A 71239-nucleotide genomic window follows, 5' to 3' on the forward strand; every position below is an offset into this window, starting at 1 on the left:
GAAGAAAGATATATAGCAAGTAGTGAAACAATAAAACGTTAACAGTCATAAGTTAATCCCGAGTATAACAGAAACACATAAAGCTAAATCCCAAAGAAACGACGGGATAAGGTGCCACAAAAGTACCACAGTTCATAATTACCAAGTTCAAAGTACTTAGAAAAATAAGTTACAAATCATGCTCATAATATTTAAACAACCTTTTTATTCAGCACCTTCTGAAAGACATCAACTTCGGAGACATCCAAATTGGGAGCCTTCAATTTGATTTGGTCAAGGATGTTCTTCTCGGCATAAAAAATGCCATCAACAGCCGCCTGTTCAGCTTTTCTAACAGAGAGATTGAGCTCTTTAATTTTCTTCATTAGCTCGGAAACTTATTTCTTCAGAGCTCTTTCCCTTGAGTAAGAAGCAGCTTTGGCTTCCTTCAAACTCTTTACCTCATTCTCCAAGGAAGTTTGCTTACCTTGAAGGTCAGTAACTGAGTTGTTCAGCTTCTGAATTTTGATATTTGCCTCAGCAATGATTTTGTCCTTCGAGAGGAACTTTGAGCGAAGACTTGAGATCTCCACATCTGCGTCTCGGACATAAGTCGCAGAGCGCAGGAACATCCTCTAAACTCGCGAAAGGGTATCCTTTAGAGGCATCTTGGCAAGAATTTCCTTGGTGTCCTCGTCCATAAAATGATGATCCACAAATTCGAGAGTTCGGAATCCCTTATCCAATACATGCCTTAAGGAGGTAGGGGCTGAAGCAGCATCATCATCTTATCCAACATTCTTTAGCTTTTTTCTGGCTGGGGAGTTAATGCAAGAGTCCCCTTCCAAGATGTGGACCTCGAGACCTTGCCCTTCCCCACTCTCTTCAACCCTCCGAGGTTGTGGTTGACGACTAACAATGGTGGAAGAGGAAACTCTGTCGCCACCAGCCGTAATTGGAGGATGGGTTGTCAAACTCTTCTTCATTTCGACAATGACAGCAAGTCCTCCAGCCTTATCAACTGGAAAATAAAGCAGAAGGGAACCCATAAGATAGAGAAACCAAAAATGCACCAAAGTAAGAAATAAGGATATGAAAGACAGGAAGTTTACTAATAGCATTGCGAGCATCTTTCTTGTTTATGAAGATGTCCCTCAAAACTAGAGGATGCTCATTCCATAGCATCATTAATAAATTGATACTAAGGAGCTCATTGGCATTTACACCGGAAACTCGGATTTTCGGCGAGGAGACATTATAGTTTCAATAAAGATTGAATCTTTTGGTACCCTTCAAAGTTAGGAAAAAGGTCATTGTGAGTTGAGGGCGTGGCGGTGCTGCCAATCCGCCAAGACCCTGTCCTGCCCCTTTAATGAACAGTGAGCTGGAAAATGAGAAAAGAGCAAATGGAAGGTAGAGTCGAAATGAAAAGTTATTTAAATTCAAGTTAATATTGTATTTATTGTTGGAGAGAGAAATCAAAAAGTGGATTGATGGTTCGTAGAATGAGAGAATTACAACTGCTCCAGAAGAAATTAAAAAACTGTTTAGTTTTTTTTAATAAACTTCCAGAGTCCCAATTCTAAAACGGGTCTAACTTCATAAATTTAGATACCCTTGATAAAAGGGCCAAGGTCCAAAAACCTGAAGTGGGGGTACTGTTTTAGGCAAATAAGATCATAACGGACTAACAATTAAGTAAGAATCTGACGTTATGAGATAAGTCGAGAATGTCATAACGGTTATACCATTAAAGTCGAAACCGTCAAATCTTGACAATAGTAACGCGACATAAAAGCATTAGAGGCCAGGAAAACGGCAACTCCAAAGAACAGGTATAAAGGAAAGGATACACAATAGAACAGATATAAAGGGACATGCAGTAGGTAAAGACACTTGTTCTATATCACCAAAAAAGTACTACTGACTCTAACATCAAAATGTTTTACAAATTGTCCACCCAACTTAATTTTAGACTAAATCTCCATAGTGGTCCCCAGATTCACCCCGTGTACTGATTTAGCCCCTGAGATTTTAATTGCACTATTTATGTCCTCCAGATTGCGATCCGGGCACCATAATTGTCCTTCGATGAATTTCCGGCATGACTAAGCGACGCCCTTGCTTATGTGGCACAGCCACTGCCATGTTGGACATTCGAAACGACGTCGTTTCATGGGGCAAACGTTTGAAAGCCCAAACATCGCCGTTTTGATCACAGTGAGTGTAATAATTACTTGGGTAAAGGGTTTAACATTCGTTACGTCTTCTCCATATTTTCTCACCTCTCTCAACGCTTGGTCTTCTCCTCCATAATCTGAACAGTGGCGTAAGGCAAGGGCACTACTGCCTGCTCCCTGGTTTCTTAACATTGCTGTACTGAATTTGGGGGAAGGTTCGTGGTTCACCATTGAATTGTAGACTGAGGAACCGTTTAATCTAGCTTCAAGGTACAAATTTTATTTTATTTTTTTTTTAATTTCTGGATCATTTTTTATCCCTAATATGGCCGATTGTTAAAGTTACTTGAACATGATGCATCTAGTTTGTGTTAGAATCCATATGTTGTTAGGGTTTTAGTCTTTTCCTTCTTCAAACTAGTAATGGATGCTCTGTTTCTTTTCAATAGAACAGGGGGTAATCTCTGACTGTGTATAATGTGCGTGTTATTTGTTGTTTTTGTGTTGCATGCGTCTTAAATTTATTTTTTTCTCTGTTATGTTGCAGATGGACGCCTGAGTGTTAGACATAATGTTTCATTATGGGGGAAATTTTGAGAGTTGTAAGGATGGAAGATGGACATACACACCTGACAATAAGCACTGTTTGGTGATCTGGATGTGGACAGGTTGGATGTATTCTACCTGAAAAATTACTTCAAAGAGCTAGGCTATGAGACGATGAAGGATGCGTCTCCGTCCCTGACCACCTTAGCATCGGGCGACAGCCACAGCCACACCAGTCCGGAACCCGCCCCTGCCTGCTTTGCGTTATGCTTCTCCTCCAATTCTCCGTCGACGATGACCGGTTGGAACTTCCTACAACATGGCTCCCAGTTCCTTTCATGGGGGACAGCTATTGGTGTACACAACAGATGCAGAAGGAGACGTTGATGGAGAGAACCACATTGAGGGGAGGCCAACGAAATTTTAGGGTTTAAACATGAAGACGGGAAAATTTTACAACACAATCCATGTCATCTGTACACTCTGACGTCCAATGTGGCAGTGGCTGTGTGCCTGTGTCACATAAGCAAGACCGACGCTGAGTCATGCCGAAAATTCACCGAAAGACCATTATGTTGCTTGGATCACAATCTGGAGGACATAAATAGTGCAATTGAAATCTCAGAGACTAAATCGATGTACGAGGTGAATCTGGAGGACCATTATAGAGATTTAGTCCTTAATTTTATGCATGTTGAAAAATCAGGATTTTCGAACTTTTTACTTCACCCGTTCGTAAATTCATTTCTTGGTTATTTATGAGATCCAATTGCTCTCTTGCATGTTAACCGATTTTGGCATGATTTAGGATAAATTTGAATCAAATTAAATATTAAGTAAAATTTTAAAATTTTTAAAAAATATTCAGAAGAAAAAATATATTTTATCGTCAAATTTATTTTATTTTAAAAAGCCCCCACATTTTTTATCATTTGTAAAAGTCATGTATTTTTGGGCAGGTTTCGAACTATGGTATGGACCATAGTTGTGCAAGTAGTTGTAGAGCTTTCTCCTTTCTGACCACAAAGCATTTCCGGTCCTGGAGCGAAATTAGAAAAGCAGCAGCGATGGCAGACTGGTCAGAACTCCCAAAGGAACTCCTCCGCCTAATCTCGGAACTCATAGACAGCCCCTTTTACCTTCTCCGATTCCGATCTGTCTGCTCCTCATGGCGCTCTTCCTCTTCCCCACTCCCCACCCACCTACCCCTCAAGTTCCCCACCTTCCCCTCCGCTACCGCCGCCACCCCTTCCATCTTTTCTCTCTCCAAACGCACCCTCTTCCTCATCAACCCACCTCACCAAACCCCACACCGTTCCTGGCTCATCAAAATCGGCCAAGACACCCATGGTCACACCCTCCTCTTCCACCCTCTCTCCCGTTTCCCAATCAAATCCAATTCCAATTCTAACTTAATATTAAACCTAATCGACCTCCCTGTCTTTGACATCGAACACGAGTTCATCCTCGCTGACACGTGTCCCACCTCCCTCAACGCTCTCTACATGGAGAAAGTCGTTTTCTCCTGGCTGGGTTCCCGAAAAGACGGTTTTGCCCTCCTCACGATCCACATATCCGGAAGGCTCGCCCTCTTCCGGTCCGGGCACCCTGACTGGACTATAATCCCCGACATGCTGACGCCGTACGACGACGTCTGCGTCCACAAGGGCAGCCTATTCGCCGTTGACAGCACCGGCCGGACCGTGATCGTTGGCCTTGACTTGAGTCTCACGCCGGTCGCTGACCCGGTCTTTGGCGGTGACAAGAAGTTCCTGGTTGCGTGCGAGGGTGGATTGTTCTTGGTGGACAAGTACTTGTCCTCTGATTACCTTTGTGAATTGGGGGGTTTTGATGATGATGATGAGGATGAGATCTATGAGCTTGGTTGTGAGAGGGCTGTGAGGTTTGAAGTTTATAGGTTGGAGGAAATGGAGAGGAGGTGGGTCGAGGTGGGGAGTTTGGGAGATAGAGTTCTGTTCTTAGGGGATGATTGCGCATTCTCGGCTTCCGCGTCGGATTTGGGTATTGATGGAGGGGATTGTGTGGTGTTTAGGGATGATACTTTCAACGTGAATGCTCTGGAGAGCGGGTTGGGTGTGTTTCACTTGGATAAAGGGAGGATTTCGCCTTTGTCTGATTACCCTAGCATTTCCAAGTTGTTCTGGCCTCCTCCGGATTGGGTTGGGTTGCATGGATTGCACTGATGAAGTGAGCTTTTATCTTGCCTTGATGTGTTTTATGTTTTATATTATTATGACATGAATAGCCATATATATGCATTGGTTGAGTGTTAGTGATTTGAAATGCTTCATTTCCTGTTATTAGTGCTGTTTTACTTGTTAGAGGATGATCTTGGCTCTATGGCTTTTCCATATCAACTTATATTTCTGAAGGACATTGTGTGGTTTTAGAATATAGGTAGTTAGTTGACATTCTAGAATTAGAACTCGAAGGGATTGTGCTTACATTGTTATTGATAAATACTCATCCTTTACGGTTTAGGAATTATGGATCTTCAGCACCTGCTTTTCTGTGATTTTATTGATGGTGCTACATTTCCTGTTATTAGTGCAGTTGTGGGGATTGGGCTGCACCGATTCCACAAGGTTGAAGGTTTGTGGACTGGATTGCTCTTTTACTGCTGTTGTAGTTCTTTAACGAATAGGCTGACTTGTTCTTCTAAAACTGTAGTCCATACTCCATAATAAAGGAGCTACTGATTTATACATGTGTCTTGTTTTAGGGATTTGACATTTGAGCAATTGCATGACTCTTGCTAGGTTTAACTTCCATGTGGTGTTTATAAGACTGTGCTACTTGTAACTTGTAAGTTGAGGATTTTAATCAGTGCAAAGTGTTAGATATAGTATGGTGACATAGGTCTACGATGTAAATTGTCATTGTCTGAAACTACAGTTTAGAGATAGTTAGGATATACTGTGCTTATTGCTCGAAAGAACACCTAATAAAAATAGAACGACACAAAAAACGGTTGTACAATTAGCTGTACATTGTAAGAACCGTTGAACTAAATGATTTAAATAATTTCTGGTATATAACCATAATTATGAGTTAATAGGGCATTTGTCAACAGGACCCATAGGATGGGCATGCTGCCAATCTGCCATACTTGAATGGAATTTCCCTTTTATCTTAGATACTTCTGAAGGACATTGAGGAGTAGTGTTAGAATACTGGTAATTAGTAAACATTCCAGAATTAGAACACAAAGGGATTGTGCTTAGCATGGTAGTCAAAATGAAGATTCTGAATCATGAATCGTGCTAGTAGATTCGAGTCTCAAGCTATGCAATTCAAATCGATGGCTTGAATAAGACATGTTTGGCAATCATTCGATTAAATGTCCTGAATCGTACAATACGATCTGGAATTGCAAGTCACAGCTCTGGCAATGATTCCATTTGTGCTGCAACTTTTGGTATTTGGGTCGCAAAAAACGGGTGAAGAAGATTAGATGCAATATTCGCGTTCTTGTTTTAAGCCTTCAAAATGGTGCACTTGCTTTTTTTTTTCTTTTGAAAAAGTCATGCCCCAAATGGTGCATTTTCTCATTAAAAAGAATAAAACACAAAAATATGGACCTATTCACAAAATGGTGCATTTCTTTGCCAAAAGTTTGAAATAAATATCTACGAACAATGTTTGTGGGGATCGATGACATTTCTTCTTTGCCTATAAGTCTTTTCTTGGAGAAAAATGTGTTAGTGTAGTGTTTTCTTTTCCCCCAGATTTTATTTCTCTATCTCTTTTTCTTATAGTCTTATCACGTCCTTGATGAGATGATAGCAAAAAAAAAATATATATATATATATATAGGTGGTGATGACTTTGGCCAAGAAGATTAGATGGAGATCATAGACTTGTCTAATGTCTGTTTTGGCTAATATAAGAGATATTACTTGCTATTTGCTAGTATTTTAAGACTTTGTGCCTTTTGTTAGACCTTTGTTGATGATTATTTTGGTCTTTTGGAGCTTATATATGACTTCCATAACAATCTATGTATTAGTTTTGTGAAGTCTTAGTCTAGAATACTATTTTGTCAATAGTGTGGTATATATTTTGCAATTTTACGTTGTGCCAATAACCTTGGCGCTTAGATTGTTATTTGATAAATATTCATCCTTTAGGCTTTGGGAAGTAAGAAAGGGAGCCTTGGAGCAATGATTGAGTTGTCTTCGTGTGACTTCAAGGTCATGGGTTCAAGCCGTGGAAACAGTCACTGATGTAATTATCAGGTTAGACTGCATACATTATACCCTTTAGGTTCGGCCCTTTTCCGGACCTTGCGTTAACGCGGGATGCTTGTGCACCGAGCTGCCTATTTTTTAGGCTTTAGGAACTATGGATCTTTGGCAACCTCTTTCGTTTCTCAATTTTGTTATTATAGTGATGCTTCAGCATTTTCTCAAAATTTGAAAAGATAACTTCTCCATGTTTTGGTGCGTATTGTCGGCGTTATAAACATTGCAATTTCAAATAGAATGTAATGTAGTATTGCATTTTCTAGTTTCTTGGTATGTTATTGGTCCTTTGAAGTGACAACAGTCTTATGAGTACATTTATATGGGTTGCATTTTGCCCCAACGCAAGATACTACTTGTCGAAATGTTCTGTTTTGTCGCATGTTGTGTAGGTTATCTTGGCTGGATAACTTCTATATATATTCGAAAGAACATGGGGAAGGTTGCCTTGGGTTGGAGTGACTTCCCTATGTTATTTAACATTGTTTGGAATGGAGTGTTGGGCAGTAAAGGGTGAGTATAAGTTTAGTGTGGCTGAATGAGAATACTTAGCAGAATGAGTGACCATAGACATATGGACAGAAAAAGGAATGATGATATAAGAGAGAAAGTTATTGTGGCGTCTATTGTTGAAAAGATGGTGGAATCTTGTCTTAGGTGGTTGGGACATGTTAGGAGAAAATCGGTAGAGCATCCAATTAGGATGGTGGATCAGATGAAAGATAGACAAGTGGTAGGGGTAGAAGAAGATCCAAAAGAACCATACTTGAGGTAGTCAAGACTCAAGAGATCTATGTATGAATGGTCTCAGTACAGACAATACATAATTGCGTCGTTTGATATATGTAGCCGACCCTACTTAGTAGAAAACTTTGTTGTTGTTGTTGTTGTTATTGTTGTTGTATATAAAGAAAAGTATATATCTTGTCTACTCAAACTGTTCAGTTGGTGTATGAAATCTTGTCAGTTGTAAATAAACAAATATAAAAACCTTTTTAACAGACCTACAAGTTATAGCATTTAGCAACTGTTTCATCTTTCATATTGCAGTTCTTGCATATTTAGGCGATATTTTAGGAGTACAAGGCTCTTGCTAATATTGTTTACGCAACTAATACAGGATCACTTAAAATTACTGACGTCCCTAGTGACCTTACACCAACAAAGCTGCTTGCGACAAGGCTGCAGTGGAAGTTGAATAAAGGCTAGCATACTTGTTAGTGATCAGGAAGGCCAATTTATCTCACAACAGTCACATGTCTGGCTACATGCATTTTGTTGAGATTGATAAGGCTGCTATTTCATGTTTTTTGCTGGTAAGCTCATGAATTCGGTGTGGATTGTACATAAGCTAGATTTATAAGCCCAAACTTCTATCACTGCAAATCATGGAGGCAAGGCATAGTAGCCATTTTCTATCTCTGCAAATAATTTTCTTGATATGTCGGAGCTTGTCATTTTGATCACTACTAGGTGATCAAAATATTTGAACGTAGAACTATTGCTCTTAGTTCCCGTGCCTCTTCTGGCCTGAATTAATTCCTTTCTTTTAGATGTCGAAGGAGTTGCAGAATGCTGAATCTTGAATATTTCTGTAATCTAGAACTATATGACTAAATCTGTTATTCCTTTGGGTGTTTTATGTAACACAATTGTGAATATCAATGATGGAGTTATCCTATTCTTTTTGTTTTTTGTTTAATATATATTTAAATATGTCTCTAAGAAATTTTGTGTCTGCATTTTCATTCCTAAAAAAATTATATTACATTTAAGTTCCTGAATTTTATAAAAATAAGACATATAAGTTTTTATAATAGTCGGATTCGTTTTCACTTGGATAAATAGATCATCAAAAGAGCGTTGATAAAGTTCAGAAATTTCAATGTAATAAATTTTTTTTTGGAAATGAAAATATTCAATGCAAAATTCTTTAAAGACCAATTTAATATATATCTTATTTTCTTTAATCTTTATTTCGCTACAATAACTACTTTTTATTGAATTTTCACTATAGAATATCTTTATAGAAATCTGTTCATGCTCTAAAACTAAATTGTTAAAAAATTTCTCTAATAAGCAAAATAGCAAACTTTGATTTCTACATTTGTAAAAAATATTGAGGCACTCATTCCAAAAAACTCTTTTATCGTTGATTAGTAAAAATACATAATATATATAATTTCTAACTTTTGTTGGTGTCTAACGTCTATATAGAATCTCTAATTTGATATAATAAGTTTTTGTTTTTTGCAAATATTAATGTATTTCGAAAAAAAAAGGAAGTGCAATATTTTTTAGAAAATGTTTTGTTCTTAAAAGTAATAATTTGAATTGGTTGAGTGATAAAACAAGTATAAAAAATTTGAATTTCATTTTATACATATAATAACCCATTGACTTTCGATAAGTTTTTAAATAGAACTTCATCTTTGATTAGTTAGGTGGATAAATACAAGATGAGTTTTTATTTTTTATATATATTAGTGTAACAAATCGTGGTAACATTTTTTTTATAAATTATATATAATAAAGGATATTTAAAAAAAAATAGAACATTAATCCTTCCTATATTTCCATTATATATAGTATAGAATAGTATAGATAAATACAAAAAATTTAATAATAATGATTAATATTTTTCGAAGTAAAACTTTATCCTTTTTCTGCAAAGAAGCCTTGTTGAAGAGGTTCATCATAACGGATTACCCGTTTTCATCTCCCGCTAATTTTGCAAGAAAATGAGTTAACGTAGTAATTGGTATGTACTTGGGTGGTGTGGGTTGGATACTGGATAGTATGGCAACTATTTTGTGGCAACAACTCCAACACCGAACCACATGCACCAAGTTCAGTATCCACTTTCGCATCTTCAACGTGGCAATTTCTGTGCCAGCAACTCCAACACTGAACCACATGCCACAAATCATTGATAAATCTACGAGTTACGAATCACATGCACAACCACGTAAACCTAAAAGCTCGAAGGCTTTTGTTTGAGAGACTCGCTACTGGGCATTTCCAGTCAAAGCAGAGGCAATGGGCGATGAGGGTGAGAAATTGATTAATGGAAAAGAAGTAGAGGGGATAGTGAAGGTGGAACCCAAACCAAGCAAAGGGTTGGCATCTAAAGTGGTAGACTTGTTGGAGAAGATTGTGGTCAAGTTGTTCCATGACTCTTCACTTCCACAACAATATCTTAACGGCAATTTTGGTCCTGTGCTTCTTGAGACCCCTCCCACTAACAACCTCCCTGTTACAGGATACCTCCCGGTCAGTAATACACTTGCCCATTTCCTCCTCCTTCTTCTTCTTCTCTCTCTAAAGGAAAGGTCTTGCTTTTGTTGACTTGTCAAAGCGTTTGGCGATTCGGAAATGCATTTTGAAAAAATGAAAAGCCTTGAAGCTATAATTAGTGCCATAAAACCACTTCTTGTCAGATACCATTAACTTTATGTGGTAAATTATCTAATGTGCTTGGAATGTTTTTGGACTAATAACAATAATTGGCCATATAAAGTTGTAGACATTAATATATTACTTAATAGATATGAAGAATCTATACTTGATATATGGGCATTGGAGCTTCTCTTTGTTTATACATTGAAGTTAGTGATGCCTCCTTTTGCCTCATTTGAATCTGCTGACCCTGATCATGAGAAGTATTTCTGTATCCTTTGGTACTTATGGTTTTGGACAATTTCATCATCACTAGTCAGTGAGTAAGATAAAGTTTCTCTGATTTTTGACCTGCTGTTTGAAATGTATTCCAGGATTGCTTGAATGGAGAATTTGTCAGAGTTGGACCTAATCCAAAGTTTGCTCCTGTGGCTGGATATCACTGGTAAAATTTCTGTGACTTAAATTTCATGTGAATGAATGCACCAAGCAGACACCATGAAGAATATATGATGAGATCCTCCTATAAATAAGCAAAAGAAAGTTTTGTTGATCAATATATTCTGTCAATTTGTCATTTTCTTTTTCTCCTTTTTTACTTTCCAAGGGAAGGTACAATATATTTCTGCTTGAGATTGAGTTGTTCTTATGCTTCATTTCTTCTTTTGTTTGCAGGTTTGACGGAGACGGGTCTGTAACTAATTTTCCATTGCATAATGATAATATATAGGTTCAAAGTTTTGTGCTGATCCTCCAATATAATTTTATGTAGCATGATTCATGGTTTGCGCATCAAAGATGGAAAAGCTACATATGTTTCCCGTTTCGTCAGAACTTCTCGTCTGAAACAAGAAGAATACTTTGGTGGTGCCAAATTTATGAAGGTATAACAATAATCAGTATTGGAATGTAGTTTAAGGTATATATTTGGACAATTGAGGTTCTGCTTTAATGTTCATAGGCTTACACACTCTTAGGAATAACAATAAGTCAATAATCAAGTATATATTTTGAAATTACATGAAAAGAAAATGCATTACATGGAGAAGCACAATGAGCATTTTAGAGCTTTATGTTTCTTCTTATATGTCAAATCTCAGATTGGAGATCTCAAGGGCCTGCTTGGACTGTTAATGGTCAACATACAAATGTTGAGATATAAATTGAAAGTATTGGATGATTCTTATGGGCATGGAACTGGTAATTTATGCTATCTACTAATTCATTTTTCAATTCAAGATCATCGGAAAAATTTGATATCTTTCAAATTTATTCAGTACAATTCTAAGAACATCTTAGTTTATGTCATGTTTGAAGGTTTAATTCGTTACGCCTAAAATAACTACTATAAACTCGAGATTTCATGTTTTATATTGGACTTGACCTTACTAATTTCTGTAAACATGTTTCAGCAAAGTTTTCTAGTGAATGAACATTATGTGTTTAATCCTGGATCAAGTAACTCTCTCTCATATTCTAATTTTGTTATTACCAGCTAACACAGCTCTCATATATCACCATGGGAATCTTCTAGCACTCCATGAAGGAGACAAACCCTGTAAGAACATCTACTATTTCTCTCTTTCGAGATTCCGTTAATCGCAATGTTCCCACCACTTCCCTAGAGAAACTTCAATCAAACTAATAATTCCTTGATTTATAAATCTACTTAATCTTGTGATTGTATTATTAAGATATATTTCTTTTTATAGGCAAATGCTAATGTGCTATGGAGAAAGTAAGGATTGCAGCGCTGTTTAAACTCTACACCCTAAATTCTAAATCCTAAATCTAAATTTGAAACTTTAAATCTTGAATTCCAAACTCTAAATATGAGCTGTTGATATAAAACATAATAAATGAAGAGTTAAGATTTGTTTAATTAACAAGGAGTGCAACACTCCTTACTTAGTAAGGAGCCTTTACGGATGAACCCGTTTTATGTAGGCCTGAAGTAGTCTCATCTTGAATTTTGTAGATGCTATTAAAGTTTTTGAGGATGGAGATCTGCAGACTCTCGGCTTGATGGACTACGACAAGAGATTGGACCATTCCTTCACTGCACATCCCAAAGTTGACCCATTTACTGGTGAAGAATTCTTCAAGTAAGAACTCAAGTTTATTGAGTTGATTGAAGCTATCATTCTAACCTGTTATGCTTTTGTATGCAGGAGAGATGTTTACATTTGGCTATTCGCAAACTCCACCATATGTCACTTACAGAGTGATTTCAAAGGATGGTTTTATGCATGATGCTGTACCTATAACGATATCAGAACCCGTCATGATGCATGATTTTGCCATCACAGAAAATTATGCAATATTTATGGATCTTCCTCTATATTTTAGGCCAAAGGTACTGTTCTTACAATCTGATAAACTAAGTCAATCTACTTATCTTTGTAGGATATTTGGTTCTTGAAGTTTTTCTTCTTTTCCCACTAAGGCCTGCTTCCCCCTTTCCATGAACACACTAAACACTGCCCTTATTTATTCATTACTAGTCAGTTTGGCTGCAATACCCTGCACTCTTCTTTACTTATTCAAATACAGTTGTCTTCATCTGAAGTTGATACAAAATAAAGGAAAATTATCTGTATGGATCGTTGACACATATTAATTAATATAGGAGACCAGGTATATTAGAACAAGTAAAAATGTCCTATTTAAATTATATTTAAGGACCAAAAATTTGTTATGTAGACAATAATACCCTTAAATTATTATTTATTTTCTCAATATAATGTGTAACTATCAATCAATTTGAAACTCAAGCTGAAATAGTAGGAATGATATAAGATATTGGACAATTCTACACCCATATATCAATCATCTTTGAGGCCCTCCATAAAATTCATAGTGGCAAAACTGTAATGGCAGATCCTACCCCCCTGGTGGTCCACATCTTGAGATTCTATGTGAAAAAAAAAGACCTGCTCTATTTTTCAGGACATGGTGAAGGAAAAAAAATTGATATTCCAATATGATTCAACGAAGAAAGCACGGTTTGGTGTCTTGCCTCGTTATGCAAAGGATGAGCAGCAAATTAGATGGTTTGAGCTTCCAAATTGCTTCATATTCCACAATGGTGTGTTCAAATGTCCATATTTCTCCTTAAAAAATGTGCTTTTATTGAGTGACTTTTTGTTTCAGCAAATGCTTGGGAAGAGGAAGATGAAGTTGTTTTGATCACATGCCGCCTTGAAGATGTAGATTTGGAGGGCGGTGGTGCTGTCAAGGAAACAATTGGAAGTTTAACCAATCAGCTGTATAAGAACTCATCCTATGTTCAGTGAAAGGAGGGATATACTGGTTGATTTCTAGTTTCTCTTACGTTGACTACTCTTTTTCAGGTATGAAATGAGATTCAACATGAAAAGTGGTCAAGCTTCCCAGAAGAAACTATCAGAACCTACTGTAGATTTTCCCAGGGTCAATGAAAGCTACACTGGCAGGTAAGTCTTAGTTAGGAAAATTAGTGAACTTGTAATATCTGAATCATCTTCCAAATCAAAATTGATTATCATTTTGCTTTTACATTTTTATGTGGTTGGGGGCCAAGTTCTAAGTTATACATTAGAAAAAATGATTAAGGACTGCATTGGGTGTTTACTCTATTATTTACGTTCTAACTTGTATGGACGATCTACATTTTCAAACACAGGAAGCAGCGTTATGTATATGGGACCATATTAAGCAGCATGGCAAAAATTACAGGGATTGTTAAATTTGATTTACATTCTGAACCTGAGTCAGGAAAAACAAAGCTTGAAGTTGGAGGAAATGTTGAGGGTATCTATGCCTTAGGGCCAGGGAGATTCGGTTCGGAGGCTATCTATGTTCCTCGCGTGCTTGGTACTCCTTGTGAAGAAGATGATGGATACTTGATCTTCTATGTGCATGATGAGAATACTAAGTATAACTTTACACTCTCTTCTTCAATTTCACTTTGTTGCTATTATAACTTTACTCTTCTTCTTCTTCTTCTTCTTATTCTTATTCTTATTGTTGTTGTTGTTGTTCACCTCATCTTTGTGAAAAGAATAAAGTCTTAAGAAAAATTCTAACATCAAATAATGCAGAAACTCATATGCACATGTCATCGATGCGAAAACAATGTCATCAGATCCCGTTGCGATTGTTGAGTTGCCAGCGAGAGTTCCATATGGTTTTCATGCTTTCTTTGTTACTGAGGTTTGTGCTCCTTCTGTCTCTTGTGTCATCACTTATAACCTTGTTCCTATCCTTTTTTGTTTTCCTTCTTGAGTGGTTCTGCTGATTTCTTTTTCCTCTTGTGGATTTATGACCTTTCACAGGAGCAACTTCAAGAACAGGGGAAACTCTGATTGTTCTGCCATCCTCGGTTTCTATACCCATCCTTCTTAATATGCTCATCCAATTTTACTATGCTTGCATATATTATATCCTCTATCAATAATATCACGCAGACTTGTGTGTTTTAAATCAGCTTTCGTCGCTTTCTTTGTATAGTGATAATTCTTTTTTTTTTTTTTGGGATACTAGCTCCTTCTCCCATGATCATTAACAAAAATTAAATCATGCATAATGATCCTATAAACGATACAAGTACAATAAAAATGCTGATGTAAAAATAGGACGCTTAAGAGTTTATAATATTTACTTGGTCAACCAATTCATTCTGTTAATTTAGATGATTCTTAATTTTATTTGCTATGATAATATATTGGAGGAATATTAGTGCACCAATATTTTTAGGGAAAGAAAAGGGGAGTTAGATAGTATTAGTTCAAGTATGAGTCAAATATGAAAAAAAATGTTTGTCATTTAATATTTGTGAATATATTAGTAGATATTTATGTAAAAGTTTTTATATTTGACAAACGTATAAAAATTAAAATCATATTGAAAGTTAGAAGCTACGTTATGCATATACTATAATATGCTATATTTACTTAAGGATGATAATAAACTAGATAGAATAAGTTTAAACTTCATTCTTAGTTTAGTAAAGCTTTTATTTTTAAAAAATAACTTATAAAAGTTAGCTTTTAAAAGATAATTTTTTAAAAAGTGTAGCATTTATATTTGGTATATCAAATTAAAAATGACTTTTAATAAATATAAACAATAACAATTACGGTTGGTAAAATAATTTTTAAAATTTTAAAATACTATAAAATACATAAATTTAAGCGTTAAATTTGAAAAATAATTAATATATGAAGTTATATTAGACTTTTAAATTTTGAAAAGTATAATCTAATTTTAAAAAATTCTACCTTAGGCGCCTTTAAATTTTAAAAGCTACAAGTACAAGCACATTGTTTTTTTATTTACTAACCACAAAATGAAGAGTTTGTGTTTTTAAAAAACACAAATATCTTTTCAAAAAATTTTACTAAACCAAGCCTAAGTCTATTTGTAAAAATAATTTTACATTTGATCTATCCAATTCGTAAAAAAATAACAATAAATTAATTTTAAAACAAACACATCATCTAATCCTTTTACATTTTACAAACATAGCAATAATTAAATATTACTTTTGTGGCAACGAATTTCTTACTCCCACTTTTCATTAACCATAGTAAAAATATTTATAAATAGAATCCTATTTTTTTGTTTTTGAAAGAACTAAAAATAAGACATTATCTCTTCATATTTTTAATTTTTCAAAATTCTTCCTTCTTTTTTAACCATTCTTTCGAAGAAGAGAGTTTCTATTAGAGTTCCCTCCTACACTCATCATCATTACAATTGGCCCTGCAAAATTAATTTTTTCTTTGATGTCTTCATGTCAACTACTACCCTCGCGCCGTACTACACTTTCAGCTCTTAAATTCTTTTTCTTGCTTTAAAATATAAAAATTACATGAATTTAAACTCTTTTGAGAATTTTAATTCTCATCTTCAAGTCCAAAATAAATCACAAATCCATCCTAATGAAATTTGAATTTAAAATTAAAATATCTAAACTAGCCCTAACATAATTTAATTTTTCAAATCTTTCTATTTCTCTTTTCTTTTCTCCCTTCCCTCAATACGAGGATAACATAATATTACATATATTTTAACCATTTTTTTATTTAATTCTTTTTATTCCAAATTTAAGAAGTGGGAGTGAGAATTGAATTGCAAATCAATTCTTTCTAGAATTAAATTCAATTCCATTTTATTAAAGTTTTCACACACACTCTAATTAAGTGCAAATTCTGAAACTAAGCAGCATTCGCAATAGCTACCAAAGGGTTCAAGAGGACCGATCATATGAATGTTAGTACAACCAAGGAATTCATTTGCCCATGGCAGCAAATCTCTCTTAAGTCTCTAGACTAAAGAAATCACTAACAAAAACAGAATTTTCTGACCACAGCAATCACCTTAAAAAGACATGAGCATGAACAAACAACTCAGAACATATGCTTAATCATGTAGTGTCATTTTCTCACTTTTTTTCTTTTTTGCATTCTGCAAAACATTTTCAAGTAATGCAGCATGAAAAGAGTAGTACCTCCACAACTCAAACCACCACAAATTAGAGCCTCTGAATGGATGAACAATTCTAATTATTGACATAAAGATTCACATCAATTGTATTTCCCATTTAAAAAAGTATAATCATTTGTTCTTTGTGCACAACCACACCACATAACCATTGCATTGCACATTAATTAGGAAAAGATTAATACATAGCACGCCCAAGTCAACTAAGAATCTAAGATATACTATACAAAGTAAAAAATTGTCTCAAAATCAGAATTTATAGAGTGATAGTGAATAATGCAAAGTATATAATTCATTCACAGTCACAGTTAAAAAGAACAACAATTAGGAATACTGAAATTCAACATTGAAAGGAGCTAGATTTCGTTTGAAGCAGAATCTCTAACACCAAAAATCATATAAATTCTCAATCTTTTTTCGAGCGTGTCAGAAGACAACACGAAACTGCGGCGCGTTGGATTCAACGACGGGGAAGAACTCTATCCCTACAGTATTTTCACTACAGTATCGGCGACGATCCTCGAGAAAACTAGCAAATTAACGCGATAGCGAAAAATAAGAACACAGACCGAACTAAAAGTGTAGTGCGGCGTGAGGGTAATAACTGACATGAGGATATTAAAGGAAAAATTTTTCGCAGAGCTAATTATGATGATGCTGAGTGTATGAGAGAACCCTAACAGAGACTCTCTTCTTCGAAAAAATGGTTATAAAAGAAGGAAAAATTTTGAAAAACTAAAAATATAAAGGAGTAAATGTCTTATTTTTAATTCTTTTAAAACAAAAAAATAAAATTTTATTTGTAAATATTTTAACTATAATTAACGATACTCCCACACAAAAATAGGAATAAGAAATCCGTTGCCTACTTTTGTATATTTGATAACATATATTCTTAGTTTCGTGGTTTAAAACTTAAGGCAAAGTTTTCTCCGCATATATATAACTGGGTGCGAATTAGTCACGGATTGCATTTTCACCCGTTCTGTGCAAACCCCATTTACTGCAGATCAGATTGTTAACACATTCAAATTAGATCGAATAGGACACTTAACAATTTAGAATATTTACATGTTCAACCAATTCATTCTTTTAATTTAGATGATTTTTATTTTTATTTGCTATGATAATATGTTAGAGGAATGTTAGCGCATTGGCTATTTGCAAACTCCACCATATGTCACTTACAGAGGGATTTCAAAGGATGGTTTTATGCATGATATTGTTGTACCTATAACGATATCGGAACCCGTCATGATGCATGCTTTTGCCATCACAGAAAATTATACAATATTTATGGATCTTACTCTATATTTTAGGCCAAAGGTACTGTTCTTATAATCGGATAAACTAAGTCAATTTATTTATGGTTTAATTATTTTGTTATTTTCTATAGTTTTACGAAATTTTTAATTAGGTCATTATACTTTTTTCTTTTTAATTAGGTCCCTGCACCAAATTTTTTTTTTCAATTAAGTTCCTACACTTTTTTTTCCTTTTATTTGAGTCTCTGCACTAATTTTTTTAGTTGAGTCCCATACAATTAAGCTAATTACTATCAAGAGGGATCTAATTAAAAAAAAATTAGTGCATAGATTCAATTAAAAAGAAAAAAAGTATAAGTACCGAATTAAAAATTTTACAAAATTATAGAAACCAACAGAATAATTAAACCTTTACTTATAAGTAGGATATTGGTTCTTGAAGTGTTTTTTTTTTTTTTGTCCCACCGAGGTCTGCTTCCCCCTTCCTATGAAAATATTAGACACCACTCTTAGTGCATGTTTGGGCGCCATTATTTTGTTAAAAAATATCTTTTATAATAAAAAATATCTTTTTTAATAAAAAATATCTTTTTTAATAAAAAAAATCTTTTTTATTTTTTAACGTGTTTGGCAAATTTTTAGTAATAAAAGTAAAAGCACTAGTAAAATAAAAAAAGATCTTTTTTGAGAAGCTGTAATTTACATCTTTTTTAAATGATCTTTTTTCCTTAAAAAAAGATGTTTTTTATGTAATAATTAAACAAAAAAATACTTTTAAATTGTTATACCCAAACATAATTGATAGATAAAAAGACATTTTTACATGAGATATCCAAACATAAAATTACTTTTACTTCTCTATAAGATCTTTTAAAAAAAGATAACTCGAAAAAAGATCTTTTCTTAAAAGCTCACCCAAACAAGCCCTTATTTATTCATTCATATGAAAATACTAGACATCACTCTTATTTATTCATTACTAGTTAGTTCGGCCACAATATCCTACACTCTCCTTTACTTATTCAGATACAGTTGTATTTGGTAAATTAAATTCTTATCTAAAATAATGCCAAAGTTCAATTAATTAATGCCACATTTGAGAGTAACAACAAAATGTGACTTATCCGTCGTAGCAGAGCAGAGTAGAGAGTACACATAGAGAAAAGAGAGAATATTTGAGCATAGGGGTAAAAATACATAGGATGGGGTAGAATTAGACAATCTTTTCACATAAAAGATCTGCAGATTTAAAATTGGGAAGAGTACTAATTTGGAGAAGAAATTCTTCACTATTTCTGTGGATAATTTAACAGAAGATGTCTCAAAAAAAGAATTGTTTAATCTATTTAAGTGGACAAGGAGAGGAATGAGAAGATTCATTTGTTTGCTTTCATACGATATACTACAAAAAGAGGTACATTGAAAGCAATAAATGAAATGAACCGAATGTCAAGGCGAAGTAAGATAAGAAGGATACAAATAACAATAGTTTTTTTGCAAAAAGGCTCTTTGATCTACTCAGGAAGGTTTTCTTGAAAAGCATGCAGACAACAGGACCAATAACAAAAGGGATTCCTATTGTTGAACACAACTACACCAAGAATATTGAAGCACGTAATGAACCGATGAAGTTACAATGGGACATGGCGGCGGAGATAATGACACAAGATTCACGGGAGGAGGATCAAGATGAGGGCAGAATGGTCATTACTATGGCAGATTTGGATGAATGACAAGCTGGGAAAGTTAAGGGAGGACAGGCTGATGAAGGAGCGATGAAGGAGTATCCAAGAAACGGTTATCTGGGGTTACGGAAGGTTAAGGAAGGACAGACTGATTTGTTGAATTTAAAATCTAATGTGGGCTGGATGTCAGAAAAGTGGTCCAATAGATCTATTCAGCATAACAAAGAGAAGCTATGGGATGTGGGCCAATACCGAATAAGCCCACCTGATGGAGCTAAGACTGGGCCTTCGGTAGGTCGGGTAAGCTTACCCAGACGACACCAAGAGGAGCTTGATACGGGTAGGGGAGGATCACCATTTTTTAATGGAGAGGGGCATGGTTTTGGACGCAATGACGATGCTATTGCAGTGACATGCGACGGCGAGTATTTAGTCTTACGTCTCCATAAGGCTGTGTTGGTGGCTATCGCGACGCATGTGACGGAGATACTGCGCCATCGAGGGGGAGGAGGGTCGAAGGATCTAGCCTTTGTGCAGGGGATGTGGAAGGTGCGACTCAATGTAGGACCAATGAGACTGATGGAGGAGAGACAGTGAAGGGGACGAAAAGATCGACAGTCGATAACGGTGACTGTATGAAGTTACAAACAGAATACGCTAGTTACATCAATATCTTTCTTTCAATTTCTCATTTTTGTTTTTTTATTCATTCAAACTCTCTTACAAAGAAACTGTTCTTTTATATTCATTCCAACTCTCCGAAAGAAATTGGGAAAAGGAATGGAAAATCATGACTTAGAAGCATAGAAAGATAAAAGTGGGAGTAAACAAGATCCTTTTGAAAAGGCGGCCACTTTTAATTATAGTTGTCAGAATTGAACCAGTGATCAAACCGGTCAAATTACTGGTTCATTGGTTTATTGGTTCAATTGATAAATCACTGATTGAACCGATAAAACTGGTCTCACGTAAATATAAAATATAAAATAGTTAAAAACTTAAAATTAAAATTTAAAATACATATCTTCACTAACATTTTATGAAGAATCAAGTCTCAACTTCTAAAAATAACTAATATAAAAAACTATAAAATTTATCACTAATACTACAATAATATCTTAATTTGACACAATAAAAAAAATAATTAATTCACAAAGTCTATCATCTAATTGTAATATCAGTAAATTTTAACACTAATATCAAAACAAATAACCTTAATCACAATACTAGCAATAAAATAGATCAAGTAAATTAATAAATTTTTAGTGAAATTTATATTCATATTAATAATGGTATATAATTAAAATATAATTAATTTAAAAAATAAAAAAAAAAACAAAAATTAAATTAAATTAGACATTTATGTATACTATATAATTAGTATTTGTCAAATATACTACTTAAAAACACAATGGCTAAGTAGAAAATGGAGGTTACTTTTGCTCCAAGGTTCTTGGTTCATGACCTGGTGGAGACATTTTAAAAATTTTTTCAAACAGACCAGTTCGGTTTGCCCCAGTTCTCGTCGATTTTGACCGGTTTAATCCGGTTCTTACCGATTCACACTGGTTTTCTTCTTAAACGGTCCAAAAAATAAACCAAACCAGACTAGGATCCAGTTCATCGGTTTTCTGAGTCAAACTGGCCGATCCGGTTCGATTTTTACAACTATACTTTTAATTATTTTTATTAATTCAGATTAAACCATATTCTAAATTCATTTTAGAGATACAATATTAGTTTGATAAAAAACCAATAAAATTTTATCATTCGTATAATTATGTTGATAAATTAATTGTATAATTATGTTGATAAATATTGGAAGAATAAATTTCACTTGAAATTTTAAATCATTATTTATAATATATGGTCCCATAAATATTTTTGTAGGATTCAAAATAAAATTGAAATTAGAACTAGCACTAGAGATGCTCTAATTACAGTTAATTATAATTATAATAGTGCATTTTAAATAAAATAATACTTTATTTTAAGTAAAAATTATACAAATACTTTAACAATACTACTTGCTTTCACTTATTTCAACGGTTGAAAGACATAAACTAATAGTATTCTATTTTTAAAACCGTCCATCTTCCATGTTATATAAAACTGTCCATCTTTTCTATTATTTGAAATATTTTACTTTTAAGAGTTTGGTCTAATTTAAATTATTAATATTTTTTATTATTTTAAAAAAATATATTTTTATATTTACAAATATATATATTTCGTTTACACAACGAGATAATTAAAAAAAATACATATAATAATAAATGACGTATTTTCATAATAATTTTTAAAATTATTTATTTTAGTAACTAAAATATTTATTTAATTTATATATATATATATATATAATTCTTTATTTTTTATAATTTATTTATATTTACATATACAAATTATAACTTATTTTTTAGTTTTTTATTTTTATTATTGAAGGGAAAAAAAAGTAAATTTATTAATAAAAATATTAACCTAAAAATATATTAATATTTGAAGTTTGAAACATATAATTTGAACCGAGAATTTGATTTAATACGGTTCAATATATAAACTTTTATTAAAACCAAACCAAAAACAAATCATGATTTGAGAGTTGGGACACTAGGAGCAACTTCAGCAGAAGACATAATAAACGTCTTCATTTAAGTGGCGGCCTTTAAAAAAAGTATGAATCTTTCCCTTTTATTTCTGTCTATTAGGAGTGTCATGATAGTTAGGACCATTTTGCTAGTTTAATTAGTTAGAAACATGTTAGCTTTGGTTAGCTTGTTATCATAGTCTTTAATCATCCCTCTCTTTAGGTTCTGTTGGTATATATAATGCGAACTATTCTTTTATTGAGATGAAATGATTTTCATATCACTGATATGCATAGTTTTTATTTCTCTCCCTTTAAGACTCCTTGTTCTTCCTTCTCTATTTCAATTCTTCTTGAGTTCTGTATTTCATGTATTCAAGCTTAAAAAGCTTAAGTTAGATGCTTAAGAGTGTAAATGTGTAACTTGTCATATAGAATTCTACTTTATATATATGTCAATATGTGTATGTGTGTTTTCCAGTATATACGTAAGAAGTAAGAACATATATTTATGGTTATAAATAGAAGCATCACCTTATCTTATCAGGCCAATGCTAAAAAGTAAAAATATTAAGAGTTTAGGACTCTTGGAGGCAATCATTTTCTTTTCCTCTTTGGTCATACACTCTTTGGACTGATTGGGCTGAGGTTACGGTATTTTGGAGGTTGGCTTTTTCTATTGGGTTTGAAGTTAGAGATGTATCATGGCAAGATAACCGAGCCCAAAGAAGAACCCGGAGCCGAACACGCACCCACACCCACACCCAACCCGACCCGGAACCCACCTAGAACCCAATCTAACCTATCCTGCTCACTGATCCCTTCGATGCTAATCTCTGCCTTCTCCTTCTACTGATCCGCTTGTGCCCGAGGGTTCCTCTCGTCGTCGTGCTCCTCCTCGGCTTCCGGTGGCACCGTCTCCTTCCGTCCAGGTTGCTGCAAGCCTCACGTCACGTGGGACCCTTCCTGCTCCATCCTCACAGCGTCCCTTTGCGCCGCTGTCTCCGGCGCCTCTATGCGATTTGTGATGCGCCTTCCTTCCACCAAAGATCCATAGGTAAATTCCAGCTCCATGATCTTTCCAAGTGAAACTGCAATTTGGGATCCATCCTGCTAGTTCTTCAACACTATTCCACATTTGCAACCAAATGCAAACGATGCTGAGTATCATCAAATCACGCCCCTTTAACCCCTTGTTTCGCTTCATCTCTCTCCTCCCAACCGCCACCACTACACCACACTCATTCTCCACCTCACCATCCAAAACCCCACTCCAGAACCAATTCGAGACATGGATCAACCATCTCAAACCGGGCTTCACCCCTTCCGACGTCCACCGAGCCCTGCAGGCTCAATCAGACCCAGACCTCTCCCTCGACATCTTCCGCTGGACGGCCCAACAGCGCAACTACACCCACACTCACCTCACCTACCTCACCGTCATCAAACAACTCATCGCCGGCCGCCGCTACCGTCAAGCCGAAACTCTAATCCACGAGGTCATCGCCGGCGCCTGCGACCCCTCTGTCGAGCTCTACAACGCCGTCATCCGCTTCTGCTGCGGCCGCAAGTTCCTCTTCAGCCTCGCCTTCGACGTCTATAAGAAGATGCTCAGGTCGGAGGATTCCAAACCCACTCTCGAAACCTATTCTCTTTTGTTCAATTCACTTCTTAGAAGGTTCAATAAGCTCAATGTTTGTTACGTTTACTTGCATTCTGTGAGGTCCATGACTAAGCAAATGAAGGCCAATGGTGTTATTCCTGATACTTTTGTCCTCAACATGATAATCAAAGCTTATTCCAAGTGTTTGGAGCTTGATGAGGCCATTAAGGTTTTTCGTGATATGGGCTTGTATGGCTGTGAGCCAAATGCATATAGTTATGGATATATTGCAAAAGGTTTGTGTGAGAAGGGTAGGGTAAGTCAGGGATTTAAGTTCTTTGTGGAGATGAGGGGTAAGGGTTTTGTGCCGAGTGCGAGTACTTATGTGATAATCGTTTGCAGTCTTGCCATGAATGGGAGGTTTGAGGATGCCATTGATGTTCTGTTTGATATGTTGGAGAACTCTAAGTCCCCTGATCACTTGACTTATAAGACTGTCCTGGAGGGATTGTGTCGCGAGGGGAGAGCCGACGGGGCTTTTGATCTGCTTGATGAGTGTAGGAAGAGGGATGTTAACATGAATGAAAAGATGTATAAAGCATTGTTGAGAGAATTGCACTATATTTGCAGGGAGGGGGAGTAGATACTGTGCTTGTTCCTTTTGTCTAGAAATACATAAGTTGTCGAATTCAGTTATAGGGAGTGGTTGAGCATGGCGTGGCAAGCTCCGAATTCTACGAGGCATTCAATGGGTGGTATGAGATGGCCAATGCTGATTAAGTGGAACATCTTGCTTTGAAAATGTCTTGTAACTTCTTTTGCAGTGATTTCCCTTCCATCTGAGTTGCAATATTTGCTCTGGTGATGATGATATTGCAGAAGGTGTCACTTATGACAAGAGTATGATCATGTTATGTAAACTACGGCTTACACGCTTGCATAATTGCTTACCCCCCGTTGAGGCAAATATTGGTAAGTAATTCCGATCCATGTTCTTGCTGTACAAGTTTCCTATAAGTACTTTTTTGAACGAGAATCTTATGATACCATTTAATGGACTCTATCAAGTATTCATCAGAATGGTTTTTGTTTCGTAAACTGATATGAGATGTAGCTTAGAAGTTGAATCTTGTCTTTTGCTATATCAGATACAAAGTTGTATATTTAAAAACCGGATCTTTTTTTCTTCTTTTTTTCAATAATTGTTTTGGTTTGAGGGAAGTCACCTTGTGAAGATGACTGATCAAGACATTGTGTGTTTGAAATCCAAATAAAACACAGAATTACGAGCCTAATATTGCATCATAGTATCTTTGGACAAAGCCAATCAATCTTACATAAATATATATCTAAAGTAGTCAAAAATCCTTATTCATCAAATGTATTGTCAACTAAATACAATAGCACACAACTAGAAAGTAAAGCTGGTGGACATTCATTTGGATAACCGCATCGCACAAATTACAATGATCTCAAAACTTTGGAAATTGAATTTTCATAGTTCTCATCATCAATCTTCTCAGAACTCAAGCTTGCTGCAATGAAAGATTTGAAAATCAATTCCATGTCGGGAGCTTCCCTCGTACCATTGACTGCAACCTCAAGTAGCTGGATAGAATTTCTGTGCACAGACAAAACCATAGATGAACAATATGGGAAGAGGAATCAACAATGAGGCATAGTAGAACTTTTGCGGCCCAAAGTACACAAGCATGGTAACTTCGTAGAGTATCAAAGATGCTAGTATACGGTTATGTATGTGGGGCCATACATAGTTAACATATATAAACAGAAAGATTACTAATTGTAATTGATGAGGTATCAAAGTAAAGTGGTACGTATACCTAACATGCATACCGTGATGTTTCCCATTGTTAACTCTTGAAGGTCATCCACAACTGTGCGATTGTAATGTAAAGAAAATAATAAAAGATTTCGTAATTTTATTAAAATTTACAAATTTTTGCCATTAAGAATCGGATTTAACTAAAGAGTGTTCTAAGAATATACATTGTAGACTAGTAGAAATTTTTTGCTCTCTCAATAAATAAAAAATAGAAAAGGTAAAGACAACAAAATGGAAAGATCACACCATGACTGATTTCATTACTTCAAAAGGTGACCTCGTTGAAGTCACACTAAAATGACTCATAAATCTAAGACTCTTGAAATAATGATAAATTAAACTGAGTGTTCAAAAAATCATCGTTGTTACTGAAATATAAAAGCATGAGGTGCGGTGAGTGGATGTATGTAATGGACAGAGTGTGAAAGTAAAATAGAGAGAGAAAGCAGTGCTGAGAAAAATGAAGTAAACAGCAGTCCCGACCCCAGACATGGCAATAACATCCCTCTCGGAGGTAAGCAAGGCCACCTTCATCCAAACGAAAGGGTTGTATGACTTGTTTTGAAGCAACTTGCTGACTGCCTTCTTCTGTATTGTAGCTGGAATGAAGATCTCCTTCGTTTTCTAGAGAAGGCAGAAGTAGATGCCTTTATCACAAAAGGAGAGTATTAGATAGTATGAACATCCTTAGTTAGTTCCCTAAATTACTTTTGGTTTAGCTATGTTTTATAAGTTTAATTCATATGTCGGAAGTTTTAGGATTGTCTTCGCCTTTCCTGGGATATTATATGTTAGAGATGTGGGCACTGTTACCATGCTGAGAATCTCTTATTCTCATCCCAAATATATTTTGTGGTTTTTAGATTCAGGACGTGAGGCACCTCGTTGAGGCACTCTGGGAGCTTCTTACAACGAAGATCTTTTGCGTGTTGGGACTTTACTTTTGGTTATTATGTTTTTATGTAGATACTTATTATCTCCACCGTTTATGTATATGATTTTTGTCACTCTTAGAGGTGATTTTGGGGAGCAGGTTCTGTAAAACTATATTTTGGTATATTTTAGGTTCTCTTATATATATGTATAGATATTTATGTGCTCTGGCCGGTTTATCTTCTAAGCCGAGTCTTGAGCTTTGTTATTTGTATATTGGAACTCTTTAGTATATAACCATGTTTAACCTACTCTTATCTTGCTTCGGTTACACTAACGTTGACGTGAGTGTTGAACCTTTTTTATTTAACGCTTTTGCTTTAAATTTTTTTCAAAGGCTCCTAAATAAATATTCTTTTCAATTATACTTATATATATAATTCTACTTTAGAGGTCATAATATTCCACCACCTCTGTCTTATGACTTAAGCATAAGATTTTGTGTGGTAAGGTGTTACAGTAATCAACGGATTGCACAAATATCTGCATTCTCTCCTTCTAGTAGGTATAGTTCTTGCCATTGAAGAAGGAAGGTCTGTTGTTGGACTGACCAGCGAGTGTGTAAGTCACAATGTTTGCACCAATATTATTGGCTATTGGATCTTTACTCCAAGCTGTGAAGCTTGATTTCTTGAGATCGTACTCTTGATACCAATTGAAGGTTATCAATGGCCTAGAAAAGAGGATTGAATCTATGGCCTCTTTTAAAATTTGTAAACTTAAACTTCAAACTGGATTTAGAGCAGAGTTGGTGTTGAGTCTACAAAGTTGAAAATACAAGAGACAATTTTGTTCTGTCTCTTCTTGATTGACCAATTTGAATATTTTGAGTTATTGTGACTTCTGTAAGATAGATTAAGAAGGAGACAGTTTCATTTCTCATATCGAATGAAAAACAAAAATAGAGCAGAGAAAAAAATGACACAGCCATATATCCTGATTCAACCACCTTGTACAATATAGCCTACATCCAGTCTCCAACACAATTGTGGTAGAATTTTCATTATCGTTATCAAAGATTACATACACCGATTCCCAAGAATTCAATCCAATCCTATCAAGGACAAACCAAACTTCTACCAAAGCTAGCTTTGGTTAAGTTCACTCCTAGACTTTTAACCACTAAGTGTTCACCCAACTTAGCAAGAAAATTATCTCAGGATCATGAATAAAAAACAGAAATACATGCAAAAAAGTTTAAAATAATTTCTGACTTTTTTCTAAGATTACTCTCTTTTGTCTTTTCTCTCAATGACTTATACTAATACCTCACATATTTTACTTTTTACATTTATTAAAGAAACAAAGAAGGATAAAAGTGAAGAACAGAAAATTCAATGTAAAACCATAAAAGAGAAGAAGGTGTAGCTCGAAAGTTATAAAGATCCAAACAATGTGCTCACTCTTCTTGCTTCAATTTATGGCCGTTTACACTTTTAAATAAGAGTAAAGCTTCTAAAACTTGAGCTTGGTTGAACATCTTTGACTTTATTTTTCTTTTGCAAAATTTAGAGTAAAGACATAGAGGAGAGATGGAACAGTAGTAATGATTTATGACTTGTAGAGTTAAATTGAATCCTTACCTAACTATTTCTTTTTGTTTCTTTTTCTTAGACTTTCAAAAATTTGAATCATTGATCCATTCTTTATCTCCAGATTTCAATTATGATTTTTGATTTATAGTAGAGAGAAACAACCTTCATTTTCTTCTTCTTACCCGAAAATGATCAACAGTAAGAAGTGTGATTTCAACAAGTTAAGGGATTTTAAAAACAAAATGCTGCAAAAAATTCTTCTTTCTTTTCATTTTTTTTGTAACTCTTTTTTCCAAAAGAGATTTTAAAATTATAGTATAGGTTGTTTATCTTTTATATCTTTATCTAGATTTCATTCTTGTAAATTTGGGAATAGTTCGTATTCATTTGATAATATTTTTAAACAAATTTAGAATCAGGATATATTTTCAAATTTAGCTGTATTTTGAACTTTTGAATGTTCCTATATAAACATTGCAAGTCCTTGTACTTCATAGATTTTTTTTGTAATCTGTTCAAGTAGTGATCTATAGTTCTAAAACTGCTTATGAAAAGAATATCTAAAATTTTTAGGCCGATAGATATCTAATTTTGGTCTTGTTTGAGAAGGTTATCAAAATATCTAAGATTCTTTAAATTGGTGGCTATTCCATCTGATTTTTGATTTAATCTTGAGAAGACTTAAGAAAAAATACTTAAGATTCTTGGATTTGTGATAAACTTTAAAAAGGAGTTAAGTGTTTCGAAGAAATACCTAAAATCAAAATGATATGGGCATAGACATAAGGTCCAGACTCCTTTAAATAAGAGCTTTGATTTGTTCACTAGAGAGGTGAAACTGTCCAACGTCTTTGAGAAAATGATAGTGGAAGGTATCTATAAAGGACTCAAATACTTAAGTTAGTATGAGTTTTAAACAAGTTTAAGTGAATTAAAATTGAAAAATATTTGAGTTTAGTAGAGTATTTATAGTAGGAGATGAAGGCTTAGCTATCATTCCTGAATTTTTCCTCTCTTAGTAGTGGGTGATTTCCTCTGGGGGTGGCAACGGGACGGGTAGGGGCGGGTTTTTACTCTACCCAACCCCGTCCCGCCGTACAAAAACCCGCATTGAACCCGCCTCGCTTCTACCCGCAGGTAGTAAAATGTTAAACCCTAACCCGCCCCTATAATTATTAAATCCAACAAATAAAATTAAATTTTAAAAATTATATAACCATTATTTACATACATAATATAAAGAAAAATAAAAATTAAAATATGATACAATATTATTAATCATTTTACTAATTATTTTATATATATTACATATATTATATATTAAAAATATATGTATTTATATATATATATATATATATATATTATATATACCGGGGCGGGTTTAGGTTAAACTCGATCCCGCCCCGCCCTGCCTAAGAATCCGTCCCGTTAAAATCCGGTGCAGGGCAGGTAATTATCCGCCCCAAACGAATAGAGGCGGAACGGATACCTACGAATTCGGGTAGTGTTGCCACCCCTAATTTTTTTTCTTAGTATTTTAGAAAGTTATTCCACGTTATTTTAATAGACAAGTTGAGGATGAGTATCTAGAGTAATAGTTTGACAAGGTCTTTTTTGACACGCAAGTTGAATCGAGTACAGTTCAAGAAGCCCGGGTCCTAAGTAGTTCGAGTGGATCGGCCCACATAGCTAACTAACACAATATATGTATGAATCTATTAACCTTTTTTGAATATCTTGTGAAATTTTTGAACCATGATATGAATATAATTTGTTTTCTTAATAATTTATAATTTTAAAAAGAGTTTTAAATACGATTCAACTTCTTTTCTCTATGCATTTTAGCCATTTCAACATAGGCAAGTGTTGTGGATCAAACATGTGGAACATGCTATAAAATGCTTTGTTTTGTGATTTTTTTTTATATAATTGTCCCATCTAATTGTGTTTAAAAAATTTCAAAAGTTATTTTTTTAAACTTTTGACTTATAAAAAATCATATTAATAATATTTGGTACAGTTTTTTAGATATATTTTTAACTTCTCAAAAAATTATTTAAGAGTTTTTAAAGAAGTTAAAAAATTTTATTTTTCTTGTTCTCAAAAACTATTTTATTACTTCTATTTATTACACAATTTTAAAACAAGTACTTTTATGATAACTTCCAAATACAAAATAACTTATTTATAAATTATTTTTAATATGAGTACTTATGTTTTAAGTTTTTTTTTAAAAAAAAATTAATTAAATTATTTATCCAAACTTGTCCAGTGTATTTTGATTCAATTCGTAAAATATTATGTTTCTATCTAAATGCTCCTGTAATTTTGCCTTCTAAATTTTCTTTTGCCTATTAAAAAAAATAAAATAGTGTATTTGGCTTAGTTTTTTTATTATTAGTTAGGGTAGGTTAATATCTGATTGTTAGTTTATCACACTACAATTAAAATTGACCGGCCACTATTTTACAGTAATGGAGATCTGAGTGGGTGCAGGCACAATAGCAATTGTTTACACACTTCGTTGATGAGATAAATCAACATGGTTGGTTCGTTAATTACTTTCAAGGACACAAAAGCTGTGGGTTGTAGCAAAAGACAAATGAAAACTAAGAAGTAAGCCAAAACCCCATACCTACATTGGTTTCACTCTTTCCGTTTCTTATTTGGTAAGCATTTTATTACGGCAAGCATTTTAGATCATGGCCAATTTAACCTCATAATAACACGCAAAATTATTGATACTAGAAACGTCTTTGCCTAAACCTAAAATTAAACCTCCCTTGATTAGCTTCATTCCCTATTTTGTTATGCCAAATTCATATGCTTATCCCTTTGCTTTTGATACACGTAGGCACATGCAGTCATTGACGCATATTTAGGGTTCCCAAACCCTATCCAATCACAGGAATCCCTATTATATTAGGTACCATACGTATGTCGGGGCGATTATTATACATTTATACACTATGTAATAATTAGTTTATTTATTTATTTATTTATTTTGGGTTTGGTGATTACATAGTAGTATATGTCAATTGTGATTTGCATTTGCATTTCAGAAGGTTATTGCATTCTGCTGGTTGAAGTGAAGGCGACAAAATAATTGAAGAGGAATGACAAGATGTTTCCCATTTTTCCTAAAATGCATACCCTAACTTAATAAAGGATAAATATTGTATTGGTCCTTGTGATTTCGGATGAAAATTAAAATTATCTTTAATATTTGTTTACTTTTAAAATCATTCCAAACGTGACAATAAATTTAAAAGTGGACTTCTTTTACCTCAACTGTAATTTTTGGACAAAATTACTCTTGTTAAAAATAAAATTAAAATAAAACTTTCTCCGTTCTTAAGTCTTCATGCACTTGTCGCTTCTTCTCTCCTTCCAATTCACTACCGATGGTTTGGCTTTGGATCCACTACCATACAGGAAATAGAGTCATCAAAATGAGAGGAGCTGAAGAAGAGGGCTACGGCTTAGATGTAACATAGTTTTTTTTTAATTATGTTTGTTATTCAATAATTAACTAAATTTATACTAATTTAAATTTTGACTTCATAATAAAATATTAAAAGATAATGGCACTTAAAAAGCTAATATATCTAATTTTAAATTTAAAAATATAAAAACATTAATTTTAGTGAATTTCTAACTAATAACAATAAACAACTTTTTAATATATAGTCAATATTAATTTTGTACTTATTGAACTTAAATAATCTTTAACTATGTAAAGAGATAAGAAAACTATCTTTATTCTTTAAATTTAATGTAAAATCAAATTTAAATTTAATTAGGTAAATAAATCTGTTACAAGTTTATAGTAAAAAATTGAGCTCTAACCAACCAATCTAATATACTAACAGTATTTTGTGAATATTTCAAGCTGTAGTTATCCAATTAAAATAGTTCAAAGTTAATTTTAAAGCTAACTCAATTCTCTATAAGTTTGTGTCTAATAGTTATTTCTAAATTCCAAAAATAGAAAAAATTATAGGGTTTGCAATGTGACAATTGATATTGGAGATTTTATCTAAACGCGAGTTAGATTCTCCTAACACAATCTGCACATACGCTATAAGAAAAATATGGAGTATCACCGGATTTACCGTCAAATTTAGTATCGGACGTTAGCAACGAGATTTTCATCGGATTTACCATTGGTAACAGTCTCGAATTCGTAAGGTTTAGTAATTACCGGCAGATTTTGGTTTCCAACGGTAAATCTACTGGTAATTTTTGGAGCAAAACTAAAATAAAATGGCATGTTCTTTAACGTCGAATTGTTCTGACGGTAAAGCCAATTAGTTAAACGCTGTGTTTTGGTGAATCTCAACGGTTTATCATTGGATTTTTCTGACCGTAACTGGACGTAAATTCAAATTGCAAACCCTCTTCCCCTTCATTCGATATTCATTCCCACCCTCACTAAACCATTTCCTTCCCTCTCCACAAAACCACCATCTGCCATTGCCGACACCACCACTATCACAACCCCCTCTCCGTCGTCGCCGTCAGCCTACCTACTATCGAGACCATTCCATTCTTCTTCTTCCCCCTCTTCTCTCAACAAAGCCACCACCACTGCACCACAGAGCCACCACTGCCCCCTCTCCATCATCGTCGTCAGCCCACCCTTCGCCGAGACCCCTCTGTTCTTCTTCTTTTTCCTCTTCTCTCCACAGAGCCACCACCGCCGCTGCCCAGCTTCGCTTCTCTCCCTCCTTACATCTCTACTCAACCTTGCTTCCTCATCGCGTCTCGCGGTCCCTCCCTCCGTTGCTTCGCCGTTTTTGGTAGTTGTTGCGGCTCGTGGATGGTCGTCCATGCCTCCGTGGTTGTACTGACTACACGTTGCCGTGCGTCCACCTTCTCGAATCGATTATGTCTCTGCAATATAATAGATAACAGATTTACAGATTCAAATATGAATATTAAAAATAGAAGATTGTCTGCTTAATGTTGATGCATGTTGATATTCGACTAAAATCTCCATATTTAGTTAATTAAAATTTCTATATTAGGCCAAAATATTTTGCTGTAAATTAAAAAAGTTATCAAGTTGTCCATTTTAACATATCCAAAAATAATTGAGAAATTAAGTTATATTGAAGCATATGTATTAAGGATGCATATTTGAAAAAGAAAACTAGTTTAATCTTTTCTTTTGTTTAATAAAAGTTGAAATGGGTGTTTATGTCTGGTTGTTTATATCCAACTATTTTTCTTTTAATAGATAATATTCACATGTATGTAAACTATATATTGAATGAAACATTATTCTAACAGATTTTGGTTTTAAAGTGAAAAAATCTTTGTTTTCTACTTAATTATATTTGTCTTCTTCCTATGAAAACTTGGTTAGATTATGTATATGATGAGTATGGAAACTGTATTTTTATATGTGTTTGAAGATGGATGAATTTGATTTCATGAATATGCTAAGGTTTTGTGGATTATTAAATTAGTATTTCTTATTTTGAATTTGAATTTGAACTTTGATTTCAATTTTAAAAAGTGTCTCGTTTATCTTATTGAATTGCTGAATATTATTGCTGAGGTGTTTGAAATTGTCTGATGTTACGGCTGGTTTTGATATATACAGACATGATGACAAGAAGAGCTGCTGTAGATTAGGCTGCTGGTCATGGTTGCAGCCATGGTCGGGGTAGAGGGAGGATTTCTTCTGGTACCCTGAGACTTCTTCCTTCTCTCCCTTTGCGCTAACTACCCCAATGACGCCAGAGGTTACGGGTTTAGCGAACCAGCTGTTCATAATAATCCATAACCCCAACTATGTGCCGCCATCTACAGTAACAATGTCGCCTCCTACCACTCAACAGTCCGCATCCACGACGACATCGAGTCCAGCAACAGATGTTCCAGCCTCAGATTCTAGCCACGGAAGTGGGGTAGCAGCTGATGCCCGTCCACCACCTCCCAGCGTATAGTTGCATATTTGGCGTGATGGCGGCACAGGGTAAGTATTAATGATTATAATTAACTTATTGTTGAGATTTTCTGAAATTTGATTCCTATTTAGTGGATTTAGGTTGATTCTGAATGTTGTTGGTTATTATTTTCTGGTTTTATTGATTATGATTCCCATTATTATTAAATTTTTTTGAAAATTGATTCCTATTTAGTGGATTTGGGTTGATTTGAAATGCTACTGGTTATTGTTTTCTACTTTCATTGATTATGAATCCTGTTATTAGTAAAATTTCCTGAAAATTGATTCCTATTTAGTGGATTTAGGTTGATTTAGAATGCTGCTAGTTATTGTTTTCTACTTTTATTAATTATGATTCCTGTTATTAGTGAAATTTCTTGAAAATTGATTCCTATTTAGTAGATTTAAGTTGATTTGGAATGCTTCTGATTATTATTTTTCAGTTTTATTGATTATGATTCCTACTTTTAGTGAAATTTCTTGAAATTTGCTTCCTGTTTAATGGATTTAGGGTTGATTTTGATTGCTGTTGGTTATTATTTTCTAGTTTTATTGATTATGATTCCTGCTATTAGTGAAATTTCTTGAAAATTGCTTGCTGTTTAGTAGATTTAGGGTTGATTATGATTGCTACTAGTTATTGTGTTTTCTAGTTTAGTGGATTAGGTTTGATTCTTGTTTGTATGTTGTTGTTAGGTTTTCGCCAAATCCAAATGTGTGTATTCAGGAGATGACGAATGTCATCAAGTAGATGTATGATCAGTCCTAGTCCAACTACACGAAGATTTCCGCTGAAACCAGGCAGCGCTGGTTTGAGAAATGGGCGGTAAATTCTTTCATTGTTTATGTTTTAACCCTTTTTAGCTAGTTTATATCCCCTATCTTGTTTAACTAAATTTATTCGTTGTTGCAGCTGCACTTCATTTGGGATGCTGATCATGACCTGCCCATCTGAAGAAATTCTACTATAGGATGGGTCTGTGGTTCCAGCAGATGCTGGATGATATTCGCCACGGGAAGGACCAGAGGATGCGCTGGCTTTGACCAGAGGTAAAGAAGGGCATGTTAGCTCATTGGAAATCGATGCAGGGTTCAGGCATCAGCGTCTCACCAATCGAGCTAACAGAGCATCGGCCAGGTCATCCAAGTACATCGGCGGCTCGGTGACCTTCATGAAAACGAAAGCCAGACTGGTATGTAGTTCTTTTAATATTGTTAAAAACTTCATTATGTTATCTATTTTGCAAATCGTTACTAGGCATTCTAATACTTTTGTATTTCAATGCAACTGGTGTAGTCGAAGTCGTTAGAACGCGAGGCCACATTGGCGGAGATCTTCAAGTACACCCACACACTGAAGGAGAACAAAGCGAGATTTGTTGATCAGTGGTCTCAAGACCATTATGTGAGTAAACATACATCTGGTTAACGTACGAATTACTGTACGAATAATCTGACGATAACATGGTGTGAAACAACATGTTCTTGTGCCAACATTACCATCAAAAAAATCTGCCGGCAATCAATTTGTTTTCTGAGCTGGTAATCTTACCGTCGGACGAAATAAATCTGACGGTAAACGCATTTACCAGCGAGGTTTATACTGTCTGATTATTTTCGATGGTAAATCTGACGGTAAATTGATTATCCTCGAATATATTTGAAGAATCCGATAGTAAATTGATAAATCCACATTTCATGGTATTTATTTGCTTTAATTAGGTAGATTTTATTAACTTTCCCTACATTTATTCAATGGAATAGTATGGTTTTGTGAATTCTTCCTAAATTGTGCCTAAGATTGAAAACACATTTTTTAGGCCTTTAATTTGCTAAATTTAATTTACTTTAATTCCATTCGATACCTTGATGTATTTGTTAAGTGATTTTAGGCTTATAAGGCAAAAATTGGATTGAAGAAATGAAGAAAAAGCATGTAAAAGTGGAGAATTCATGAAGAAATGAGGATTTGGAGTAACTCATGGCCACGCGTATGCATGCCTTGCGCGTACGCGTGATTTGGGATTTCATTAGGCCACGCGTACGCGTGACATTTCGCGTATGCGTGACACTTGGCATGTGGCTTACTTAAAGAAAACGTGGCTGCCGATTTCTGGACTCTTTCAAGCCCAAATCCAACTCATTTCTGAAATATTTGAGGCCATATTTAAGAAAAAACAAGGAGAGAGCAATTAGGTTTAGTTTATTATCAGTTTTAGGTTATATTCTAGAGAGAGAAACTCTCTATTCTCTATAGAATTAAGGTAGATTTAGGTTAAAGTCCTCTTAGATTTAGGTTTTAATTCTTGTTTTGATCTAGTTTCATCTACTTTTCTTTGTTGAATTGCCTTAATTTTCTTAGTTCTCTTGTTAATTTCTCTTTTTTGTTACTTCTAATTTTATGAACACTTGTTAATTTGATTCTCTTTAATGTAATTTATGTTTTCAAGAGCATTGTTGTTTTCTTTAATTATTATTGTTATCTTGCAATTGTTTGTCTTAGATTTTATTAATTCTTCTTATTTTACTATGCTTTCATTTTATGCCTTCGAAGTGATTGATAAAATACTTGGTTTGATTTTAGAGTAGATTTTAGCACTCTTGATTTGAGATTGAGGACTTAGGTTCCTTGGGATATTTTTAAAATTTTTATCAAACTTCAAGGAAAAAAAGTATACTTTATCCTATATATATATATATATATATATATATATATTTATTTATTTATATTGACTTACAAACATTACATAATACCAATCCTATCCCTCTTACAAGATGTGTAAAGATAAAGGCGAGGGAAAGCATATTATCTAAAACAATACAATGCATCATATAAATAGAAAATAAAATAAACTCTTCGTGACTTCTTCGCCCATATCCTGAAAAGGAAACTGGTGCACGAAAATGGCTCCGCACATTTTGCACAGATAGACCAGCTAGTATATCGGGTCGTCTAAGTAATACCTCAGGTGAATGAGGGTCGATCCCACAGAGATTATTGATTTGAGAAAGTAGTGGTTACCTTGCATATCTTAGTTAGGTGAATAAAAATTATAGTTTGTCACGGAGAACACCTAAAACAGAATAAATAAATAAAACGTTACTAGATAAGTGGGAAATCAATGGTATGAGAACGGATGACGCTTCGGAGATGCTTTGTCTTTCCGGATTAACTCTTCTTGCTGTCTACTTCAATAACCTTCTGATTCATTCAGTGGCAACCGTAAGTGATTAACTCATGTCCTCTCATCAAGTTAACCTCCTCCATTGCAGCAATCCACCATGTTGTAAGTAACTCATGTCCTCCCATCAAACCACCTCTAGGTTTCTCACTATAGTAGAAGATGAAGCTCTAAGCAATCCAATCCCCTTCATGACCCTACTCAAGGTGCCACAGACAAGACAGATCTTCCAGATCAGGGAACACTGCTTCTCAGACTCTAGCCTTAGCACCACAAAGACCTCACTTACCTACGGTCAACGGGATTTCATGTCACGTATCCAAAGTTGCCCAAGTACTATATTGGAATCCGAAATGCAATCTCTAGATTTGGTTCAACGCTATACAGGTCAGGACTCGCACGGAACCCATGTAGAACAAGGGTGATTATCACGGGTCACCCTCAATTCATGAGATGAAGAATGAGAATGCATAAGAGAATAGAATCAGACATATTAAACTAGAGCAGTAATATTATTGATCCATAAAACTCAGCAGAGCTCCTAACCTTAACCTTAGAAGGTTAGTGACTCATACTGTAAATAATGTTCGAAAGTACAAAAATGGGAGAAGAAGAAGATCCAAAGTTAGGGTGATCTCCTCCTATATATACTAATCTGCTAACTAAGAATTATAGAAATAAGATAAACTAAGTTGATTGTGCAAAAATCCACTTCTGTGGCCTACTTGGTGAGTGTTTGGGTTGAGTTTGAGTGAAATCTATGAGTTAGTACCTCTTAGGGGTGTTGAACGCCACCCTTGGGCTCCCCTTTGGGCGTTGAATGCCAGGAATGAGGCCGGTGGCTAGCGTTGAACGCCAGTTTTGGGCCTTCATTTCCAAAGAAAAGTATGGACTATTATATATTTCTGGAAATCCCTGGACGTTAGCTTTTCATAGCTGTTGAGAGCATGCCAATTGGATTTCTATAGCTCCAGAAAAGCCTCTTCAAGTGCATGGAGGTCAGATCCTGACAGCATCTGCAGTCCTTTCTCTGTCTCTGAATCAGACTTCTACTCAAGCTCTTCAATTTCATCTAGAAAATACCTGAAATCACCATAAAATACACAAGCTCAAAGTAGAATCCAAAAATGTGATTTTTGCACTAAAACCTATGAAAACATAATAAAACTTAAGCAAATCATAATGAAAATTATATAAAAATGATGCCAAAAAGCGTATAAAATATCCGCTCATCAGAACACCAAACTTAAACTGTTGCTTGTCCCCAAGCAACAAAAAACAAGTAGGATTAAAAAGAAATAGAAGCATACAATAAATCTCAGAGTTCTCAATGAAGCTCAGTTTCAATTAGATGAGTGGGACTAATAGCTTTTTGCTTCTGAAAAGTTTTGGCATCTCACTTTCTATTAAAGTTCAGAATAATTGGCATCTTTAGGAACTCAGAATCCAGATGATATTATTGATTCTCCTAGTTTATTTTTTTATTCTTGAACACAGGTTCCTTAGAGTCTTGGCTGTGACCCTAAGCGCTTTGTTTTCCAGTATTACCACCGGATACATAAACACCACAGACACTTAACTAGGTTAACCCTTTCGGATTGTGATTCAGCTTTGCTAGAATCCCTAGCCAGTGGTGTCCAGAGTTCTTAGGCACACTCTTTGCTTTGGATCACAACTTTAACTGCTCAGTCTCAAGCTTTTCACTTGACACCTTCACACCACAAGCATATAGTTAGGGGAGCAGCTCTTTTGAACTATTTAGGCCAAGATATTTCTTCTTTTAGGCCCTCCTAATCATTGATGCTCAAAGCCTTGGATCCTTGCTCTTGCCTTTTGGTTTAAAGAGCTACTAGTTTTTTTTTGCTTGCTTCTCTTCTCTCTTTTTTTTTGCCATTTTCTTTCTCTTTTTTCTTTCTTTTTGCTGCTTTTTCTTGCTTCAAGAATCAATTTTTGGATTTTTTAGATCACCAATAATACTTCACTTTTATCATTATTCTTTCAATAGCCAACATTCTTAACTCCAACATCAAACATGCACTGTTTATTCATACATTTAGAAAATAAAAGCAATGCCACCACATCAAATAATTGAACTATTCTTAATATATAACTCAAAATTTATGTATCATTACTACTTCTAAAAAAAATCAAAATTTTATTCAAGTTCAATGAGATGATAAGAGGAACATTTTATAGCTAATTGGAAAAAAAAAACTTAAATCCTAATAATGCTTATGCAATTCTGAAATTAAAAGGCAGAAACTTAAATAAAAACTTAAATGCTACTAGTGATAATCTAAATCTAAATATAAGAAACAGGAATTAGAATAGCCACAGAAATAAGGAGGTGGAACTCAACCACCTTAATTATGGGAGGCGTTAGGCTCTTCAGGGGACAATTTCTTACGCTTCAATTCTTCTAGCTCACGCCCCTGCTTCTCTTGTTCTTTGACCAGTTTGCAAAGCATGCTAGTCTGGTCTTTTTGCTCCTCTCTTAATTGACCCAAGGTGGTTTGTAACTGTGCAACAGATGCTTCCAACTGGGTCCAATATTTAATTGGAGGGATCTCTTGTAATTGAGAAGGCTCAAGCGCCTTCCTTTTGGGATGATCAACTGGCACTTGGGCGCTTTCCATCACTTGCTTGGTGATTGGGCTATCTGCTGGGATAAAGGAGTCTCTGTTAATCATTACTCCAACCTTTTTGCACAAGTGAAAGATAAGATTTGGATAGGCCAATCTGGCTTGAGTTGACATCCTATTTGCAACCTTATACAGCTCAAAGGGAATCAGTTAGTGGACTTCCACCTCATTCCCCATCATGATGCAGTGAATCATCACAACCCTTCTGATGGTAACTTCATAGCGGTTGCTAGTAGGGAGTATGGAACGCCAATAAAATCCAACCAACCCCTAACAACTGGTTTGAGATCCAGTCTTCTCAGTTGGTTCGGTTTACCTTTTGTGTTATTGATCTACTGAGTTCCAGGTAGACATATGTCTTCTAGAATCTGATCCATCTTGGGATCAGCTACCACCCTCCTATTAACGGATTCTGGATCATCCCTTTGAGAAGGCAACTTAAAGATCTCTCTCACCTTATCAAGATGAAAATAGAGAGTCTTCCCTCGCACCATGGTGCGAAAAATATAGAATCCTTGTCCATCTTTCTTTTGCTTATCTGTCATCCACAGATTTGCATAGAATTCATCGATCATTGTTATTCCAACATTGATCTCAGGGTCGGCCAAGATCTCCCAGCATCTCTTTCGAATTTGCTCTTAAATCTCCGGGTACTCATCTTCTTTTAATTCGAATTTGGCTTCTGGGATCGCTGTCCTCTTGCAATTTTCAAGAAATTTCACTAATAACAGCAATCGTAATCAATAATACTAGAAAATAATAATCAACAGCATTCCAAATCAACATAAATCCACTAAACAGGAATCAATTTTCAAGAAATTTCACTAATAATAGGAATCATAATCAATGAAAGTAGAAAATAATAACCAGTAGCATTTTAAATCAACCTAAATCCTCTAAATAGAAATCAATTTTCAGGAAATTTTACTAATAATAGGAATCATAATCAATGAAAGTAGAAAACAATAACCAATAGCATTCCAAATTAACCTAAATCCACTAAATAGGAATCAATTTTCAGAAAATTTTAATAATAACGAGAATCATAATCAATAAAACCATAAAACAATAACCAACAACACTTAGAATCAACCTAAATTTACTAAACAGGAATCAATTTTCAGGAAATCTCAACAATAAAGTTAATTATAATCATTGATACTTACCCTATACCGCCATCACGCCAAATGAGCAACTATACGATGGGAGGTGGTAGAGGGGCATCAGCTGCTGCCTCACTTCCGTGGCTAAACTCCGGGGTTGCAACATCTGTCGCTAGACTCGACGTCGTCGTGGATGCGGGTTGCTGAGCGGTAGGAGACGGCATTGTCGCCGTAGATGGTGGCACGTAGTTGGGGTTAGAGACCATGATGAACAGCTGGTTCGCTAAACCCGTAACCTATGGCATCATTGGGGTAGTTAGCACAGAGGGCGAGAAGGCAGAAGCCTCAGGGGTACCGGAAGAAACCGTCCCTCTACCTCGACCACGGCTGCGACCACGACCAACAGTCTGATCTACAGCACTTCTTCCTGTCATCATGTCTGTATATATCAAAACCAGTCGTAACATCAGACAATTTCAAACACCTCAACAATAATATTCAGCAATTCAGTAGCATAATCGAAACACTTTCCAATATTGAAATTCAAAATAAGAAATATTAATTCAACAATCAACAAAACCTTAGCATATTCATAAACTCAAATTCAGCCATCTTCAAACACGTATAAAAATGCGGTCTCCATACTCATCATATACATAATCTAACTAGGTTTTCATAGAAAGAAGAAAAATATAATTAAGTAGAAAACCAAGATTTTTTTTCACTTTAAAAACAAAATCTGTTAGGATAATGTTTCATTCAATATATAGTTTACATACATGTGGATATTATCTATTAAAAGAAAAATAATTGGATATAAAAAATCAAACATAAACACCCATTTCAACTTTCATTAAACAAAAGAAAAGATTAAACTAGTTTTCTTTTTCAAATATGCATCCTTAATTAATACATATGCTTCAATATAACTTAATTTCTCAATCATTTTTGGATATGTTAAAATGGACAGCTTGATAACTTTTTTTATTTACAGCAAAATATTTTGGCCTAATATATAGAGATTTCACTTAACTAAATATGGAGATTTCAATTAACAAAGCAAAGTATAATCTAGTCAAATATCAACATGCATCAACATTAAGCAGACAAGCTTCTATTTTTTAATATTCATATTTAATTTGAATCTGTTATCTATTATTGCAGAGGCATAATTAATTCGAGAAGATAGACACACAGCAGCGTATAGTCAGTACAACTACGGAGGCACGAACGACTATTCACGAGCCGCAACAACCACCAAAGACGGCGAAACAGCAGAATCTATGTTTTCTGCATTTTTTTTCTTTTTCTTCGTTCTCTTTATTCAAATTCAATGCCCTTTTATCTAATTTGAAAATTTGGATCAAAATTTTTGAAATTAAACTGTAAAATCAAATTTAAATAGGTAGAAATTATTTATGCATTTGATCTAAAATTGGATAAATAGTTAGAAAACACATTAAAAAATTAAACTAAAATTTAATTTTTTAATTTTTTATTTTTAAAAGTTTCTCTAACTATTAAAAAAATTACAATAAAATATCAAATAATTAATTTAATAACTAATTTTAATATTTATATGTACCCCCAATATAATTATGCATACATACAAGTATACAACTCCGCTTAAAAAGTCAAATAATATATATAGAGAGGAAAAAATCTATGCACATTCCATTTATTCCTTATTGGATTATATATGTTATCCACTAATTTCGGAAAATTTCCAACAGAAGACATAATTTGGTACTAGGTTATTCGATGCATCTAATGTTGCATACGCACGTTATGGTTCAAAATTTGGTATATAGTAGACAAACGCATATGCTATTGCATGAACACAATATCAAAGTTCAGCCCAAATACTAATTGTTGGTAAACAAGCAAAAGCCACCAGAAAATAACTAACCCCAAGTCTTTTTTTTTCTTATGTTTTATTTAAATTATAGTTTTAAAAGTTTGTCTTTTTGTTTTCAAATGTATCTATTTTGAAACAAACATTGACTTCAACAATTATAAAATAAATTAAAAATCGGGTACCACCCCAGTACAGGTTTCGTCTCATACTCTAGAATTCGAAATCCTTTTATAAACACACTTTCTCTCTCAATAAAATCAGCTCCAAACTCCACTATAAATATAATAGCTCTTCCTTTATTTATTTACAACTTTAGCTCCTTCATTCATTCAGTAGTTTATTCTTTTTCTTCTCACAAAGTGAAAAACATAAGAGAGATATAGAACAACAATGTCTTCACAAAGTGTAGTTCTTTCATCACTTTTGCTCATGTCATTGGTTTCTTCTTCTGGCTTGTGTTTTGGCTCTTACATTGGCCCTAGGAGGTTGATGCAGACAAAACATGATGAAAATATGGATATCATGTTAAGGGTTCATCATCAATCAACACCATCTTCAATAATGTCTCAAAAAACGTTCAGTGTTTCACATTATGGAGCAAAATCTGGTGATGGAAGAGTTGATAATGAGGTAACATATAGTCACCAATATGAATAATCCTTTTAAGATTTCCGTTTTAGAAAAATGCTAGAGAGTAACATTTAATAAAGAAGAGAGTCTGTTAATATTAGTTTAAAGAGAAAGTCTAGAGAATTCAGTACTTATATTAAAATTTGGCTAACGTTTAATTATCAATAAAAAAATGAGTAATTTCACACAAATTACAAAATTTACTGGTCCTAGTACTCCTCATTTATTTACTCGCTTTTTTTCTTTTCTTTTTAATATAATTCTTTTGATATTTTGACATTGACAAACTATTTCTTCCTATGCTCTCTATTTTTTTTTTCTCTTACCACATAGGCATTTGAGAAGGCATGGAATTTAGCATGTTCAGAAGGGGGTGCTCTTGTGGTCCCTAAAGAAAAGGTTTATCACCTTAAGCCAATAAAATTTTCAGGCCCATGCCAAGCCACTACCACTTTTATGGTGAGAAAACATACATTGTTTCACAAGTTAAATGCTTTGTTGAGAAACTTATTTAGTTCATCATCATTATCATTATTAGCTTCACCCTCCATGACAAGTAACTCATCATTTTGATTGTGCCCGTTTTACAATAATGTTAGTTGTATGGAACAATCAAAGCATGGCCTAAAATTTCAGCCTATGAAGAAGATAGACAGCACTGGATTATGTTTGATAATATAACGAATTTTGGTGTTGATGGTGGCGGCACTTTCAACGGCAATGGAAAAATATGGTGGGAAAACTCTTGCAAAACTAACGAAAGCCTTGTAAGTTACTCAATTCATTTAGTTTTAAATCTGTTAATTAATTAAATTAATAGTGTAAAAGTTAAAACAACTATTCCAAATTGATGTTACGTTGTCCTGCCCATTGGATTTTCCCCTGCAATTTTCAGGGATCATATTATTGTTATGGGAAAAAAGATTTGCATGGATGTGTTATTCTTTTTACTTTTTCTCTTTTTCTTATGTTATTTTATTTCTAATGAATTAATTGATTAAAAAAAATTTTTTAAAAAAAGAACTCAACACTCGAAATGGAGCATAAAACCAAAAAGTTGAAGTATAATTATAAATAAATTATTTGTTTACTATAACTTACTATCGTTAATTGAAGTATAATTTGTTACATGTTTGCATATATTTTTATAAAGAATAATCATAATTCAACTAATTAGTCGGTCAATTTATGCAAGTATTGATAGTTCAAATTTGTTGTATATCTAGAAACTCATTGACAGTAAATCCTTAAATAAAGTTCATAATCCAACAAAAAAATTCTAATTCATTAAAAAAAATTTAACTTTTTGTAATGCAAATTAAATTTTAATTTTTATTTAACTATATATATAAAAAACTTAGGGGATTATTATTAGTTTACAAAAAAATTTTATTTTTGTTTTCTATTTTGATTTCTAAAAATTATTTTTATTTTTAAATTTTTATATTTTAAAAAAACGCTATTGGTTTGTAAAAATAGAATTTATTCCAAACCCTAAAATCAATAAAAATATATTTAGTTGGTCTATTTTCAAAATATATTTTTATTAAACGTATAATTTTATTAATTAATATTTTATTAAGTTGTAAAATCTCTCTTTCAAAAATAAAAAACAATGCGCACCCTTATCTTTTGTTTTTGACGTTATTTTTTTTAACTGTTGTGATTTTCAAATTTCAACACTAACGGTGATGATTTCTTTCTTTCTTGTGCCCTGTTGCTACAACAATCACAGCCATGTAAGGATGCACCAACTGTAAGTTATTCTTCATAATCTACCCAAAGTTCTATAAATAATTAGTGAGCCAATATTTATTTTTTGTTATTGCGGGAAATTGTTGCTTATTAGGCTGTGACTTTCAATGAATGCAACAATTTGAGAGTGGAAAACGTTAAATTCCGAAATGCACAACAAATGCATGTTAGATTTCAGAAATGCAACAACGTTACAGCTTCAAATCTGGTGGTTCAAGCTCCTGGGGATAGCCCTAACACTGATGGACTTCACGTCACTCAAACCAAAAATATTTTCATAAGAAACTCTGTCATTCGTACAGGTCAATTTCTTTACAAATTATAATGGATTAAATAAGTATTTTGAAAATACACAATTTGCTTTTTCTTTTTCTTTTTCTTTTTAATTAATTTTGATTCTTTATAGGTGATGACTGCATTTCAATAGTGAGTGGGTCCCAAAATGTTCGTGCTACGGATATAGTTTGTGGACCAGGCCATGGAATCAGGTTTTCAAGATACTTACACAATTGCACACAAACCCAAAGTTGTTTATTTTAGGCAAATTTTTAATTAATTGGTTAAATCCGTTAATGCCGCAGCATTGGAAGCTTAGGAGCTGGTAATTCAGAAGCACAAGTCTCCAATGTGGTAATCGACGGAGCCATTTTCACAGGAACCTCTAATGGTGTTAGAATTAAGACTTGGCAGGTAAATAAACTGAAAAGTAGAAATGTATTGAGAGGTAATGCTGACCACAAATTGAAAAATTTTAGGCGCAATTAGACACATTGGGCATTGACCAATCATGCCAGGTTTGATAAAAGGGGCATGTGATAGTTGCTCTTTTTTTTTTCAATTAATTTTTTTATGTTATTGACTACCATTGAGCTTATAGTTATACAATGTAACATACCCTGTGACAATTTTTTTTTTTTTTCTGGTGGAATGTCACTTATGAAACCAAAGTTGACCTCCAATATTTCAACTAACTTGGTTTGGCAAGTTTACACAATCCACCAATTCCCTAACCTTCTTCACACAAGTCAAATGAGGCATCTTATTTGAAATATTTTGTAGTTCAACTTTCTTTGATTTTCATATCACATTCTTAACTAATTAGAACCGGCACACTTAATAGTTTTCATTTGTTTCTTGTGGAATTCCATGGCACTTACCACACTAATTTAAATTTCTGTTTATGCACAATGCCAAAAGTCATGAACTTTTCTAACTAATAATATAGTGAAATAATGGGAAACATGTTACAAGTAAGAGGAATAAGAGATTGTTTCTTATATATTTTGGTTCAATCTTAATACAGGGAGGTTCTGGATATGCAAAAGACATCAAATTTATTAATATAGAAATGCGAAACGTGACCAATCCCATAATCATAGATCAAAACTACTGCGATCAGAAAGAACCATGCCAAGAGCAGGTGACTTGTCCCTCAAAGTTAAAACTTTTTTTTTTTTTGGAGGAAATTATATTAGCCTATTTTATTCAACTTATCAATAGGGCTGGAAGTGAGCAGAATTGAGTCGAGTTAGACCAAATTCAAGCTCGACTCACAAAAATTGAGCTTGGTTTACGATTCAACTCATTAACAATCGAGTCTATTTTTTAAGCTCAAGTTTGTAAGCTCATGAGTCGACTCGAGCTCACGAACTGACTTAAATAATAAGAACATAATCTATAATTTTATATCAATAAATTATAACTTATATATATATATATTAAAAAATATTAATTTTATATATTGTGTATATATTAATTATAAATTTTGTCTTACATTAAAATCATATAAAAAAATTATAAAATTTTAAATAAGAACATTAGTATATGTCAAATTATATATTACTATTATATATATATAATATTAAAAATATAAACTAAATGTATATAAGATATGTGCATTAATAATTTAATATATGTATATATAAAATTGAGCCAACTCACAAGCTAATGAACTGAGCTTATTCAAACTCAAGTTTGCCTCATTTAATTTATGAGCTCAAATCCAGGCTCAAGCTTAGTTCATCAACTCATGAGTTCAACTTATCGTGGCTCATGAGCTGACTTGACTCACTTCCAACCCTACTTATCAATGAACATGTCTTACATTGTTTTGTTAGAAACTTAATTTTATCTTTGGTTTGATACACAATTTTTATTATCGCATAAGAACATTTTTATACTTTCTACTATAAAAATTATTCTTTTTGCAACAAAAAATATTAAAAACATTTGCAACACATATTTTCTTAAAATTTTAGTTACAATTTTCACTCTTCCCCAAATTTTCCGTGTCTCAAACGCAACTTGAGAAACAGATCGTTCCTAGAAAGTTAAGAATTTATAATTTAGCATTGCATGAATCTCAGGAATCAGCAGTGAAATTGAGCAATGTGGTGTACCAGAACATCATAGGAACAAGTGCAACACAAGTTGCAATCAAATTCAACTGCAGCAAAACCGTCCCCTGCAGATCAATTTATTTGCAAGACGTCATTCTAAAGCCGGAACGCCATGGCAGCGACACGGTTGCGACATGTGAGAACGTTAGATATGCCAACAGAGGACAGCTTTTTCCTCAGTGCTCTACTGCTTGAAGAAAGAAATAATTATGTCGTTCTGAATTTGTAAATATTATAGCAGTTTAATTTATTCATGACTAGGAACACAGGAATGTAGTTATTATTTATGTTGTTACACTTACACACTAGAATAAAGTTTGAAAAACTTGATTGATTTGATAATTTAATAATAATGTCAGCAAGATTGTTGAGTGAAATTTTTGTGTTGCTTTGGTTTCTCTAGTTAGGTTTACAGAGAGTGGAGGAGGAAAGAAGCAAATTAAAAGGGTGAATAATTAGGTATAAATAACAAAGATGAAAGCAATAATGCCTAAAGTATAACGAACCTATGTGCACTTTCCAATTTGAAGAAGATATGATGGTAACTAATTTTCGTATATAGAACTGTTATAACTAACTTTCAAGCAACAACCATGCTTACGAAAGCATATAAATAACTTACTTTCCATTTGTTGTAAGTTATGACAAATTGACAATATCTTAAGTTTCAATGATTAACTAGTGTTTTAACGATTTAACTCTTTTTTTTTAATACTTAACTTTAGGTAGATTTATCGTTTATGAACAAAATATTTTATGATGATACTTTTTATTCTTCAAATTTAGCAACAGAATCCGGTTATTTTTCAAAAATATTAGCAATGAAAAAAAAGAAAAGAATGTTTGTGTGCTTGGAAAATGCACCGGGCAAAAAAATCAAATATTTCAAAACTCGTCTATGGATTAACAGTTTCTATATTGTAGATTATGTAGAGTATATGTATAATATTTAATTTTAATCTAAAATCATTTGAAATATTTTTTCACATATAAAAATTGACAATTACATATATATGAGATGCTAGATTATATATGTGATCATACTAAAATAAAATATGAGATCAGATGCTAGATTATAATCTTATTGATGTTTAATTTTTCTTATATATAAAATTTGGAGAAGTGATCTATATGATAAGTAATTACAATTTAATGATTGAGCCGCTAAATTATATATTGGGATGAGTAATTTTGAGTATAATATTTATATAAACTTAAATAGCACTACTACTTAATCCTAACTCATATAAATAAATTATGTATATATCGAGATCAGCGATCTTGAGGATTTTTTTATTTAAATTAATAAAATATAATATTTACGAAAATATATATAATATAAAATATTTATTCATATATGTAATGTGTCACATCTCGAGTACTGAGACTTAAGACAAGCAAAGCTAATATCTTGAGTAATTATCGGAATATAATACAAAAAAGATTTTACAGATCTCAGGTGTATTCGAAATATGATATAGATGGCAATTGGCAAATTGCGTGGACAGTATCCAAAATGCACCATAGTGTAATTGAGATCTTAATATTCGAGATATACATTAGAGACTATATATATAATGAGTGCAATTAAGATTGGTTGTTATTTGACTACTTTAATGTTTTGGAAACTTTGGTTACACCTTTAATTAGTATTGAAAGCATATATGTTTTGCCGACAATACCAGTGTCATAAAGACATCAACCAGCTAAATTCGATGTGGCATGTAGTCGGAATATTAGATTTCGAAGTTAGTTTTTATCTCTCTTATGTTAAGTAATTAATTAGTTGACATATTTTAATTTATTTAGTTTTAGTTGACATGTTAGGATACTTTCACATAATTAGTTAAAAGATGAGTTAGAATAATGACATTTTAAATTATTTTTATTTACTTAATTTTATTTAACACGTTAGGATAATTCAATCTAAGTAATTAGAGGACAGGATAATTCAATATAAGTAGTTAGAAGTGTTAGAATTGACATATTAAATTATTTTGATTTAATTAATTTGGATCGTTTGGATTTAATTAGCTAGAAGACTATTAGTTAGTATAAAATATTAGAAGATGAATAATTAATTTTGTTAAAATTGGATGAAGTTTTTTTTTAATCGAATACTAAAATTATATTATATTAGGATATTGCTAATTAATATTAATATTGTTATATGATTATATTCATAAAATAAAATTTTATTTAATTAACAAATATATGTTTTTTATATAATTTATTAATAAATATATGTGATATCTATCATAATTTTGTTTTTTAAATAAATTTTTTTATTATATTAAAGTAAGTCTCAACAAATATGATACGTTTTAAGAATGTTATTAATATAATTTTTATTTAAAAAATAATTTATTAACTATTAAATATTATTTTTATCCTCACCGTTTATATTTTATTTTAATTTTATTATTGATATTTAGTTTCAATTTTACTCTTAACATTTCAATTTTTTATTTTGATAAATACACCTCACACAAAACCAGGCAGTAACGCGACAAAACCAAACAAGCCAAGAACAAAATCAAACCTCTAACGTTTCAATAGGTTTCATTTTTCAATTATACCTTTAGCTGAGTAAACATATGATATGACAATTCTATATTAACATGTGACACATCAACCAATAGTTGACATGCGTCAGTGACACAAATTGCTAAGTCAATATATTAGTTAATGGTGTTAATGTTTAAGGGTATAATTGAAAATATTTAAAACGTTATTGACAAAATTAAAACAAACTAAAAAGTTAAGAGCATTTTTTAATTTATTTTTTTTCAAATCTTGCGGAAAAAAGCATACTGTAAAGCTAAATTTAAAAATAGATTAAACAAAACGGAAAAAAGACATTTGCAGAAGCATTGTATCCTTAACATTGCTTCATACTTAAATTTACTTTTCCTTTTAAACAAATTGGCCCATTTTTTACATAAAACTAGAAAAACATATAAAAATTCTTTGTTCATCTTTAATGTTGCAACCTAAACAAATAAAGTATTCTTAACTCTGAAATAATAGTAACTGCGAATGAGTATGAAAGCTAGAGTGCAGAGTTTGGAATGTATTCTCCATTTCTCCATTATACAAACTTCCAGGGGACTGGATTTTCTCCATGACTACTGTAACAAAGACAGTTAATTTTCAATTTTAAACACTTTCATGCACGAGACTTCATTACAACAAAGAATATCATTATATGTTATTGTATTCACTAGCAGATTTATTATGACAAATGCAATACAAAGGGAAAGAAGCTACTTTATAGTTCTTCACTCTCCCACATTTACACATCACCACCACTTTAAACCTTTTCAGTTTCTTCTTAGGCATTCATTTTGGGTCGAGACTAGTACAAAAGATCTAAAAAATGTTTCTACTTAAGCATGCTTGTACTTTGCCATTTTCATGTTAGTAGATTTTAAATGTGTATCTAATCATTTTTTTTCTTTACCGGATTCAAAAAAGTATTATCAGCAGGGCATAGCAAATTACAAGAAAATAAAAATTACCAATTACTATAGAAGAGGCGTAGAGAACAGGAGAAAGTAGAGGTCACCAAGGGAGGAACAATCCCTTTTCGGGCTTACTCATTACAAAGATAAGCAACCTGCTATTGCCACAGACATACGTGTTTACATGATTTTCTCTCTAAGAAATTTCTACCAAAAGCATCAACCATGGACATTGGTGGAAGGAAACATTGATTGGATTAAGTTAATGGAGATCCACCAAAATATTTTAAATCGCAAAAACAGCTAGACATCTACTAAAACAAGCATTTAGAATATAAAGTTAATCGAGGCCTACCACATGCTCTAATAAAAGTGCTTAGGAACTGGCGATTTGAAGAAATCGTGCAGATGAATTCTGTTAGAAGCATTTCCGATGAACCACCGAAGGTCCAGTTTCGTCATAGTCTGCCTTAGTTACATGCTGATTTTGAGGAAAAACTACTTTGGCTAGTATGGCCCCTCCCACCCATGCAGAATACATGGTTAAATTTTCTGGCATGTATTCCGGAGGCTGCAATAAGCCAGAGATTACCCACCAGGTGAAAAATTAAACTAGAACATGAATAATGATAAAGCTTATCTAAGTACAGTTATAGGATGACAATGTACTAGTTTGGATTGGTTTTTTTAATGAAAAGAATACCTTTTTTAAAAAATAAAGTACTTTTATTCAATTTAAAACCTATTTGGATACGTCTTTTAAAAAAAATACTTTTATTAAAAAAAGCAAATTATTTGCTTTTTCTAAAAGCTAGCAATACCTTACTTTAGAAAAATGCAAAAGCAAAAGAGGTTTTTAATACTTAAAAACACTTTTTAAAAAGCCTATCCAGATGTGAAATAATTTTTGTCTGTTAAAAAAAGATCTTTTTTAAAAAGATGAAAAAAATAAGTACTTTTTTCAAAAGCCAATCCAAACTGACCCAATGAATAAGTGTAGAGATCAGCACCAGTCTTATTTCTTGAGATAAGGGAAAACTATGCTTATGCCAGTCCGAGTGCATGTTACTCGTAAAAGGAAACAAATAAAATGATAAATTGTAGACAAAAGCAGCAACCACCAAATTGTGCAGTTACATTAACCTAGTATTTCTGTTGGAAAGTTACCAAAAATATATAATGGCTACATGACATGTTGCACTATGTACTTCGCATAAGGGGAAGACCGGGGGAGGAGGTTTACCTTAACCAGCATAGGTCGAATAGCAGATGAACTCAAGCTAGATTCCTTCTGAAATCTCTCTTCAAACCCTGCACCGATACTACATTAGCATGCCATAGCAAATAGGCAAAACAACAGGTTTCTCATAAATAAGATATTAGATTGCTGTAGATGACTAGCAATTCGCCATCAACAAACTAAATAAACTGATGTATTAAAAAACAGTGGTTTACTTGCTGGCAAGAAGAAACCGGAATCAAAAAACACTGAAGAATAGAATAGTAAAATATAGTTTATTTAATATATTATGGGCTTATTTGGTTGTGCAGCTGGAAGAAATACTTCTTTAAAAGCAAAAGCAAAAAGAAAATTAGAAAATTATTTTGTATTTGAATGTAGTTATAAAAGTACTTTTTAAGTAGTTAAAGTATTTGGATATAACAAATATATAAGTACTTTTTTTAATAAAGTTACAATAAAGGTTGTCATGCTTATGTTTGGATATAAAATATATACTAAATAATTAGTTTTAAATAACTAATTATTTAATATTTTTAAAATGTAATATTATCTTATACCTGCTTCTCAAAAATTCTGAAAAACTACTTATTTTCTGCTTTTACCTTATTTTAGAACCACAAATAAACGACACAAAATAAAATAAGTACTTTTTCTGCAAAAGTTTAAACAAAAATTAAAAAAAAAAAAAAATAAGTACTCTGGTGTTCAAATATCACTCCTCTATTTATCTAAAGATAGACAGATCTAGACACGTTTTTACATACATTCACTACATAAGGCTCTAAAGAAGATATATTATGGTGTGACAACTAATTTAAGTACTAGTAGATGGCAATGTATATTCGAAAATATTGAGGTCTCAGTGTATTAAAGCCAACTCTAGAGTAGGTTAACGTTGTTATAGCAGTAGTGGCACACCATAATCTAGTCATTTGCAATCGTCAGTCCACTAGTAGTACAAGTAGAGACAAAAGAGGAAGTTAGTTAAGATGAAGAAAGATATAACTGGACCAGTTTATAAGACCACAAGCTAATGTATAAGACAAAAAAGAAAAAAATGCAACGCATGCATCTTCAATGATGGATATTAAATGACCAAGTTTTATAGAATTCGATATTGGCCTCTGCTTGGTATAATGCTCATAATCATTTTACAAGATTTTCCCTCTCAAACATGTCGAAAGATTGATAGCTATGTTTCTAATAAGGATTTTTCTTATCTCCCTTTTTCTTGTCATTGTCTTAACAATGTTCTTTTCTCAAAAATAAAGAATTTAAAATCATATAATCCTATCTGTCAATTCAAATATTAAAATGAAATTAAATAATAAATAACATGTATAATCATGCCTTAGCAATTATTCCAAATTTAAAATGTCTCATTTCATAAGTTTAATTCTTTTGTTGATATCAAGGTTGGAAGTGGACAAGAGGATATAATGGATCAATATTCAGTTGTACCATAATCCAATATAACAAAGTAAAATTGTTGAACCACATTCCAACATCAAAAAGAAACATGGCACCCTGATACTCAGAAACCAGAAAATTCAGTGATTCCAACATCTTAAACATAGACCAAAGATCTGCCAATTATTATTTAAATAGGAGAAAGAATAAAAAATATAGCAGGTCAAAATAGTAGCTGAGACTAAGGGGAATAATAATATACCAGTCATAGAAGAAGTGCCACCACAGACCACAGTATTTTCCAGGAGTTGCCGATGATTATCAGATGACACAGTTGAAATAGTTCGAACAAGCTGGTCAACAATGCCATGAGCCTCCAAACCCAATAGACATGGCTGGAATAAAGCTTCACCAACAGTATATCTTTCTCTTCCAATTGTTATCACCTAAACATAATTCAGCTGTTAGATTATTAAGTCATAATTCATAAATTATAGAAGAGTAGAAGACACATGGTTAAAGCAGAGTTAAGAAAAAAGAAAGGAGAAAGTCGTAGGCTGAGGCTGGGCTGGGGAGTGGAGACTGGTGACCAATTTGGCTCCATAAACTGGGTGCTGGAGAAAGAATTAAATCACATCTATGGCACTAGAAATCCATGGCCTTTCTGACCATTCTCTGTGATGATTCATAATATGAAAAATTTATTGAGGAAACCAACTACTTGCAATACATGCTCAAATAAATTCTTTACAACCCATCAAATATTTGAGTGAAAAATACTAATCCATATTAAATAACTGTCACGTAAATAAGAAATAGATCTATACTGAAGCAATTTACAATTTATTTTCTTCTCAATAAATCTATGATACTCTTCATGATTATGAAATGATAATCTTTGGCTTACAGAAGTTTAACATTTAAATCATTGAAAATAGAAGCATGTGATGAACCATCTTTCCTAAACGCCAAAGCTATTAGGTAAGATACATGCACAAATGATTTCATATTTGATACTGTGCCCACATTCCCTAAGAATTTATTGAGCTTAAGAATAAACAATAAACCGGTCGCATGCTCACTTTATGACATGCTAAAATTTAATTTATTTAGAAGAATAGGAGCAACACTGATTAAACTTCAGACCAATTTGTTATAAAGCTATAATACCATGTAAACATCATTTGCCCAAAACCTTGAGGCATATTACTGGCTATATCCCCATCGAAGCTTAAAATAACTATAATCAATTAACTCTATTGTTGAGTCTTGAAATAAATCCCATTTAACATGGCCTTTTCTTGATATTCCTCCAATCACAGCTTAGCTATGTTAAAAATTCAAACAGTCTTTTATAAATTATAACACAGCTTGGAGAGAACTTGAAATGGGACACCTCAAAAACTCTGGTTACTATATACATCACAAAAGAATAAAACTCCATATCACTGGCCAAAATGATGTAATTCAAAGTTTCCAAGGCATCAAAACAAAATATATTCCATGGTAACAAATGTTATCTACCTACTCTCCCATCCACAAGCTTTGTGTAAATCAAGGAAAGCCCTGCTCTCTACATATTGGTTCCTCAACCCACCATTCCTTTCATTTTTGTTTGCATCCTACTATTAACTCATACTTCAAAGTCAGCTCTAAAACAGTATAAATTTGATTGAAGAATTTGACCAAACTTTAGTTCATTGCTAAGTAAATCAGCAAGAACCATAAGCCATAACTTTCAGATAGAGGAACCAAAAGGCAGACCTGTCCATCAGGAAGGGTATGTTTCTCCTCAGGGCAAGAATTCCGGGTCTTCTGATAAGCTAATTCATCTTCAGCACAACACGAGTATTGTTGTTTTATTTTCTCAACATCAGACAAGCTGATATTGACTAGTGGATTGGATTTGCCAAGTTCTTGTGCCAGGAAATTGGTCAGATCAGTACCTCCAAACTCAAATCTTCTTGAGGCAATGTGGTTAACAGCACCTTCAATTACTGGTGCAATATCTGGTTACCGAACCAAGAGGATTAAGTTTCACTTAACCAGTAATCTAGTACAACCAAGAGCAAAGTTAAAATTGGAAAAGAAACACGTGGACACTAATTATGTACTTTGACAGCCCCAAAGTTCAACATAGATATCCTTCTCAAACCAAACATTGAAAAGCTACTTCATTCATTTGATAAAAACTGTCATGTCTTAAATATACTCATAGATTTAGGAGATGATTCAAAACGTCAATCCTAGAGATATTTAGGTTTGTTTTACAAAATTACCCTTACTGAGTTCTCTTCTTGAATGATCTGTTTTCACTTACGCCCATCCTTTTAATTGGGAGATAAATAAGAGGGGAAAAGTATTAAATATTTTCAAATTTTTCAATCGGATAATTTCATTTGAAAAAAAAATTAGTCAGTTATGTCCAAACAAAGGTAGTATTTATTTCCCAGTTCTCAGCATGTATTGGTAGTCATAAATTAACTAATTAATCGTTAACAGCATATCTGTAAATGTAACCTTGTATTTGTAATTTAGGTTTGATAAATAGAAATTACCGCCAAAAGAAAAGGCAAGGGAAATATACTAACCTTGATGATGAGATATTTTTCTTTTTGAGAAAAATTTTTTTATTAAATTTTCTTATTTACTACCAAATATAATTATAGTTGAAATATAATTATACATGTCAGTCAAGTTAACTACAACATAAATCCATACCCCCTCTCTCGTTAAATACCATGATTCCACTAGAGAAACTACAGACTAAACATGGACTGACATAGGAAGACTACCAAACTCCAGTTACGCTGACTAGAAACAGAAGTGTCTAAATCTTTCCACCTAGTTATGCAGATAATCTTAAACCAGAAGTGAAAACTAAATAGAAGGCACATAGAAAGGCAATGAAAATTGAATATGCAATGATAAGCAAGGGACAAAATTTTAGGTCAAACATTTTAAAGCAAACGCACTGACGCATAAACTCTGCAAGTTTGCAGTATTTTATTTTATCACTAAAGCATGATAAAGTAACTAAATTTCTCTTTTACTGCCTTACTCCATGGTCATATTAAAAAAAATAGCCACAACTTATGTCTTATTGCCTACAGATCCCTAGATGTAATAGATAAACATATTTTCAGAAACAAAAATGCAGAACTTGACTCATTGCATGTAGATAAAAAATAAAACTTAAAAAATTAAAAAAAAAAATATTTTATTTAGAGAATTCAAGCAAATATTAAATTGTGTTCCATTACTTCAGACAAAGATACCTATTTTTCCATGACCAATATCAACTGTGCATCCAGAGATACGTCCCACAGCATATAGCGACAACACTGCCTGTTCCGATGCATAAAACCCTGATATGTTGAATGTTTCAAACATTAGTTGCACTAACTGTTCTTTGTTAGCCTGGAAAACAATGATATATACAGATGTTATTGACAGGTGTGTACACAAGAAAAGAAGGCTATTAATTTGTTGCTCCAAGTTTCATTGTCAAGATCAGATAACATGCAGACAACATAGTATGTAGAAGGATAAGAAAGGGACAAGTCCGCCTCGAAAAAAACTTAGGCATGCAAATGGGCATTAAGAATGTCTTGGGGACTTGGGTATTATAGGGTGCTCAAAGTCCCACATCTTGTATTTAAGGAGAGGAGAGTAGTTCTTCCACCTTAATAGGTAGCTTTTAAGATGTGGTTTCCCACTTCCTTAGCTACTTACAATGGTATCAGAGCCTTAGTTATCAATGCCATGGAAAGGGATATCTGTGGGCTGGATTAAAGTGAATATCTAATATTGATAGCCGGTAGCAAAGTGTCTACCGCTGGGTCAGTGTAACTAAGGAATACGTAAAGTAAGGGAGAAAACAGATTTGTGTAAAAATATGCAGAGACAAATGGTGGAATATTGCTAAGACATATACACTCCAAAATGGCAACCCTGACAACTTACATACTGATTCAGAAGAGCTTGCTAAATGAGATGTAGAATCTAAAAGCTGTATAGTGTACACATAGTTACTTCACAAAATGCTTATGTAGGAAGAGCATTTCAACCAATCAATAAAGTCAATTGCTTCATATTATAAAAATGGCTATGGCCAAAGCTGTTTCTAACTCTTGCAACGGGTCGACTTCACATGCCTTTTCATTCTTAGCGAACACAATATGCCTAAAACAGCTTATTTGAATTTCAGAAGCCGCTTCAATGAGCTTACCAAACAGGACGAAAGACTCTTTGCAGGTACTCAGGCCGTACTAAATAAGCTGAATAACAAGCTCATTTTAATGGACCATTTATTAATTTCAAAAAAGAAGGGCATATGTGTGTTTGGACTAGCCTATTTCATGATAAATACAAATTATAACCAGAAACTAAGAATGATTTCCAGGGAAAACACAATTGTATCATAAAAAATAATCAAATACAAACATTGCAAACATAAAAATCCAAACCTTTGGGGTACAAAGTGGATCCGTAAATAGTATCTGGCCTTCATTTCCCATTTCCCATCCAAGCCCAGTGTACAATACATAATGCAACAAATCCTCCATGGCATCCCAATCACTTACAAAACCTCTCACCACCGGATCAACCGCAAAGTCATCTATTGCTGGATTATCATTTCCTGACCCATCATCAAGCATTCGCTTCATCTGTGTGGGAATTATCTGATTCATATATACCCAAAAACAAGAACAATTAGCCGCGCACATTGTTGTATCAATAAATTCAGCATTTCAGCACCATTTGTTTTTTTTTTTTTCCTTTCATATTTGGAGAAATGAAAGTTGAAAGAAAACGAAGAAAAAGGGAAGAACTGGATACCAATGCAGGAGGTTGATCGGGAACTGCGAAACCGGCCTTGAGGAGCATTGAGCCGGCATCGATCACTGCGGCCTCCATGACCGTCTAGTACCGAAAATGAAAACCCTAACCCTAGTTTTCGATTTTATGAAAGGAGATGTAGCAGTAGAACTGGATTGAGTTGTAGCAGGTGAGTAAGTTGCAGCTGAAGAGAACAAACAAGAAGAAGAGTTGGAGTAATGGAATTAGCGGGCGTATATTTGAAATCTGCGACTTTATGATTGGCCAGGCTTTCCATGAAACTTAGAAAGCTTGTTAAGATTTTTTTTTTATAAATAAATAAATTAAATATTTTATTTAATAATATACACCATTTAAAAAAATATTTAGGGCTTGTTTGGGTGAGCTTCTAAAAAAAGATCTTTTTTTCGAGTTATCTTTTTTTAAAAGATCTTATAGAGAAGTAAAAGTAATTTTATATTTGGATATCTCATGTAAAAAGGTCTTTTTATCTATCAATTATGTTTGGGTATAACAATATAAAAGTACTTTTTTGTTTATTTATTACATGAAAAACATCTTTTTTTTTAAAGAAAAAAATTTTTTTAAAAAAAGATGTAAATTACAACTTCTCAAAAAAATTTTTTTTTTTATTTTACTAGTGCTTTTACTTTTACTATTAAAAGTTTACCAAATACGTTAAAAAATAAAAAAAAAAGATATTTTTTCAATAAAAAAAATCTTTTTTTAACAAAATACTAGCATCCAAACATGCACTTAATCTAAATATTGTATTACACATCTCATGGAATCGCGAAAAATATTTTTTATATATTTCATTGACATTGTAAATAAAAGGTCACGTTTAATTTGCAAAAGGCATATATGTTTAAAAAAAATTTCATATCCTCGTTTACAAGACCGAGATATGGAAATTTGTATCAATAAAAATATAATTTTTTCAAAATAATAAGAAGGTATTTATAATATAATTTAAATTAATTTAAAAAATAAAATTAATATATTTATTACGACTTATATTGAATTACATATGTTTATTTTTAATTTAAATTTTAAATTTTAAAAAATTTATAATATTAAAAAAATAAAAATTATCATTTATAAAAAACTTTAACAATTTATAATTTTTGAATTACAAAATTTTTTACTAAAATAAAATTTAGACATGATATAATTTAAATTAAAAAAATAAAATCAAACGTTGTAATTTCTTTTTGCTATTACTAATACCCTTTTTAGGGATGGTATGCAAGATTTATGTGGAAACGGCTATAAATGGGGATGTGACTGTGAAAAATTTTTCTGTGAAAATGGGGATGGGAGACAATTTCTCTGAGGCAGGCGCGAGGATCCGAGTGGAGATCCCCGCTTGTCCTCGCTAATCTCCGAAATTCATAAATTCATACACACACAAACCAAAAATTCCTAATCCTCATTTGCATAACCCTTCTTCGATTCAAAGATTCCTAACACTTTCCATACTCCATCCAACTTCTCTGCAACCGCATCGTCACACCTCACGGTGTCATCACCTTCACCGCGTCGTGCTCTCTATTTGCGACGTCCCTTTCTGTAACTCTGTCGTCGTGTCCATTTTTCTCTCTGTTGCTACGTCTCCCACCTCGTCCACTACTCTGTCTTTTGTGTAACAACTTTATTTTTTACACTAATACGAGTTTTTTTAAATAATATTTAAAGCGATTAGTTTTATTATGACAAGTCTATTTCGAACTCTGAAATAAAATAGATGATAATATAATTTTATTATTATCTTATTTATTTATTTTACTTGTTCTAATTATAATGGGGCCTAGATAATAGTATTAATATTATTATCAAGTTTGATTTTTGTCTATATAAGTAATTATTAGTATTTTTTGATAAATTTAAAATTGCTAATGTTTTATCAAATATTTTTTAATTCTTAATTTACTAATGTCATTTATATTAGTAATCCATTATTCAACTTTATATATATATATATATATATATATATATATATATATATATATATATATATATTTAACTTTATAGAAGTAAAGCCAAACGTGACTTATGCATTACTATATATATATTCATTTATCATGACATTTAACCTTGCTTTGACAAGTCATTCTTCCATCAAATAAATATCTTCTCCAATTCATCATGTAACCGAATTTGTACTTAGGAAGAAAAGAAAGATTTGTGACACCAAATCATTCATTTACCACACACGGTCCTTAAATCATAACACATGTCTCCTTTCATTAATTATATTATCTTAACCATATATTTCTTCTTCATTCACCGAACCTATGATAAAGAAAACAAGGGAAAGAAAAGCCGAGAGAGAGTGAGACGTGAGGTCATGAAATCGTGAAGTTTTTTTTCACGATGTTTTACGATTCGTAACTCTAAAAAAAAAATTAATTCAGTAAAAGTGTGTGAATTCTTTTGTTTTATGTGTTGGCGTTATTTTTTATCAATGAAAGTTAATAATGACATACAGGGGCGGAGCTAGATAAAATATTAGAGGGGGACCAAAAATATTTATCCAATAAACTAAGACTAAAATAAAATTTTAAGGGGGGACTAAACTAAAATTTACATATAATTTACATGTAAAAAATTAAAATTAGGGGGGGCCATCGCCCCCCTTTCCCACCACCTAGCTTCGCCCCTGATGACATAGTTTTTTTATCTTTTGAGTTTGACTAACTGAAATTTTAGAAGACACAGACGATTTCGGACATTTTTTTATTCGACAACTCGATCAAAAAGCTTTTCCGAAACTTCGAATATTTTAATTTTATATAGAGGTAGGGTTCGATAAATTCTCACCAATTAAATTTGTGTTAGATAAGTAAATAATTGTTGTGATTGATTATTGATGGAGTTTAATTGACTTTATATTGAATTTGGTTGATATATTGTTATATGTGATTAAGCTTATGATCTAGTCATATTTGTACGGCCCAAACTGTGATAATGAGGCTGATTTGGGATTGTCTTTTTGTTAGTGTTTGAATAAAATGGGTGAAGTTTAATGGCCGAAGAATTAAATTAAAAACTGTGAAAAATCGGTAACCGTAAAACTCAAAAACGGATTAAGATTTAAATGTATTTTTTAAAAAATAAAATAAGGAGGATTTTGGTTCTTGATGAAGAGAAGAATCAGTCAAAAAAATTTATTTTTGAGAAAATATACTATATTTTTATGAAAAAGATTGAGTTTAATATTATAATTATATAAGTTTTTCGGGTATTTTGGATAATAAATAAAGTTCAGAAGTAAAATAGGTATTTTATAAAAGCTCAAGGTTACATATATAAATATGAAACAAAGTGAAGGTTTAAATATAATTTTATAAAATATTAAAGTCAAAAATAAAATATTAAAAAATTCGTTATTTAGAAAGAAGTTAATAAAAAAATAAAAATAAAGTTTTATAAAATAAATTTTAAGAGTATCATAAATATTATTTTAAATATTTGTTTAAAATTACTCATTTACATTAGAGCAAATTATTATTACAAATTATTATTTATTAATATATTATTTTATAAGAATATTATTGTATGTATTATGAGAAATAAAACAAAGAGTGGTTAACAGATAAGTTTTTTCTAAAAGTTTTAGGAAGACAAATCTAAGCTAAGGATCTCATGATCCCCTCTTCATAAAATATTTAGGAAAAGATGAGGGAAGAGTGTGAAGATAGTTTTTTTGTCACAGGAGAGCAGAGAATAGAAAAGAAAAGAAAAAAAGAATGAAAAGGAAAGGAGAGAAGCAGAGATGATTGTTTACCTGTTGAAAACGAGCAGAGATATAGTGGTGAGTCCACCGAGATTTGCTTTCCAGAGATACATCGGCCAATTCAGAAGATGGTCGCACCTGTAAGACAGAGGTTGCTTACCGAGGTTATCGCTACATACATTGGCTAGAGAGAGCCTCACCTGTAAGACAGAGGTTGTTTACAGAGGTTATGTTTGCATACATCGGGTCAAAAGAGTCGCACCTGTAAGACAAGGATTGCTTACAAAGGTTATGACACTGGAAACCAAACTCAGACAAATGTTGATGAGTTACGTCGGAAGCGGGTCGAAATCGACAGATGAGCTCATTACCTGCGCTAGGAATAGACATGCATCATGATTGTTTGAGCATATCTTCTATTAATTATGTTTTCTGTGATTGTGTATGTGTTGTGTTTGTTTCTCTTTATGTTCTTTAGTTATTTTGTTTGATGCGTGATTTGGTTATTGCTGCTGACTGAGTGTAGTATTAAAACGGACTTAACTAATCACCCCGACCCTACTAAGAACTCCCCAGTTTTTACCTCTGCTATTCCCCTTCAGATAGAAACAGGAACTCTACTTAAGATTACTCCTATATATACAAGGACCTAGCGAAGAATATGATGGTGATAGAGATATCGTCTTTTGGCTGCAATGATCGATCAGAAACAGTAAGAGTTGGTAGCGAGTTTTGGGTGACGCCTTTAGTTTAGGGTGGAAATTTTGGTTTAGTCTTTCACTTTTAGATAGATCCACCGAGAGATTAGGAGCTGTAAATACTGACTAGGCTAATTTCGGGCGCAAGCTTAGGGGCTTCCTATATGGACTAGGGCCCGAAGTGTTAATTATGTATATAGTAGCAAGATATGAAGGGTTGTACGCTAACTTCTGATATATATGATAGTACCTTTATATGTATGTATGATCTATGATATATGTGATGTTTATATATAATATTAGCCTTGTGTATGCTTTATTTGATTCCTTATTGTGGCTTGTATATGTTTAATTAGTTGTACTCGTAAATCTTTTTATAAAGTAAAAGTTTTTCCGAAAATTCGATAGTGTGCTAATTCGATTATAGGCTTAATAAATAATAAATAGTTAAAATTTTGCGTAAACAAATTGGTAACACTCAATTTCCAGTATAATCATAACATATTGGGACCTGGATCGTTACAATATCCATGTATTTAATGAGCAGGTGCAGATAATTATACATTGATTACCTAGCATAATCCTTATTTATTTAGGTTTCAAGTCATCATAAATATATATTTGTTGTTTTTGTTAAAACCGACGCACAATCAAAAATATATCGAATGCGACAATATTAAGAAGATAAAAAAAAAATCTGTCCAAATTTATCTTATTTAATATTTATTAATTTTAACAATAATTAATAAATATTACATAAAATAAAATAAATTTTGATTAATTTTTATTTTTGTTACCAAATATTTTTTATGGTATTATCCTAGTAATAACAAAAAGAAAGCCCAAAAAATAAAAAAGAAAACAAGAATAAAAAAACTGATCGAGGATGCTATCTAAGGCTCTAGGCCGAGAGCAAAGTTTATTGTTTTTATCATTTATGAACAACTAGAACACACAGCTGATATGAAATCACCACATTATAATCAACATAAGTGAAGCAACGCTAAAACTCCCTCCTCACTTGAGTCACTTGTGACAAACTCTAGCCGTGGGCATGGTCACACAAATTGGGGCATATTTCTTCTTTGCTTCTGGGGTACCATTTTTAGGCTCTTCTTCTGCCACTGCTATCCCCGCAACGGAGCAAACAGCGGCTGCCGCAACACCAAACATCACGTCCCTCCTTCTGTTGCTCCCCTCCTTCTCACTCTCATAACTCACTATCATCTTTTCCCCTTCAACTGCTTTGCCAGCATTCGCCACAACAACCCTACTCTGCACTGCCGCCGGAGACCGGTTTCTGAGGACCATGCCGCCGCCAATTGAGGTTGTCATGGTGATTGACGCCATTGCCACAAGGATATCTGTGCCTCAACTCCTAAGCTTGTATCTTCTTGTCGTGCAAGCAATTGGATCACATAATGAATATATGGAATGTCAATTGCAAACGATGAATTGGTGGTAGGACCACGCGATATCTTATCTTATGAATGAAATTTCCTATAAGTTATTGCCACGTGGAATAATTGATTAGAACGGAACCTATAAGTCTCGATCTGTGTAGATGCTTCTTGCGAAATGCGAATCCAGATCACAAGGATTTCTTGAACATTTTCCTCATTTGGTTTTCATGGTATTGAGAGTAATATGGGCCACCCAAAATTAACTAAAACCGTTTTTTAAAAAAAGAAAAACTAGTCTATGCTACCGTGGTTTGGATAATACATAAAATTATATAAAATTTTTATTAAAAAAAAATAAACAAAAAAATAAATAAATATATATAGTAATTATTATTATAAATATTTTATAATTTAAAAATATTAAAAATAATTAGTATTTCACTTAATTAATTTAAATTAGTTGAGTAGTTATTTCACTCGTTTATTTAAGCAAATATTAGGGATTTGAATTCCGTATTGTATGTATAGCAATCTATTGACTAACGGGGTTAATAAATGGAGCATCAATACCTTGTGGATTAATCTTTATTTTGCCGAGTTGGAAAATACTAAAAGAAAAAAATATTTGTTTTTAAAGTAAAAAATTTCATTAATAACAATACTTATAGAAATTTATCTTTGTTAAAATTTACTTAGAACAGTTCTATTTATTGATATCGTATTCATTCTTAAAGTTAAAACAATATGATCAACATTATTACATGTTAAAATTTTACATTTTATGATATAATTTTCAAGTTTTTTAGCTTATAGGCGTACATCATTATAAAAATTATTAGATTAATTAATATTTCTTGGTAACATTAATAGAACACTGTCGTTGAGTATTATTTATTATGAAAAGAAACTAACAACTTTTGTTATTCAATATATAATAATTTATTCTATTGAAAAATAAATTAGTATTTTTTAAATTGATGAATACATTTTCTTTCAATTTCTTATACTAGTGTATTTGATAATATTTACTAATAAAGAATAGTAAATGATCATACTATTCTACAATATAATGTATAAAGTAATTTTTTTAAATTAATTATGGTAAGTGAGATATGTTGTGCAGAAATAACCATATGAAGAGTACATTGCATGTATTCTTCAACTGGAGAGCTCTTTTATCTCAATTAGAGGGGACCTAATTGTGCAGAAACAACATATTCACACATGACACAACGACTCCATATATTAATACACTTTCACTAGCTCATCGATCAACTAGCTCAAAATACATAAACTTACCTATATACCACGTAAATCAGGCACACGCTGGGAATATCAACAACGATGGCAAACTATGGAGGTGAACCTACAGAAGGAAAAACAATAACAATCAAAAGAGAATACCAAAATGACTTCAACTAGACTTCATGAATTTAGTTGGAAAGATCATTGCGGACAAAGAAATTAGTTTCAGAACTTGCAAGAATACACTAATGGGAATATGGGGCAATCCTAAATGAATCTCTATTTCAGAAGTTGGAAGACATTAAATATTGGTAAGCTATAAATTTACAAGGGAGGACCATGGAGTAAGGGGATATTTGATCAACTTACAACTTAGAGATAGAACGAGTCAATATATGAAGTAGAGCACATATTCATAGATTTTTGGGTGCAAATGCATGGTGTGCCACTGGATTATATGAGCAGCATAACAGCGAAGCTGATAACAGACAATATTGAGATAGCAATGGAAGTGGAAGACCCACTAAGGGACAACATTTTGCAAGGACCTTCCTCAGAGCAAGAGTAGCGTTGGATATCAATGGAATCTGATTGGACAGGGATAATTTACCTAAATCCTAGGTGTTTTGCAACTATGAAAGACTACAAAATGCATATTGTTTAAACTGTGAGCGGATTGGGCATGGGAAGAAAGAATGTAGTAGGGAAAGATTGATGGCTGTGTTTAACCCAAAGGTGCAAACAGTCCAATGAAAATGAACCCATAAATGGTAATGGAAATTAAAAATAAAAATGAACAGAGAAGAAGAAAGGAGATGTTGACAGGGTAAGGGAAGAAGGAAAGAAGACAATAGCAAAAGAGACTCGAATTTACAAAGATGGCAATGGAAGCTACAACTTTTATGGTGAACACAGGGAGCAGCAAAGGAAGGGAGAGGAGATATGGCAATGGAGCTAGCACACAAGCTACACTACAAGCTGAACATTAAACGTAAAAGGGAGAATAGTGACCAGCTTATGATACAAGATGCATCTAAAGTAAAAGAGGAAAAACAAGAAATGGAAAAAAACAAAAAAATTCGGAAGAGATGCGAAGATATAAAAAAAAAAAAAAAAAAAAAAAAAAAAAAAAAAAACTGGACAACAATAATAAAGGTAAGCATAGTACTAAGGCTAAGGAGGTGGACCAACACATGTCCCACCTTACACCACGACGAGTATAGTTAGTTAGAACTTAGAACTGTTGCGGGGTAGCGGCCCCCACAACAGCCTCAGAGATTAAATCTCTATAGGAAGCTGAAGCCGGATATTTTATTTCTTATTGAGACTAAGACAAAGGAATGTAAGATAGAAAAGTTAAGAAGGGAGCTATCTTCTGACAAACACTTTTGCGTTGAACCCAGGACTTGTCTGGTAGTCTCTGCCTTTATCGAATAAAAATCTGATTATTAATGTTCATGTTTGGTCTGATAAATATATTAGAACTCAAATAAAAGAAAGCAATAGGAATGAATGGTTGTGCAATTTTCTGTATGGGAATCCAAAATCACGAAAAGGAAAAATTCAATGGAGGGAACTGTTTATGCAAACCCTATAAATAAATGATCCCCAAATTTTTATAGGAGACTTTAATGATATTTTGGAGCAGGAGAAAAAAAAAAGTGGGATTGCAACCAAAACCAAGAGATCAATTGGAGGAGTTTAGAAAATTTGTAAATCAAAATGAGCTGATGGACCACATCTTAGAGGGGGATAGGCTTACTTGGCTCAGCAACCCAAGTGATTTTCTGACCAAAGAATGGTTGGATAGGGCCATGCCTAACTAGGCTTGGGGAATGCAATACTTACAACACTTCCTGCCATCAATTCAGACCATTGTCCGCTGCATTCAGTATTAAGACCAAAAGGAAGAAGTACTAAAGTATTTTGGTATGAGGCCTACTAGGAAGACCATAAAGAATACAAGAAAGTTATCAAGTGGAGTTGGGATCAGCAAGGCAACTAGGAAGAAAAATAGGAGAGGTGGAAACACAAGATAATAAGTTGTAAGGAAGATTTAAACAAATGGAGTAGTAGAACTTTTAAGCAGACAGATAAAGAGATAAACAAACTGAAATAAGAGTTGAAAAAGTTGTTGAATATGGATTTTACTGAAGATAAGCAATAATAGATTCTAATTTGGAAAAAAATATTAAATGGCTCAAATGAGGCGATAACGATACCGCATTTTTCATGCACCAAGCCACCAACAATACTATGACTTCTAGAATTTCTTGGACTATTCTTCTCGTCCAAAACTGCAATCCTTTGTGGAAACCAAAACAAAACCCAGTGTGAAAAGTTGGGACTACATTAGTTGCAACTCTGGATTTGAAGTAGATTAAAAAACAACGGGAATACTTTTCTAGTTTATTATTAACATAAAATTAAATGAAAACAAAAGGGAATCATTTTCCACAGGGCATTAAATCCATCACAGAAAGGACAATAAAGCCTCATGTTGAATACAACATTCAGCCATCCAATTCATTTCAATTCCTCCAATAATAGGCCAAAATGAGATGGTAACCACTTCTAGTGAAAATAACCAAGAACCTGTCCACCCACATTCCTTCTAATGGCCTCTTCATGATCCAAAACACCATCAGGAGTCGTAATCACAACATAACCCCACTGCATAGATAGAACCAGAACGGCATCATTATCCTATTCCTTTATTTACTTGGTAGCATCTGATATTTTTCTATAACGTCATATGAACTGTAACTCAGTAAGCATCAACAAACCTGATGCGTTGGGAGAGTGCGAATTCTGTAGGCTTCAATATCCTTTGCCTTGATGTCTTGTCGATATGTAAGTGCCTTGCAATCATTAATCCTACCTTGCAATTCAACTGTTATCCTGCCCACTCTATGCGGATCATAAACTTCGAAGTTCTTGATATAGCCTATCAAGAGTCACATTGAATCAGCACTACTTAAGAGAAAGCACTGCTTAGAGACCTTGAACCAATGAAAATGAACTAGGTAAGGAAACCCCACACATAGGAATTGTCAATTGTCCAAGTCGACATCAACCTAATCACAACAAATAAACTAGCAAAGTATCCAAGTCGAAAAGCTAGTACTTAATCAGACAAGAGGATAATGGGGAATCAAAACTCAACAAATATTACAAATTTAAAATTTAAATTACTCATTCGGTTAAATGGGTTCCAACCTTGATCGATACCATTATAAATTTGAAAGAAAAATCAAAAACCCTATAAATGAAAACCACACGCAAGAGTAAAAAGGAAGATAAATATACCTCGAGTTTTCATGATTTGGAGAAAGGAGGAGATGACAGTGGAGATCGGCTTGAGCTCCACAGAAGCTTTCCCTCTCCTCTCTGCATTCACCATACTCCTCAAAGCATCATTCAGTATCCTCCTTCCCATTTTCTTCTCTCAACTGAACACACAAAAGCAGGCATGGGTTTTATCAACTCCAATACATCATATTCATGGAAATCAATGGGGGGCGGGTAAGGCCAGATTCTCGCTCCACCCAACCCTGCATTGCACTCTATTGAACAACACTCAAGACTCAACCATCCCTATCCTACACGAGAGATCCAACAATCAAAATTTCTGCCTCATCCCATATAATTTATCCCAGCCTGCAGAATGCACAGTATCCATTAAAAGTGGCTGGATTGAATCACAGCTCACAAGTTAAAGACCAAGGTTCTGAAAACCGGATTGGTCATTGAACCACTCTAGTTACTGGTTCACTAGTTCATTAGTTCAACCAGTTCAACTATGGTTCAACCGGAAAACCGTTTTACAATAAACACCTAATTCTATAAAAATTCAATGAATAAAGCAACTGGTTCTAAACACTCTTCTACTGCATTTTTTTTTTTTACTTCAAAAGGGGATCATAAACAACTAGTTCTATGAATAAACAAACTACAATGATATGCAATGCCAAAAATAGGCCAATGATGAAATAATAAAGGGTTTCTCTCTTAAAATTCTATGTTCAAGCTTGTAGCAGACCAGAATCAACAGAGTAATACCGTTGAAATAGTCTTCCTTCTTAATACTTATATACTTCAAAAAATTTCTTACAAAATGAAAATTGAACACAACACACAGCCTTAAAACAAAAACAAAACAACACTCAGAAATCAATCACCTCTTCCAAACACAGCCTTAAAACAAAACAGAACCACATTCAGAGTATGAGCAATGATCACAAAAAACTGATTTCTGAAACAAAACAAAAAACAGCAGAACAACATTCAGAGTTTGAGCATTGATCACAAAGAATTGATTTCTGAAACAAAACAAACAATCAACAAAACAATGAAAACATGAAGCATATAATAAATCAATGATCACCAATATCCAGCAATAATCTCAAAGACAAAATAAATACACAACAACAATTTAGCAAATAAACAAGAACAAGACCTAAATAGAAAATCCAACAAATTAAATCGCAGCAACTTAACAATTTAGCAAATTAAAACAACAGCAGCCCAACAATTTAGCAAATTATCAACTTAACAAGTTCAAGAGCAGAAAATCACAACAAAAACAAAAAAAATAATTAAAAATGACAGAAGAACAACAGAACAACAACACAAGAACAATTAGCAAATTAACAAGTTCACAATAACAGTTAAAATTTACCAGAAGAATACTAATGCAAGTAGAATCATCATGCTAATATGTTTTCTGCAAAGATGCTATTTGTGCAGCTAAAATTTCGTAACTACTAAGATCCAATTATTCTAATTTCACATGCAATTAACCTATTAAGATTCTAAAAGCTAGAAATTATAAACCAACCAGAAATATGGTTAAAGCATTTCATCAAACAGGTTGAGTGCGGTAAAATTAAAACGAAATAAGAGAATTCAAACCTTAATATCAATGTGATAGAGAAGAGAACATAGCTATTGTATACTTTAATCCAGTCTATGAAAAAAATCCAAACCACTATAAAATCAAATAGTTACTTATTGTAATACAAATCAGAAGTTGCAGAGTTTGAGGCAGAGTATTGGTATTGTGCGAGTGTATTGTCTGGTGGCGGGTTTAGGGAACTCACGAAAGCGACAAAAGAGAGCAGTTCTACGGCTAGGTGGAACGCGCGGGTTGGTCACAGATTTTCAAGCAGAGCAACGTGGCTTCCAGACCAACGCTAATGCGAACTCGAACGGTGACCGGCGAGTGAACGCGAACCGTGAACGCCAAGCGAACGTGAACGGCGAAGAACGCGAACGAAGACGACGGCAAACAAACGGCGGCGGAAGCGCGGCTGAGCAGACAAAGACGACGGACGCCGAGCTCGAGGAAGCAGCTGCGAT

General features: G+C 33.2%; 7 protein-coding genes across 18 annotated transcripts in view; 4 read left to right on the plus strand and 3 right to left on the minus strand.

Moving 5' to 3' along the window:
* Window positions 1-3656: 3656 nt before the first annotated feature.
* On the plus strand, window positions 3657-8651 carry LOC130944896 (F-box protein SKIP23-like). Of its 8 annotated transcripts, none has more exons than XR_009072166.1 (4): window positions 3657-4913; window positions 5208-5318; window positions 6857-6964; window positions 8091-8651. XR_009072166.1 is itself a non-coding variant. In XM_057873481.1 (3 exons), exon 1 carries the CDS (start codon window positions 3680-3682, stop codon window positions 4907-4909), a length of 1230 nt encoding a protein of 409 aa, XP_057729464.1. In that variant the 5' UTR covers window positions 3657-3679; the 3' UTR covers window positions 4910-4913; window positions 5275-5318; window positions 8091-8651. The 8 variants fall into 8 exon arrangements, 3 of the variants coding, with proteins under 3 accessions (XP_057729464.1, XP_057729465.1, XP_057729461.1); XR_009072165.1 differs by having other exon boundaries at window positions 5275-5318; XR_009072167.1 differs by having other exon boundaries at window positions 5280-5318.
* Window positions 8652-9786: 1135 nt separating this feature from the next.
* LOC130943919 (carotenoid 9,10(9',10')-cleavage dioxygenase 1-like) lies at window positions 9787-15023 on the plus strand. The gene is made up of 14 exons (XM_057872007.1): window positions 9787-10243; window positions 10744-10814; window positions 11045-11059; window positions 11142-11253; window positions 11470-11569; window positions 11865-11927; window positions 12348-12458; window positions 12541-12725; window positions 13319-13457; window positions 13523-13637; window positions 13723-13824; window positions 14034-14285; window positions 14452-14563; window positions 14686-15023. The coding sequence occupies exons 1-14, from the start codon at window positions 10010-10012 to the stop codon at window positions 14713-14715; spliced, it is 1641 nt and encodes a 546-aa protein (XP_057727990.1). The 5' UTR covers window positions 9787-10009; the 3' UTR covers window positions 14716-15023.
* An 8210-nt stretch (window positions 15024-23233) lies between these two features.
* LOC130943354 (pentatricopeptide repeat-containing protein At3g25210, mitochondrial) lies at window positions 23234-26873 on the plus strand. 2 transcript variants are annotated; one of them, XM_057871196.1, is made up of 2 exons: window positions 23234-24964; window positions 26702-26873. In XM_057871196.1, the coding sequence occupies exon 1, from the start codon at window positions 23538-23540 to the stop codon at window positions 24633-24635; it is 1098 nt and encodes a 365-aa protein (XP_057727179.1). In that variant the 5' UTR covers window positions 23234-23537; the 3' UTR covers window positions 24636-24964; window positions 26702-26873. The 2 variants fall into 2 exon arrangements, with proteins under 2 accessions (XP_057727179.1, XP_057727178.1); XM_057871195.1 differs by lacking the exon at window positions 26702-26873 and adding an exon at window positions 25516-25894.
* Window positions 26874-43438: 16565 nt separating this feature from the next.
* On the plus strand, window positions 43439-48200 carry LOC130943671 (polygalacturonase-like). The gene is made up of 9 exons (XM_057871653.1): window positions 43439-43680; window positions 44014-44139; window positions 44280-44447; window positions 45416-45436; window positions 45530-45737; window positions 45842-45923; window positions 46017-46125; window positions 46739-46855; window positions 47802-48200. The coding sequence occupies exons 1-9, from the start codon at window positions 43441-43443 to the stop codon at window positions 48027-48029; spliced, it is 1299 nt and encodes a 432-aa protein (XP_057727636.1). The 5' UTR covers window positions 43439-43440; the 3' UTR covers window positions 48030-48200.
* LOC130943670 (actin-related protein 7-like) lies at window positions 47854-59053 on the minus strand. Of its 4 annotated transcripts, none has more exons than XR_009071863.1 (8): window positions 58794-59053; window positions 58421-58636; window positions 57230-57371; window positions 55716-55960; window positions 54214-54397; window positions 52542-52609; window positions 51654-51869; window positions 47854-48021 (listed from the first exon to the last, which is right to left on the minus strand). XR_009071863.1 is itself a non-coding variant. In XM_057871651.1 (7 exons), exons 1-7 carry the CDS (start codon window positions 58869-58871, stop codon window positions 51717-51719), a joined length of 1086 nt encoding a protein of 361 aa, XP_057727634.1. In that variant the 5' UTR covers window positions 58872-59053; the 3' UTR covers window positions 51411-51716. The 4 variants fall into 4 exon arrangements, 1 of the variants encoding a protein (XP_057727634.1); XR_009071862.1 differs by lacking the exon at window positions 47854-48021 and adding an exon at window positions 50792-50962; XR_009071864.1 differs by lacking the exon at window positions 47854-48021 and adding an exon at window positions 50792-50965.
* A 5064-nt stretch (window positions 59054-64117) lies between these two features.
* On the minus strand, window positions 64118-64678 carry LOC130944895 (photosystem II 5 kDa protein, chloroplastic-like). The gene has a single exon (XM_057873477.1). It carries the CDS (start codon window positions 64578-64580, stop codon window positions 64257-64259), a length of 324 nt encoding a protein of 107 aa, XP_057729460.1. The 5' UTR covers window positions 64581-64678; the 3' UTR covers window positions 64118-64256.
* Window positions 64679-68230: 3552 nt separating this feature from the next.
* The window catches only part of LOC130944893 (40S ribosomal protein S15a-5), a 3188-nt gene continuing 179 nt past the window's right edge, over window positions 68231-71239 (minus strand). Inside the window, exons 1-4 of the mRNA XM_057873476.1 lie at window positions 70981-71239; window positions 69188-69330; window positions 68665-68825; window positions 68231-68551 (exon numbers count right to left, since the gene is read on the minus strand). The exon at window positions 70981-71239 is cut by the window's right edge and continues 179 nt beyond it. Coding sequence (XP_057729459.1) covers window positions 68453-68551; window positions 68665-68825; window positions 69188-69317 — 390 coding nt within the window. The 5' untranslated portion in view covers window positions 69318-69330; window positions 70981-71239 and the 3' untranslated portion in view covers window positions 68231-68452. The remainder of the gene's footprint in view (window positions 68552-68664; window positions 68826-69187; window positions 69331-70980) is intronic.

Source organism: Arachis stenosperma, chromosome 8 (genome assembly GCF_014773155.1).
Source record: "Arachis stenosperma cultivar V10309 chromosome 8, arast.V10309.gnm1.PFL2, whole genome shotgun sequence".
In the NCBI taxonomy this organism is placed as follows: domain Eukaryota; kingdom Viridiplantae; phylum Streptophyta; class Magnoliopsida; order Fabales; family Fabaceae; genus Arachis; species Arachis stenosperma.

Excerpts from the sequence above, each read along its gene's own strand:
- LOC130944895 (XM_057873477.1), bottom strand. The coding sequence starts at position 64,580 with ATGGCGTCAATCACCATGACAACCTCAATTGGCGGCGGCATGGTCCTC.
- LOC130943354 (XM_057871196.1), top strand. The coding sequence starts at position 23,538 with ATGCAAACGATGCTGAGTATCATCAAATCACGCCCCTTTAACCCCTTG.
- LOC130943670 (XM_057871651.1), bottom strand. The coding sequence starts at position 58,871 with ATGGAGGCCGCAGTGATCGATGCCGGCTCAATGCTCCTCAAGGCCGGT. Across the intron at positions 58,637-58,793 it reads CCGATCAACCTCCTGCATTG|ATAATTCCCACACAGATGAA; the intron begins GTATCCAGTTCT and ends TATATGAATCAG. Across the intron at positions 51,870-52,541 it reads TTCGACCTATGCTGGTTAAG|CCTCCGGAATACATGCCAGA; the intron begins GTAAACCTCCTC and ends GGCTTATTGCAG.
- LOC130943671 (XM_057871653.1), top strand. The coding sequence starts at position 43,441 with ATGTCTTCACAAAGTGTAGTTCTTTCATCACTTTTGCTCATGTCATTG. Across the intron at positions 44,140-44,279 it reads AAGCCACTACCACTTTTATG|TTGTATGGAACAATCAAAGC; the intron begins GTGAGAAAACAT and ends CAATAATGTTAG. Across the intron at positions 46,126-46,738 it reads TTAGAATTAAGACTTGGCAG|GGAGGTTCTGGATATGCAAA; the intron begins GTAAATAAACTG and ends ATCTTAATACAG.
- LOC130943919 (XM_057872007.1), top strand. The coding sequence starts at position 10,010 with ATGGGCGATGAGGGTGAGAAATTGATTAATGGAAAAGAAGTAGAGGGG. Across the intron at positions 11,254-11,469 it reads GTGGTGCCAAATTTATGAAG|ATTGGAGATCTCAAGGGCCT; the intron begins GTATAACAATAA and ends GTCAAATCTCAG. Across the intron at positions 14,564-14,685 it reads ATGCTTTCTTTGTTACTGAG|GAGCAACTTCAAGAACAGGG; the intron begins GTTTGTGCTCCT and ends GACCTTTCACAG.
- LOC130944896 (XM_057873481.1), top strand. The coding sequence starts at position 3,680 with ATGGACCATAGTTGTGCAAGTAGTTGTAGAGCTTTCTCCTTTCTGACC.